The 72,089-nt window shown below is 38.3% G+C and overlaps 3 protein-coding genes, 1 non-coding gene and 1 pseudogene across 4 annotated transcripts; 3 read left to right on the top strand and 2 right to left on the bottom strand.

Moving 5' to 3' along the window:
* Positions 1–8,639: 8,639 nt before the first annotated feature.
* Positions 8,640–8,739, top strand: LOC113292174 (annotated as a pseudogene).
* Positions 8,740–24,919: 16,180 nt separating this feature from the next.
* Positions 24,920–27,559, bottom strand: LOC113290589. The gene is made up of 5 exons (XM_026540179.1): positions 27,523–27,559; positions 26,969–27,292; positions 25,709–26,639; positions 25,265–25,464; positions 24,920–25,125 (listed from the first exon to the last, which is right to left on the bottom strand). The coding sequence occupies exons 1-5, from the start codon at positions 27,557–27,559 to the stop codon at positions 24,920–24,922; spliced, it is 1,698 nt and encodes a 565-aa protein (XP_026395964.1).
* Positions 27,560–39,127: 11,568 nt separating this feature from the next.
* On the bottom strand, positions 39,128–39,218 carry TRNAM-CAU. The gene is given in 2 exon segments: positions 39,128–39,163; positions 39,181–39,218. It is a non-coding gene; the product is annotated as a tRNA-Met (tRNA).
* A 1,498-nt stretch (positions 39,219–40,716) lies between these two features.
* LOC113290588 (uncharacterized acetyltransferase At3g50280-like) lies at positions 40,717–45,749 on the top strand. Its single transcript, XM_026540177.1, has 2 exons — positions 40,717–41,335; positions 45,733–45,749. The coding sequence occupies exons 1-2, from the start codon at positions 40,717–40,719 to the stop codon at positions 45,747–45,749; spliced, it is 636 nt and encodes a 211-aa protein (XP_026395962.1).
* A 15,775-nt stretch (positions 45,750–61,524) lies between these two features.
* On the top strand, positions 61,525–63,628 carry LOC113287116 (uncharacterized acetyltransferase At3g50280-like). Its single transcript, XM_026535793.1, has one exon. The coding sequence runs from the start codon at positions 62,164–62,166 to the stop codon at positions 63,598–63,600; it is 1,437 nt and encodes a 478-aa protein (XP_026391578.1). The 5' UTR covers positions 61,525–62,163; the 3' UTR covers positions 63,601–63,628.
* The last annotated feature ends 8,461 nt before the right edge of the window (positions 63,629–72,089 follow it).

The following is a 72,089-nucleotide window of genomic DNA, read 5'->3' as shown; positions in this document are numbered from 1 at the left end:
TACACTGCCACATAGGCAGTTTTCCTGAAGTTTCTTGTACCGACTTATTTATGGCCGAGTACTATAAAAGGGCATAGTTGGTCCCCTTTGTAAGATGTACAGAAACAAGGAGGAGCAGTAAAACTCTTCTTTCTCCCGTTTAACAGTATATCGCTTGTCCATTTAATTAATTTTTATACACACAGTGGAGTTAGTGTTGTAAACATTTTGCACAGTATCACGAGCTTGGTGATCAGGGAGGTATATGTTCAGATTATTAGTGGGAAAAAAAATGGTTTAGTCCAAAAACTGTTTAAATAAAATATTTTAGTCCAGATCTAGTTGACTAGGTACAGATTAATCCAAAAATTGTATAAAGACGTTGTTATCCTTCGCACGTTTTTAATAAAGCACACGTGCAGCAAATGAATACAGTTTTGTAACTGACAATTAAACGTGGTTGTGACACGTAGCTTGAAAAAAGAAACTGAATTAAAACTGCGGCGTAACGGACAAAGCATTAAATCCCTAATTTTACTTTTGCAGACTAAAACAGAACAAAAAAATCAGAAAAGCTTCAGAAGAAATTTTGCAGACAAACCCTAGATTTCTTCAAATTATTGAAAAGCTTTAGTCAAAACCCTAAAATCTTACTAATCAAAAACCTAAATTAGATGAGTGAAGTAACAGTAATATCATGAAAGGTAAAAAGTTAGTTTCAAAGAAAAACGTAACACCAACAGTAGAAGATTCAACATCAACTGAAGAAGATAATCCATCAGTTGCTGAAGAAGAAATTCAAAAATCAACATCACCAACGACGAGATCAAAGTCAGCAACCAAAGATTCAACATCAATTTCATCCCCAACTCCATCAGTTGCAACAGAAGAAATTCGAAAATCAAGAGCACCAAGAACGAGATCGAAGAGATCATTAGAAGATTCAACATCAATTTCAGTAACAGAAACTTCAAAAACATCACCAGCTAAGAAGAAATCAAAGACTTCAAAGCAATCAAATCCATCAAAGCCTTCAAAATCTGTTAAAAAGGGTAACAATTCAAGTCCAGTTATGTCTGTTTTTTAGCAATTCTTTGTGGGATTTCTTGTATATGTGTACAGATTTGTACACCACCGTGCTGTTGCAGTGATGCGTGTCATGTTATGTCTGTTTTTTAGCAATTTTTTATGGGAATTCTTGTATATGTGTACATATCTGTACACTGATGTGTTTTCAAAGTTGTTGTAGTGATAAGATTCGTTCAAGACTTGTGAAAGCAGATTTTAGACTTAATTTTTAAATAAAAAATATAGGAAACTTAAGTAAAAGTGATATGAAAAATATGGAGAAGACTGGGGCTATGGATTCAACTAATTACCAATATCAAAGTGATTTATATTTTCTAATTATAATTATACAAATCCTTCATTCAAGTTGATTCTTAATATTGCAAAAGTTGATTTTTTAGAAATAACAATTGTAAATCGAAAGTATGGGACATCAAAACCCTAGGCTAGCATGCTCCATCAATTGAAATAACAATTGTTTAAAAAAAACCATTTTATCTATTTATTTATCAAGGCAAATAATAATATAATAATTGAATAAATTAAATAAAATAGAGATTACCACATTTCATTGGCGAAATAGCTTCCTCCGTCGCCCCAGAGGATGGGTTTAGCTCATCATTGTATAAACTTTCTCAAAATATTGATTCATGCTCAAGATTTGTTTACAAAGATGAAATGGAGAGAAAATAATGAAAATCGGGTTTTTGCAACGTTTATAATTGTTGCAAAACACTGTTACAAAGAATGATAAAAAAGAACTGTTGTTGTTGTATCTCTGCGACCCTTGTGTGGCTGTCGTTGTCACTGTTGATAAACGACTGCCTATGGTGGTCTTTTGTTCTTTGTATTCTTGGTGCAGCAGCAGAAACAAAGTTCTGAAAACTCTTGATTCACGCCTCCTGAGATTTCCTCTCGACCCCAAACTTTCTGTCCTCGTTCTATGTGATCCTAGGAACCTATTTATACATCATTGCGACATTTAATCTCCCAAAATCTCTTTATTTAATCCCATTATTTATTTTATTCTCGAAAATATATTGTTTCCAAAAATAGTTTTCCTACGCGTCTGCAGTTGTATTTCTTTCCTTCTATACCTTCTTCACGCTCCAGAATATCGATCAACTCTTCCAAGCACGTGCAGTACACGTTTAAATTCCTAACAACTCGTTCAACATCATATTTTTCCTCCAACTCCCTGTTTGGTTTAAACCAAGTTATCCAGCCAAATTTGATCGAAACAAACACCCATACTATCTCTGTTAGGACATATCACAACTACCCATGAAGTTTCAGCGATTGAATCACACAAAAACTCCTCCAAACATTCGATCGAAATTCTGCTAGTGAAGTGAATATTTTTCCCGCCATTTTTATTTTTGAAATGTTGAAGATGAAGTGCCCCTATCCTTTTCTGGGGTGCGAATAGAAGATGGGTGCTGAGGACAAATTTGGGTGTTGAGGATGAATTTGGGCTACACATAACCTTGGGTATCCCTTAGCCAAATCTGGGGTCCGTATAGCAAATGTCCTCCAGGGGTCCAAATAGCACTTTTTGAGCAACTTTTTCCACACAAGTGTATTTCACCAAAAACACCTACACAAACATAAAAACACCATAATAAGTACAAAATCAAGCACTAGCAATAAAGACACTGAGGAAAATTCAGACACAAAAATGTTTCTATCAAATCCCCCAAAACTTATTATTTGCTAGTCCTCGAGAAAATCTAATATAAAATGACTACACTTAGCACGTGCAGCAAGCCTTTAAACCGCTAGGTGGCCCTAGCGGAGGAGTGTTGTCTCCGGAGGGTTTACCAGAGGTGTACCCACAAAACCTTTACTCCAGACCCTAGCTATCTATGCAGAACCTTGGAAGGCACTAAAGAATCTCCTTGGTTGGCATACTCTCATTGACTACAGGAGGAAGTACCCTGATGCGAAATTCCAATTGTTGCACACGAGTTTGCACTCAGCATACTAAAATTCATATATAAGTGACAGGGCTCTACTCAGATAGTTTTTGTACATCATAACTGGAGTCAACCAATCACAAGGAAAGATTAAGAAGATGGATAAAGAGATGGTTAAAAGTGAACGGTGTTTCCCATATCTGTATGAAGGCCTCTGCCAAGGTGAACCTATCCTAATGGACTGAGATACCGGTCTGACTAATATCAACACAACTGGCATATACAAGGGGACCAGTGGTCGATAAACCTAACTCTAGGTCAACACAACTGGCATATACAAGGGCACCAGTGGTCGACTTTATTGAATTTATTCCGGTTGGTCTAATGGTCTGGTCTTTTTTTTTTTTATCTCAATCACTCTATTCCACCCTATCAAAGGTAACAACTTGAATCGTGTGCCCCACCAAATCACTTTAAGAAAAATAAAAACAGAAGGATTAGGATTCAACGAGATATAGCGAAACTACCATGTTTTTTTTTAATTCTAACACCTGAGCTCTGTGCTTTTATGAATAGACTCTTTAGATGTTTCCATCTAATCAGATTGGTTCCTCAACTCCTACAACCAAGATGTTCCCATCCACTTAGATTGGTTAGTGCCAACCTTAATAAGCATAAATTTCCAGGCTCTGGAGTTTATTTATTGCAACTAAAAGCTAACAAAAAGTTTCTTCCCCACCCCCAAACTTAAATCTAACATTGTCCTCAATGTTTCTAATGAAAGAGCAATACCAAACAGTAAAGTAACATGAGGAATTAGTAAATAGAGTACCTGGGTGAAGAGAGAAATCAAAAACTAATATATAACATACAATCGCCTCGATGGTCAATCAAGAGTAAACAGGGTCCTCCAGAGGGACCTCCTTAATATCACCTGTAGGAAAGGGATCTAAAAAGGATTTCAATCTCTGACCGTTAACCTTCTAAGAACTACTATCATCCGGTGTCTCGATCTTAACAGCTCCATGAGGAAAGACAGTGTGAACAATAAAAGGACCCGTCAACCGAGAACGTAACTTCCCAGAGAAAATATGCAAGCGGGTATCATACAGAAGAACTTTTTGACCTGGAGAAAATGACTTTCTTAAGATATTTCTATGATGCACAAGTTTCATTTGGTTCTTATACTCCTTATCACTATCGTATGCATCTTTACGAATCTCTTACAACTCATTGAGCTGGAGTTTCCTATGGGCTCCTTCCTTGTCAAGTGAAAAATTTAGCTGCTTAACAGCCTAATAAGCTTTATATTCTAAATCAACAGGTAAGTGACATGCCTTGCCATAAACAAGCCGATAAGGCGTCATTCCAATAGGGGTCTGAAACGCAGTACGGTAAGCCCATAAGGCATCAGTAAGCCTAGACGACCAGTCTTTCCGATTAGGATTAACTGTTTTCTCTAATATACGTTTTATCTCCCTATTGGAAACTTCTACCTGACCACTAGTTTGTGGATGATACGGGGTAGCTATCTTATGTGTAATACCATATTTCTTCATCAAAAGCCTAAAAGGTCCATTACAAAAGTGCGACCCTCCATCACTAATTATAGCTCGCGGTGTACCAAAACGTGTAAGTATATTATCTTTCAAGAACTCAATCACAACCCTATGGTCATTGGTTTTACACGCAGCCGCCTCAATCTACTTAGAGACATAGTCTACAACGACAAGGATGTATAAGTTACCAAAAGAATTAGGAAACATACCCATAAATTCAATATCCCACACGTCAAAGACCTCCACAACTAAAATAGGGTTCAAGGGAATCATGTTCCTACGGGAAATGGTTCCTAATTTCTGGCAACGTTCACAAGTCACACAGTAATTGTGGGAGTCTTTAAACAACGAAGGCCAATAGAATCCACACTGTAATATCTTAGCAGCAGTTTTCTTAGCACTAAAGTGACCCCTACAAGCATGATCATGACAAAAGGAAATAATATAGGACTGGTCACTCTCAGGTATACATCTCCTAATAATCTGGTCTGGACAATACTTAAACAAATAAGGATCATCCCAAAAGAAGTGCTTAACCTCAGCTAAAAACCTAGAACGATCTTGTTTACCCCAATGTTGGGGCATTCGACCAGTAACAAGATAATTCACTATATTCGCATACCAAGGTAATTAGGTAACAAAGAACAATTGTTCATCAGGAAAGTTATCCCTTATAGGAAAGGGAATCATAAGGGGAACTAACAACTAGCCTAGACAAGTGGTCTGCTACAACATTTTCGGCACCCTTTTTGTCTCTAATGTCTGGAGGAAACTCTTGCAACAAAAGGATCCACCTAATCAATCTAGGTTTTGTATCCTTCTTAGACAAAAGATATTTCAAAGCAGCATGATCAGTATATATGATGATCTTAGAACCTAAGAGATAGGGTCTAAATTTGTCTAAGGCAAACACAATGGCTAACAGTTCCTTCTCGGTAGTGGTATAGTTCAACTGGGAATCATTCAGAGTTTTGCTAGCAAAGTAAATCACATGAAGTAATTTGTTTTCTCGCTGACCTAGCACAACACCAATAGCATAATCTGAAGCATCACACATGATCTCAAAGGGTAGGTTCCAGTTGGGTGCCTGGACTATGGGGGCGGTAGTGAGTAATGACTTAAGCTTATCAAAAGCCTCTAAACAAGTATCATCAAAGACAAACTTAACATCTTTTGCAATCAAATTGCAAAGAGGTCTAGACATCAAGCTAAAATCCTTAATGAGACGACGATAAAAACCAACATGCTCTAAGAATGACCTAATATCTCTTACGGTTTTTGGGACCTGTAAAGTCTTAATAAGGTCATACCTCTATACCCTTAGAAGATACGATATGCCCTAAAAGAATTCCTGAACAACCATGAAGTGACATTTCTCCCAATTAAGCACTAAATTTTTTTCCTTACACCTAGTCAACACTAGTGACAAATGATGCAAGCACTCATCGAAAGACGAACCAAACACTGAAAAATCATCCATAAAGACCTCTAAGAACCGTTCTACCATGTCAGAAAATATGCTCATCATGCAATGCTGAAAAGTCGCAGGGGCGTTACAAAGCCCGAAAGGCATGCGTCTATACGCAAAGGTACCAAAGGGACAGGTAAAAGTGGTTTTCTCCTGGTCTTCTGGGGAAATAAAGATCTGATTATATACAGAGTAGCCATCTAAAAAGAAGTAGTGACTATGTCCAGCTAATCTCTCTAGCATCTGGTCGATGAAGGGATGTGGAAAGTGGTCTTTCCTAGTGACCTTGTTCAATTTCCTATAGTCAATACAAACACGCCAACCCGTGGTCACTCGGGTCGGGATTAACTCATTGTTATCATTCTGGACTACAGTAATACCGGATTTCTTGGGTACAACCTGAACGGGGCTGACCCACTTACTGTCTGAAATGGGGTAGATAATGCCTGCATCTAACAACTTAAGGACCTCATTTAGAACTACCTCTTTCATATTAGGGTTTAGTCGACGTTGCATATCCCTAGAAGGTTTGGTATCACTCTCTAAATAGATCTGATGCATACAAACAGTGGGACTTATACCCTTAATGTCAGCTATGGTCCACCCTAAAGCTTCCTTGTTGTTTTGAAGGACGATTACTAGCCTACTTTCCTGGTCATTATCCAAGACGGAAGAAATAATCATAGGTAAAGTTTCAGACGGGCCTAAAAACCTATATTTCAGGGAATCTGGCAATGGTTTTAGGTCCAACTTAGGAGGCTCTTCTAATGAAGGAACTAGGGTAGACTTAGAAACTGGTAGTGGTTCGACTTTAGGTTTCCATCCATTACTAGTATCTAACAAAGGGGTTGAATCTAACAAAGCATTCACCTCATTAATCACATTATCATCATCAAAATCAATCCCAAAGTGAGCTAGGCATTTCTCTAATGGATCTTCTAACAAAGTGTTTGGTAATGACTCCTCGACTAATGTTCCTATCATGTTCACCTCTTCTATGTTCGAGTCATCTAGTTCAGAGGGTAGCTTACTAATATTAAAAATGTTCAGCTCAATAGTCATATTACCAAAAGACAATTTCATAATACCATTTCGACAGTTAATGATCGCATTGGATGTAGCTAAAAACGGGCGACCTAAAATTACCGGTATCTGGTTCTCTGGGTCAGGGACAGGTTGGGTATCTAGGATAACAAAATCCACTGGATAAATAAACTTGTCAACCTCTATGAGAACATCCTCGATCACACCACGAGGAATTTTAACGGACCTATCAGCTAACTGAAGTGTCATCTGGGTAGGTTTCATCTCACCAAGTCCTAGCTTAAGGTACACATGATATGGTAGTAAGTTCACACTAGCTCCTAAGTCAAGCAACGCTTTCTCAACACGGTATTTACCTATTGTGCAAGAAATGGTAGGGGACCCTGGGTCTTTATACTTAGGAGTAGTGGTATTCTGAATAATAGAACTCACCTGACTAGCTAGAAAGGCTTTCTTCTGGACATTAAGCTTTCGCTTTCGCGTACACATATCCTTGAGAAACTTGGCATAAGAGGGAATCTGCTTAATTGCATCTAGTAGTGGAAGGTTGATAGTTACCTGCTTAAAAACCTCCAATATATCATTAAAATTGGACTCCCTCTTAGTTGGAACTAGCAGCTGTGGGAATGGGGCTCTAGGGACAAAGCGGGCTCAATATGACCCTCATTGGTCTCTTTAGAGACTCTATGAGTCTCCTCAGTTTCTGGTTTAGGAGGGTGAACTACATCATGTTCACTATCAGGCATGGAAACCTTGTTGTCTATCACTCTACCACTCCTAAGGGTTTTAATAGCATTCACATGATCAGATGGTCTTTCACCTATTTCATTAATTCCTCTAGAGTTGGGTTGAGTCTGACTAGGAAACTTACCTGTTTCTCTTAAAGACTCATTTATCCGACTAACCTGGGTTCTCAACTCGGAAATAGCCTGAGAGTTAGCCTGACCTATTCTCTTATTTTCTTCTAAACCTTGAGCAGCAGATTGTTGAAACTGCACAGTGCTACGAGTTAACAAAGCAAGAGACTCTTCTAAACTCATAATCTTCTTATCCGAAGGGTTCTGAAACTGTGCCGGAGTTGAAGGATTCTTAGTATAGCCAAAACCTGGGGGAACCTGAGCGTTACTAGACTGACCTTGATTCTGGCCCTTGGACCAAGAAAGGTTTGGATGGTTTCTCTAGCCAGGGTTATAGGTTTCTGAATATGGGTCAAACTTCTGTCAGTTATCAAACCTAGTGTTGTTATAAAGAGCATTGGCTTGCTCTTCAACAGCATGGCCTTCCCAAAAAGGCTCATTTCTTCCACTACTACTACTAGAATGACCTAATTCTAAGGCTTCTAACCTTTTGGCTATAGCTGCTATTTTGGCATCTGACTCATAAGATCCTTCTACCCTATTAACATTTCCTCTACTTAGAAGAATTGTTTTATGGGGTTCCCTACTATTTTCCCATTGTTTGGTCTTATCGGCAATTTCATTCAAAAATGTCATCGCTTCATCAACAGTTTTATTCTCAAACCCACATGTGCATAAGGACTCAACCATGGTTGTTGTTGCGTAATCTAAACCATCGTAGAGGATCTGAACTAACCTAACCTTCTCCAAACCATGATGAGGACATTGAGTTATCAAGTCATTGAACCTTTCTAAGTACCTATATAAAGATTCTCCCTCTTGTTGGGAAAAAGTACATATTTGTGTCCTAATAGACGATGTTTTATGCCTTGGGAAAAACTTATGTATAAAGGCAGAAGTAAGTTGGTCATAGGTTTCAATTGGCTCAGAGTCCAAACTATACAGCCAAGATTTGGCTTTATCTTTTAAGGAAAATGGGAATAACCTAAGTTTCAACGCATCATCACTTAGGTTTTTAATTTTCAGAGTACTACAAACTTCCTCAAATTCCCTAACATGAAAATAGGGGTTCTCATTCTCCTTCCCTAAAAAAATTGGGAGCATCTGTAAAGTCCCAGGTTTCAGTTCATAATTTGCCTCGGTTTCAGCTAACTTGATATAAGATGGACGAGAGGTCCTAGTTGGGTTTAGCAAAGCTTTCAAAGTTTCCATTTTTGGCACTACCAAAGGACTAGGTGTACTAGGGGTACTTTCCTCACGAAGAGACAGATTCTCAAAACTGAAGTTTCCAAAAACGGGGCTCTCAAAAGAAGAGTCTTCGTGCTCCCCGCCTTCACAAGAAGAACTACTAGGTTTGTCACTAATCAAATGACCTAGAGTGTTTCTTTTCCAAGCCCGTTTAAAAACTTCGGGCATACACTAGAAAAACAAAATTAAAAAGAAAAGTCCTAAAAAGGAAGGGATATTCTATGCAAACACAAACAAGGCTGACTCCACCACAGCAAACCTACTGATTTCTAGCAAACAAAAAGCATGATGGCTCCACTTAGATTGTTTCTAGACCAGATTTTAATCCTTCGAACGGGAATTCGTTACAATTTAAGCAAACCCCTATGGAATCAATCCGAGTTAAAGTAAGTTGAATAGAGGCGAGGGAATCTCGGTGGAGCTTTGATACCCAAGGCCTCACTGGTATTACAAGCCGGCGCAGTCACACATTTAACTTACAGAAACCGTCAAGAACTTCGAAGTATGCTTAAAAGAGTAACCAATATTTTTCGAATGACTTTCCTGTTAAGCTCGTTACCCTATTGGTCTCGTTCTAGTCAAAATTTTAGGCTTAGGTTCGCGTTTGGTGTCGTTTTCCTAAGGCGGGAAAGAAGAGAACGGTGATGAAATCCGAACCCTTATCTTGTATGGCCAGTCCTTGTCCTTTACTAGGAAATTAAAGCAGCCATTTTCAAGTCCTCAACATATATGCATACGAAGAAAGAGAGTAACTCGCTGACAGGGGATTCGCGAGTGTTTCGACAAACTTACCTCCCGTACCATACGGGGGATGAACCTTTGTAGTCGACTCGGGACACGACTTCAATGTCATGTACGAATCCGAGGGGCCGAGGTGATATCGTAATCACCGTCCTTCTCTGCAAACAGTTTATATTTAAACTACCCTTCCGTAGGGTTTAAAAAATAATGTCCCAAAATTTAAAGTCCAAAGTCCAAAAATATAAAGTGCAAAAGAAAAAGAAAGTCTAAAAAAATAAAAATAAAAATGTCTCTCTTTTTTTTTTCCCAAAAAAAATCTTCTTCTTTCGCTCCTTCCGCTTTGCCTTTCACTCGAAGTCTTTAAGTATTCACCAAAAGCTTTGGCAAAAAAAATTTCGCTCCAAATTCCGAATTCTGTAAGAAAAAGACAAAGACTCAAAAACGTAAAGAAGAACACATAAAATAAAAACCTTAAAAAAAATCTAAAAACTCTAGCCTAAAGACAAGTCCCCGGCAGCGGCGCCAAAAATTGATGTGTTTTCAAAGTCGTTGTAGTGATAAGATTCGTTCAAAACTTGTGAAAGCAGATTTTAGACTTAATTTTTAAATACCAAATATAGGAAACTTAAGTAAAAGTGATATGAAAAATATAGAGAAGACTGGGGCTATGGATTCCATTAATTACCAATATCAAAGTGATTTATATCTTCTAATTATAATTATGCAAATCCTTCATTCAAGTTGATTCTTAATATTGCAAAAGTTGATCTTTTAGAAATAACAATTATAAATCGAAAGTATGGGACATCAAAACCCTATGCTAGCATGCTCCATCAATTGAAATAACAATTGTTTAACAAAAACCATTTTATCTATTTATTTATCAAGGCAAATAATCATATAATAATTGAATAAATTAAATAAAATATATATTACCACATTTCGTTGGCGAAATAACTTCCTCCGTCGCCCCAGAAGATGGGTTTAGATCATCATTGTATAAACTTGCTCAAAATATTGATTCATGCTCAAGATTTATTACAAAGATGAAATGGAGAGAAAATAATGAAAATTGGGTGCTTGCAACGTTTATAATTGTTGCAAAACACTGTTACAAAGAACGATAAAAAAGAACTGTTGTTGTTGTATCTCTGCGACCCTCGTGTGGTTGTCGTTGTCACTGTTGATAAACGACTGCCTCTGGTGGTCTTTTGTTCTTCATGTTCTTGGTGCAGCAGCAGATACAGAGTTCTGAAAACTCTTGATTCACGCCTCCTGAGCTCTCCTCTCAACCCCAAACCCTCTGTCCTCGTTCTATGTGATCCTAGGAACCTATTTATACATCATTACGACATTGAATCTCCCAAAATCTTTTTATTTAATCCCATTATTTCTTTATTCTCGAAAATATATTGTTTCCAAAAATCGTTTTCCTATGCGTCTGCAGATGTATTTATTTCCTTCTATACCTTCTTCACGCTCCAGAATATCGATCAACTCTTCCAAGCACGTGCAGTACACGTTTAAATTCCTCACAACTCGTGCAAGCTCATGTTTTTCCTCCAAATCCCTGTTTGGATTAAACCAAGTTATCCAGCCAAATTTGAACGAAACAAACACCCATACTAGCTCTGTTAGGACATATCACAACTACCCATGAAGTTTCAGCGATTGAATCACACAAAAACTCCTCCAAACATTCGATCGAAATTCTGCCAGTGAAGTGAATATTTTTCCCGCCATTTTTATTTTTGAAATGTTGAAGATGAAGTGCCCCTATCCTTTTCTGGGGTGCGAATAGAAGATGGGTGCTGAGGACAAATTTGGGTGCTGAGGATGAATTTGGGCTACGCATAACCTTGGGTGTCCCTTAGCCAAATCTGGGGTCCGTATAGCAAATGTCCTCCAGGGGTCCAAATAGCACTTTTTGAGCAACTTTTTCCACACAAGTGTATTTCTCCAAAAACACCTACACAAACATAAAAACACCATAATAAGTACAAAATCAAGCACTAGCAATAAAGATACTGAGGACAATTCAGACACAAAAATGTGTCTATCATACACCACCACGCTGTTGCAGTCATTCAAGTCCAGTTATGTCTGTTTTTGAACAATTTTTGTGGGAATTGTTGTTGGTGTGTACAGATTTGTACACCCAGATGTTGTTGAAATCATTCAAGTCTTTTGTTTAGCAATTTTTTATAGATTTGTTGTTGGTGTATACAGATTTGTACACCCATATGCTGTTGCAGGCTTTGATGTCCAGTTATGTCTATTTTTTAGCAATTTTTTGTTGGAATTCTTGTATATGTGTACAGATCTGTACACCACCATGTTGTTCCAGTCATTAATTCAAGTCCATTTCTCTCTGTTTTTGTACAATTTTTTACAGATTTCTTGTTCATGTGTATATACTACTACACTCACATGTTATTGTACTGATTGGTGTCATGTTCTGTATGTTGTTGTACTGATTGTTGTGTTTCTAAACTGTTTTTCATCACTTGTGGTACCAGTGTTCATATAAGTACACCAGCATGCCAGTTGATCTTCATATTGCCTGATTGTTATGTGTTTAGAAACTGTTTTTGTTACATTTTTGTAAGAGTGTAAAGACTTTTACCCCTGTATAGTTCATAATTCATTAGTTCTCTGTCAAATAGTTGTACCCATATTTGTGTATACGTTGTTGTACACCTATGTGATTGTTTTATAGTTATGAGTATAATGTATGTATTTTTATTCTTGGTTCATTTTCGTAGATACAAGCAACCTTATGGATCAGGTTTCAGTGCAATCAGTGAATTTGTGAATAAAAACTTAAAGGAAGATGAAAAAAAAGAGAGAAGAAAAAGTATGGTTCACCGATTATCAATTAGAGAAGCAAAAGGAAGGACCATTCTTGCCTGTTGTAGATATCTTTGTCCACAAAAGAATAAAAAAGAAAGATTCAAGTAAAAAGAGAGACGGTAGAAAGAGAGATGATATATGGAATAAGAACGCAGACTCAATCATGACAATTGTGAGACAGTACTGCCATGAACTTTGTGAGGGTGGGGGAAATTATTTCATGTTTGATACTCTCAATAATAAAAAGCAGGACCTGAGGATTTTTTTTCTAATTTATGGGATTAAGATAGTGGCAGTGGAAATTGAAAAAGGAGAAGATGTAAAAACTGCAACTGAAAGAAAATACGGTTCGCTGATAAAAAGATTGAAACTGAAGAAACCAAATGATCTGGGGAATTAAGACGTGGAGGATGAAATCGTACGTATCATGAGCTAAAATCAAAGTCGAAAATTTGAGATTGAAAGAAATGTTGAAGACTTAGTGGTGTTGTTTACTATGTACTTGTGTGTCATGGTCGTTTTTTACCCAGGAAAACGGAAGTATGATTAGCAAGAACCAGTATGCTCACTATTTTGAATCGTTGGATAGGATGAAGAAAACTTGCTGGCCAGTTCATATACATGAGTATCTCGTGGAGTGCATTAAGAAACACAAAAAATCACCACTTAAAGTTAATGGTTATGTGATTTATATGTTGGTGAGTTTACTTGTGCACACAGTTGTACACCTAATTTATCGATTCAGCTTTTTAAATAATTATGTTCATTGTGTTTGTTACTTTCTTTTACATTTCAAACTATTCACCTATTTATTGTTAATGCAGCATTGGTTTGCTGAACACAACACAGCCATAGAGCCGATCAATGAGGAAGGTGTGCCAAGGCTTCTCAGGTGGATCATTAGCGACGTCAATAATACAATCGTGAAAGAACTGAATGACGTCATGAAAAAGGTATCTAAAAAAACTTTCTTACGATAGTATGTGTACATTGACATACACCTGTAATAAGGTGTACAGGATTGTATATTTTATTTTAAGAGATTTGTCTTGTGTACAACAATGTAAACTTTTAAAACATGTGTAAAAAAATGTACATATGTTGATACTTTAGTATGTTTTCAGAAGCAACCAGGATGGGTAAAGACTTACAGTGCTGGAGAGCGATCGTTTTTGAATGATTACATGAGGCTGAAATAAGAAAATAGCATCGATGCAGTGAAGGAAAAGCTGCGCATATCAGAAATGAAAAGAGAGGAGTTGGAAGAAGAGATTACTTAAGTTCAGGATAGTGATAGACACATTTTTGTGTCTAATTTGTCCTTAATGTCCGTATTATTAGTACTTGTTTTTGTCCTTATTATGGTGTTTTGTGTGTTTTTAGGTATTTTTTGGAAATAAACAATTTTGGAAAAATCAGCTCGAAAAGTTGCCCGGGGCAACCTTGAAGGACAATTGTTATTCGGACTCTCACTATTGGTTAAGGGGCACCTAAGTTGGACACCTGCTATTCGCACCCCAGTTCAGGATAGGGGGACACCCTTCCTTCTTCTCAAATTCAAATAAACTTTTTGGCGGGAAAATATTTTTACTCTCTGGAAGATTTTCAATCAACAAAATGAAGGTGTTATAGGGAGATTAAATCGCTGAAAATTTGTGATATTGTTCCTGGGACATTTAGAAATCTATTGCAAGTGTTGTGGTCGATTAAATTTGGCTAGAATTGGCTAGGGAAGCCACGAACTGGAAACAGGGGAGAACGTGCAGAGAAGAATTATTCACGGGATTTCTTATGTTTGCGTATGGCTGAGATGATCTGGGAGAGTTATAACTATTGTTTGATGCGTATAAAGTCTAAAAAAGGGAAGAATCAGAGCTGGAAATGCGTGGAGAAAGAAAATATCTCAAAATATTCTCTCTTCACTGCCCGAGTAAAGAAGAATTATTTGGAGTTATTGTGAGGGATTTCAGCGTGCATGTGAGTATATAAAGGCTCCTTGGGTCGACTACCATGGGTGTCGAGAGTTGGGAGGAGAAGAGAGGAAGCTGCAGAGGAAGAATCACGAATTCTCTCTGCTGCTGCTGCTGTTCGTGATGAAGATGAAGAACATGAAGAACGGACCAGCAGAAGCAGTCGTTTATAAACAGTTAAACGACTCGCGTACGTGGGTCGTAGGTGAGGGTCTTAGAGATACAGCAACATTAGCACTTCTTCTGTGTCGTTCATTTTGGACGCTTTCTGTGGGTCGCACATCCACAGTTTTATTATTTCATCTCCATTTTCATCCTTGTAAAAACCCTTTGAGCAATAAATAAATACTTTGAGCGTGTTTTTATCATGATGAGCTAAACCCAACACTGGGACGACGGAGGAGGTCGAGTTTCATCCATGTGGTAATTTCATTAATTCTTTTATTTATTTTTTGCACTAATTTTAATTGAATTAAGATTTTAAATTAATTACTTGTGATTTCATTTGATGGAGTATGCTTAGTCCTAGGGATTTTTGATATGCCATGCTTAAGAAATACAAGTAATATTTTATAAAATCTATCTTGGCAATAAACTAGAGTTAATATTTGTTTTGTTTTGAACTATAATCGCCTAGAATTAAATTCTGAACCACTTGAAAATGAAAAATGGCCGAGTCCTTAGTCCCAGTAACTCTCTACCAATTTGTCAATATATTTGTATATATATTTATTTTCTAAAAAAATTATCCTTCACAAGTCCGAGAGTTTGAACCTCATTACTACAACCACGAAAAAATCTTTAATCATTTTGGCGCCGACGACGCGGATTTGTGCTTAGGTAGAATTTTTAGGTTTTTATTACTTTTTATTATTTTATTTGTTCATTTTTACGTTTCTTTTTTTGTCTTTGATTTACAGGTTCGAAGTGGAATACTAAGGACTTGGGAACAAAAATCTTAAAGCTAAAAGCTAAAGGAGAAGAAAAAAAAAAGACATAATTTTTTTTTTAGGATTTTATTTTTATTTTATTTTTTTTGTATATAGCTTTTATTTATTTATTTTTAGAATTTATAAATAGGCTTTATTTTTCATAATTTTTGTATTTTTTTTGGACTTTTTTTTTGGACTTTATTCTGGACAATTGGACTTTATTCTTTTTTTAACCCTACGAAAGGGTATTATTAAATTTATATAAACTGTGTGCAGGGAAGGACGAAGATTACTATATCGTCTCGGCCCATCGGGTTCGTACATGACATAGGAGTCGTGGCCCGAGTCGAATTCAACGGTTCATCCCCCGTCTGGTACGGGAGGTAAGTCCATCGAAACACTCGCGAATCTCCTGTAAGCGAGTTACTGTATTCCTTAAGGTGATTCATTGATTGAGGACGAATTTGGACTGTTTTTAAATTCCTAGTAAAGGGCAAGGCCTGGCCAATACAAGATAAGGGTTCGGATTTCATCACCGCTCCCTTCTTGCCCGCCTTAGGAAAACGAAACCTAACGCGAACCCAAGCTTAAAATTTGGAATAGAACGAGACCGATAGGGTAACGAGCTTAATAGGAAACTCGTTCGAAAAATATTGGTTGCTCTTTAAGCACACTCCAAAGTTCATGATGGTTTCTGTGAGTTGAATGTGTGACTGCGCCGCCTTGTGATAGCGGTGAGGCCTTGGGTATCAAAGCTCCACTGAGCTTCCCTCGCCTCAGTTCAACTTACTTTGACTCGGATTGATTCCAAAGGGGTTTGCTCAAATTGCAACGAATTCCCTTTCGAAAGATAGAAGCTGGTCTAGAAACAATCTAAGTGGAGTCATCATGCTTTTTGTTTGCTAGAAATCTTTAGGTTTGTTTTGGTGGAGTCGAGTCGGCCTTGTTTGTGGTTGTGTAGAATTCCCTTGCAATTAAGAATGTCAAACTGGTATGATAGAAGCCAATACAATGAGTATCGACCTGAATTTGAATATGGACATCATCCTTTTTATGACCATGTTGGAAATAGTGGTTGGGAACGCCATCCTTTGGAAGGATATGGGTCATACCCTGGTGAGCTCAATTACTATCCACACATGCATCAGTCTTACGAGCAAGAAGATTATAGTACTAGTTCTTCGTCTCTAGAGGATACAATCAAACTATTGAAAACTAGTCCCTATTATGATCCTTCTGAATCTGTTCTTCCTCTAGAAGAGTCTCTCAAACAATTAACTGAGAATACAAATAGGTTTGTGTTAGAAATGAATAAACAAAATGCACCCATGAGTGAACCTTCTATACACGATACCATAAGGAATTCATGTGAGTCGGCCCAAAATCTTTTGTTAGAGACCCAGAATAGAACTTCTCTAAAAGATCTAAATTTCCAAAATAGTGTTTCCAATTTTACCCTTGATGTAAATAGTGAATATTTGCCTAATTTAGAGGACGAGGTTAGAATAAAAGACACTACTTATTTATATAAGGTTCAATCATCTTCGTACTATGATGATGAGGATAGCAGTAATGAAGAATCTGAAATATGTAGGCATAGTGATCAGGAGTCTAGTAATCCAATTGAGCTGTATAGTGATTATATTATTTCTAGTTCAAATCCAAATAATTTTTATGATTATTCACCTATTCAAAAGGACGAGGATTTGATTAGGAATACCACCGTTTTAGACGATGTAGATTTTCCTTTTGATTACGAAGACGATAGTGGTTTAGAGGAACGGGTTCATTTCGAAAATACTGTTTTAGAGTCTAACGACTTAGAAACAATAGTCTTGGAAGAAGAAGATAGACCCGTAGAGATGAGTAAAGATGCACTACCTGATAATAACTTAGAAGAATCTCTTGAATATTTTAAGGACTCTGAAGATACGGAAATTCAAGAAATAATTAGAGGTCTATCTAGAGACACTGAAAACTCTAAGTTTGGGGGTGATTATCACTTCCCTAGTGCCTTACCTTTAACTCTCAGAAAGTCCCTACACTTAGGACTTGATATCTGTGCCTCGACCATTTTACAAGATTACCTTCATACTCGTTTTCCGGAGCCTAATGATGTCCATGAAGGAGTTCAGTCGTTAGAAACCCATCCTCTGGTTGATGTGGTTTGCCGAGGCTATGATCCCCAGATTGACTTTGTTTTCCCACCAAATAGTTTTCTTCCATATGTGGGAACGTTTATATTCCAAATGTGTCGAATATTAAGTTGTGAGACTAGACCTAAATGCCTTAGGAAATTAGAATCGACACATTTGCTTAAGAATGACCACTACTCTCACTGTGGTCAATTATGTAAGTCAAACCTGATTGACTTAGAGGATCCTCAGTTATTTAGGTTATTATTATTTTGTGATTCTAAGTTCTTATTTGAGTTTTTCCAGACTCTAGGACCTAATAATTTGGATCCAACCTATGAGGAAATGCATCCGAGGAAAATATTTTATTTAGACCCTTTCATAGAACCTGAACCTGAACCACAATTAGATATAAATATCTTAATCAGGAAACTAGATAAGGGCATGCTATCCTTGTTCACTTTCTTGGGTTATTGTAGTTTCCTTTGGTCAGCTCTATTTCGTTTTGAAGACCCACAGTTATTTCGACTGTTACTTTATGGTTCGAGTTGACTAATCCTTTCCTAAGTCTGGCTAAAGACTTCTTGGGAGGTAACCCAATCTCATGCAACATGGTAATATCTTTCCTTAACTCTTTTTCTTCAAGTGGTAACAGTTTCTCATTGTTCATGCTTTTAATTTTATCTTTAGAACATCGAGGACAGTGTTAGATTTAAGTTTGGGGGTGGGGAAGAACTTTTTAGTTGCACTTTTGAAACTTCTAGCGTCACATAGTACCCGGTTAGCTAAGTTTACATACTGTTTCTCACCGAAAAGATAGAAATTGGAATGCTAGAGATAACAACCTATTGAGACATTAGAGAAAAAGACTTTGAGATCCTTGAAATTCAGGAGAGAACTTGTTCCTTTTAGAGGGAACCGTGATGGACCTAACCATCCATGATGGAAAGGCAAGTAGGTCAGAAGGAAATGCCAGAAAGACAGAGCAACCTCACAATGTAGTCTTAGTTACTGGATTACGACTCTCTCTCAGTAGAAACTTATCATCATCAACAAGCGGAGTGACATCAAAATTTATGAAAAAGTTGAAGACGTTTAAGGTTTAGAAGCAACAACAGAAAAGAATAATTCAAAAATCAAAGTTGAAGACTTAGTTACAAGAAGTTACAAGAGCAAATGATATAAGTTGTTGAAGTTCATGATATCAAGACATCACAAGTTGTGAAGATCCAAGTTCTAAAGTCCTTCTCTCATGGCCATGTAAATTTTTGTCTTGTAAAAAAAAAAAAAAAAAAAAAAAAAAAAAAACATCATTACGTTCTTTTTGTTCAATAAGGCCATATGGAAGATGAAATTTATAAGTCAAGCAAGAAATCGAAGAGAAGAGTTAATTTTCAAGGTTCTATGAGGTTCGAGAGTTTATCATCAACAGTTGAAGACCGAAGAAGACGTTATTTCTAGTGAGCACTGTGAGAGAGTCGAAGAAAGATCCATTTTGGTTGCTTTGTTAGTCTGCTTTCAATCTGGCACAAGATCTTTCTAGCACTGGTTTAACTCATCACACGTAATTAGTCCAGCTATGTAGCAGATGTCCCTCTCATCTTTATCTCTCTCCTAATCTTATCCAGCTATAAAGCAGCGGACGCATCTTACAATGTTTATCTAGCTGTGTAGCGGATATCTCTTTATCTAGCAGTCGTGCGGATGTGTCTCCCCTTTTCTTCAGTCAGCTTTAGAGCTGACACCAATTATTTCTCTGGCATTCTAGTTACTTGGAGATAGGTTGAGAATATGTATGTCCTCATAGCTCTTTGTATACTTGTGACCAATTAGAAGTCATGGTTTTTGTGGGTACACCTCTATTAAACCCACCCGAGATTAACTCGGTTTTATTTTTTAGTTTTGCTCGAGGACTAGCAAATAATAAGTTTGGGGGTATTTGATAGACACATTTTTGTGTCTAATTTGTCCTCAATGTCCGTATTATTAGTACTTGTTTTTGTCCTTATTATGGTGTTTTGTGTGTTTTTAGGTATTTTTTGGAAATAAACAATTTTGGAAAAATCAGCTCGAAAAGTTGCCCGGGGCAACCTTGAAGGACAATTGTTATTCGGACTCTCACTATTAGTTAAGGGGCACCTCAGTTGGACACCTGCTATTCGCACCCCAGTTCAGGATAGGGGGACACCCTTCCTTCTTCTCAAATTCAAATAAACTTTTTGGCGGGAAATATTTTTACTTTCTGGAAGATTTTCAATCAACAAAATGAAGGTGTTATAGGGAGATTAAATCGCTGAAAATTTGTGGTATTGTTCCTGGGACATTTAGAAATCTATTGCGAGTGTTGTGGTCGATTAAATTTGGCTAGAATTGGCTAGGGAAGCCACGAACTGGAAACAGAGGAGAACGTGCAGAGAAGAATTATTCACGGGATTTCTTGTGTTTGCGTATGGCTGAGATGATCTGGGAGAGTTATAACTATTGTTTAATGTGTATAAAGTCTAAAAAAGGGAAGAATCAGAGCTGGAAATGCGTGGAGAAAGAAAATATCTCAAAATATTCTCTCTTCACTGCCCGAGTAAAGAAGAATTATTTGGAGTTATTGTGAGGGATTTCAGCGTGCATGTGAGTATATAAAGGCTCCTTGGGTCGACTACCAGGGGTGTCGAGAGTTGGGAGGAGAAGAGAGGAAGCTGCAGAGGAAGAATCACGAATTCTCTCTGCTGCTGCTGCTGTTCGTGATGAAGATGAAGAACATGAAGAACGGACCAGCAGAAGCAGTCGTTTATAAACAGTTAAACGACTCGCGTACGTGGGTCGTAGGTGAGGGTCTTAGAGATACAGCAACATTAGCACTTCTTCTGTGTCGTTCATTTTGGACGCTTTCTGTGGGTCGCACATCCACTGTTTTATTATTTCATCTCCATTTTCATCCTTGTAAAAACCCTTTGAGCAATAATTAATTTGAGAGTGTTTTTATCATGATGAGCTAAACCCAACACTGGGACGACGGAGGAGGTCGAGTTTCATCCATGTGGTAATTTCATTAATTCTTTTATTTACTTTTTGCACTAATTTTAATTGAATTAAGATTTTAAATTAATTACTTGTGATTTCATTTGATGGAGTATGCTTAGTCCTAGGGATTTTTGATATGCCATGCTTAAGAAATACAAGTAATATTTTATAAAATCTATCTTGGCAATAAACTAGAGTTAATATTTGTTTTGTTTTGAACTATAATCGCCTAGAATTAAATTCTGAACCACTTGAAAATGAAAAATGGCCGAGTCCTTAGTCCCAGTAACTCTCCACCAATTTGTCAATATATTTGTATATATATTTATTTTCTACAAAAATTATCCTTCACAAGTCCGAGAGCTTGAACCTCATTACTACAACCCACGAAAAATCTTTAATCAGATAGGCAAGTAAAACTTCTTAGTTTCATTGAAGAGAAAAGCCTTAAAGTTAATGAAGTTGGTCTAATGAACTTGAATGAAAGATAACTGAATGATTTTCGTAATTTCACTTTGGAGGAAATATTTAAATTTGCAAAGGAAATACGACTTGAAACTGAGGAGGATGACAAGGTTGAGGAGGAGGATATTGAGGATAAGGAAGAAGATGAGGAGGATGACAAGGGTATGGAGGAGTACAAGGAAGAGGAGGAGGAGAAGGAGGAGCATAAGGAAGATGGTGATGAAAGTGCCAAGGAGGATAAAGGTGATGACGAGCAGGGTGTCAAAGGTGGTGATATGCATGGTGATGACAATGACAAGGAGGGTAGCAAAGGTGGTGATGACGAGCATGGAACTGAATCTGTAAACAATGAAATTCCGTCTGAAACTCCTGAAAACAGAAGGTATAACATTACCTTTTTTTTTAAATGTGCAAGTCATTTCTTTTTATTTATTTATTTTTCATGTGAGTACATAGTCGTACACCAGTTTGCGAAAACTTTTCTCAAAACTTGAATCTTTTTAGCACTCCTTCACCAAAAACCAATGAGGATGGCAAGGATGAAACAAGCCTAGGAGTAGAATCTGAAACTGCTAACAAGACGAGGTACATGTGTATTTATTTTCATCTCGCATGTCTTATCATTTTCTATATATGTGTACCAATATGTACACCTTAGTGATTTCTCATTTCCTAAGAAACTTGCACTTTTTTCGGCACTCCTCTGTCAAAGGCAGCTGAAATCCCTGAAGATCAAGAAAACCATATGAACCTTCATGATCAGGTTGTGATGGATACCGCTCAAACTGATGAAATTGACAAAGTAGCTGGGTGTGAAGAAGCTAACAAGCCAAGGTATGAAGAAAATGATCTCAACTTGTATTTGTTTTCCTTTTCAGTATGTGTGTACAAGGATTTACACCTTATGATTTCTTTTGTATTTGTGTAGACACCTGTACAGTGGTGTAAAACTATGTTGTATACTATTGAAATTTCTTATGAAAATTGCATTTTTTAGTACTTCTATGCCAAAGACAAATACAATCCCTCTCGATCAAAAAGACCAAGTGAACCTTGATGACCAGAATATAATGGATGCCACTCGAACAGGTGAAATTGATGAAGATACTATAGTTGTAGCTGAAGCCATATGTCAGTTGGATCCTAAGGAAGTCCTATTACTCACACAGGGAGAAGAGCCATAGATAGAGCCTTTCACATTAATTGATGACCTTCTAGATAATTTGTCTGAAACTGTGTTCGTGAAGCTTGAAAAGGGTTGTTACAAAATGGCAGCACCTCAAGTGAAGGAAAAGATGGCAACCACTATCCATGATTTTCCAAGCTTTCAATTATTTAGCCAAGAAGAGTCTTCAAAAAAATCATTATCCAATGAATATGTACGAGAAAGGATTGTTGCTGAAGCAATGCAGTTCATCCAACAAAATCCTGGTGAAATTTTTAGCAGTCAAGAGGTTGAAGAACAGAAGACACCGGTGAGGACAAGAGCAGTGAAGATGAAGGAAACAGATATGTTGAGGACACAAGCGGCTGGCAAGTTGTCCAAGACACCACAAAAGAGAAATGCAAAAAGAAAGCTTGATCCTGATTTCACCGCCGAGGTTAAGGGTAAAACCAAACGAGTTATGGTAAAAGCATATCAAAAAGTGAAGGGGATCAAAGTGATACAAGAACCAAGATATCATGCGCCACGAAAGAGAAATCAAGAGGAATATCAACCTCCAAATCCATTTCCATATGTTCGTTAATCAGAACTATACCAAGCCATGAAACCAGGAGATGATAAAAGAAGGATATTATGTTCACAACTTTGTACACCATGTTAACATTTTCTTTATGATTCCGCAACTTTATAGCTTGGGAACTAACAAGACTGGAAGATGCAACAGTCAAGGAAGATGTTTTGATTACGGGACGAGTACTCAAATACCTGGACCAAGAGGTACTGCAGTTCTACATCCATCGACGTAGAAGAGCACTTCTGAGAGATAGCATTCGTAATCCAGCTGACAAAACGTACCTGAGATGTGAAATTATGAGTATTACTGCATGTGTAAGTTTGTCAAAATAATTTGTCATATATATATATATATAGTTACTTTAATATTGTGTACATAGTTGTACACCTAATTGACATGGCGTGTTCTATGTGTTTTTAGATTTATTTAGCTGTGTACATAGATGTACACCAATATGCATATATGATTGACACGTGGTCTGTAAGTGTTGATTGTTAGATTTATTTAGTTATGTACATAGATGTACACCAATATGCATCTATGATTGACACATGTTCTGTTAATTGTTTATCGTTAGATTTATTTAGGTGTGTACATAGATGTACACCTACATCATACATGGATATACGGTCTGTTTTCAGTCCTACAATGTTTGATAGTTTTCTGTAGTAGTGTGCATGCTTGTTAGTTGTCTGATTAAGGTGAACCTAATTCATTTTGTTTTCCAACGTAATTGCAGTACTATGTCAAGTATAATATCTCCGACGAGGTGCAAAATATTGTGGTTGAATTCATACTGGACATGCCTGAGAATCTGGAAGTTCTTGTAATCCCTATCAATCACTTTATAGATAAAAATAGGTTGGGATGGCACTGGTCGCTTTTGAATTTTGATTTCGAAGCTCAGGAATGGAAATGGTATAACTTGTTGCACTCTGAAAAAGTTGAGGACTATAAAGAAGATGCAAAGCGACTAGCAGATCTGGTGAAAGTGGAACTCAACAAGAAGAGAGCATTGAAGGGTGACCCACCTAGAGAAGTGAAATAATTAAACATCATGCCATGCCCTTCACAAGGAATCAACCCAGACTTCCTAATATACACTTGTTACTTTATGAAACGAAGTATGAAGATATCTAAAAGGATGGAAAGAGATCAGCAGAGGACCGAAGACATTTGTCAGCAAATGAGATTAAAATTGGTGGCCAAGATGCTGAAAAATGTTGGATGTTTTGAAAAGGTGTGGGATATAGCCAAGGACGAGGATCATAAGGAGTTGCGCAAGACTATAGGAAATCAACCGCTGAAGAGGAAGAAGAGTTTCTAATATTCATACAAGATCACTTTCTGAATTTCTTCTTAACATTTTTAATCTTCAGACTACATTTTAAATTTCTGTTTTCAAATTTCTGTTTTTAACCTTGAATTAATCTTTTTACTGGTTTTAATATTGATGTTTTTAAAATAGACTTGTGTCAGTACTAAGGTGTGTATTACAGGTTAGAAATATTAAGGTGTACATGATTGTGCACATTTTCTGACAGAGTAGAAAATCTGATAGGAAATGGTACAGGAAGGTGTACATAATGGTACACATGTACTAACATAAACATAGAATAGAAAAATTAATAACCTAGTATCAATCATTGAACAGCAAAAATAAAAACTAATTACTGGCATTAGAACTGAAAAGATAGAATATTACTAAACAAAATAAACTAGTAGCATCCATTGTACAGCAAGGTGTACATAATGGTACACATGTAAAAAGACAGGTAAGAAAAGTGAAGTGCACAGGAAGGTGTACATAATAGTACACAGATCCTGACACAAATTATCCATGAATATAAAAATAAAAAGACATTACCAAAAATAAAGACCAAAAAACATAGAATCTTTCGAACAAATCAAACGTAGTAAAAAATCATCAAGGCATGGGGAAGGTAGCTCTGTTGTGGTGATCAAGAGTGAAGCACTTTTTGCACATCATAGGCCTCTTTTGCTTCTCCCAAGCCTTCTTGAAACACTGTTCTCTTTGTCTACCAGGTGGAGGCACAAGAATAGGAACAATAATCCTATCACTAGGATCATAAGACTGCGGCTTGTCATAATTGGGGATTGGAAAGATGATCACTAGGATCATAGGTCATGTTGTACCATTCAGTGGTGAAGTATGGATCAACAAATGAATATATGTCCTTCCTCGTAGATTGAATGGAAACACAAGCATGTGCACAGGGAAAACCATTTACTCGCCACCTTTGACACGTACGATTTCTCTCCAACAGATCTACAGAATGAGTGCGGGGAGACCTGACTTCATACAATCTTTCCATAGACTCAACAACAGTCCAAGTACGACCAATTTTGATGTTCTCGTTTAGTATATCCTCGTATACGGGAATGAGCCTAGTGTTAAAATTTTCTTGACCTTCTACCCTTCTCTTAGAATTCATCTGCATAACCTTCAAACTAAGATAATAAAAACACAAAACATAAAATCAAAACATGATATAGAAGAAATACAGATAAAACATGTGTACAACAACGTACACATTAAGGAAATCCATGTGTACAAGTATGTACACATGTACAACAATGTAAACACATTTGCAGAATCACAGATATAACATGTGTACAAGTATGTACACATCAAGAAAATCCATGTGTACGACCGTAAAAAATAAATGAATGAAACACTAAACATAAAACTCACCGTATCGCAACAAGAAGAGCAAAAGAAGACAACTTTTTTAACTCAAGAATCCAGTTATTGAATGACTCGGAAAGAGTTGAAGAGTGCGCAGCATATCTGCATACAGGGAAAAATGAATTTTCCCATTTCTCCTTTGGAATGGCCTTGAGATAATTAGCAACATGTCCACAACCAATAGCATGCATGCCACGCAAAGCTTCTTCAAAGTTCGTTGATGTGTAAGAGTAAGCCGCTTTGTAAAACAAATCAATAACGGCATTATAATTCGCATCACCTTTTCCAACAGGGAGATTGCACTTGATATGGTAAAAGCAATAGCTGTGATATGAACCAGGAAATACTCTTGGAATGCCCTGCAAAAGTCCTTCGTGACGATCACTAAGGAAAACAATCGGACGACCATCGACCACTTGTTTAAGATTATCCAGAAACAAAAACCAATTTTCTTTGTTTTCATATAAAACAATAGCAAAGGCATACGGGTAAAAACCATCATTTCCATTGATACATGTTGCAACCATCAAAGTACTCCTGAATCTACCAGTGAGGAAAGTAGCGTCCAAGTAAATCATGGGCCTGAGATACCTATAGATATGCTTGCAAGAACCGAAACAAACGAAAATCCGCTGAAATCTTCCAGTTTCTTGATCAACTTCAAGTTTCACAAAGCTATCAGGATTAGTTTTCTCAATGGCTTTCACATACCAATTTAAATCGTTATACGACTTCTTGTCGTCACCATACTGATCTTCAAATACATCTTCTTTCCCTCTATGGGCATGGCGATACTTAATATTGGACCCATAAGTCTTCTTAAAGAGTGACATGATTTGTTTGAGTTTTAAAGTGGGATCACCCTGTATATTGTCAGCAATCAAATGCTTAAGTAATTTGGTTGTCACAGCAGGACTCTTCAACCTCAAACCAAAACCTGAGCTACAAAAAAAATAAATCTGGAATAAGTAATGTGCACCATATTGTACACCTAATAAATTTCAAAAACAACAACACACATGCAAAAACAAAGCGCAGACTAAGCAAGAATATGAAATTTACACCACAATGTGCTACCTAAAAAGCTTACAACAAGTAATGTGCACCACAATGTACACCTAAAACAAGTCTACATATTAAAACCTAAAAAACAATAACATGGATCAAAAAAAAAAGTGAACACCACTAACCTGTGAATAACGTTAGAATCTTTCAGCACAAACCGAGAAATGTCATCATTCACAGGCCCAAAGTGAATCCTCCAACCGCAACCATCATTTTCGCACTTCGCAGTAAAACGAGTCTTGTCGTTTTTAAGAATAACAATCTTGTAACCAGTACACATCTTGTACTGATCAACAGCAATCCTTACATCTTTAACACCACCCATAAATTCTCTACCAATATTGTCAAAAATATAATGCCATTCATCGATAATGAGAGGCTTGGCCTTGTCCGCATCATGATCGACCACCCTTACAAGCTTAGGACTTTCACTTATACAAGAGTTTGAAGTACTAGCACCAGAACTAGTGCTACAACCAGAATTAGAACGAGACAAAGACCTTGAACTAGTGCTACAACCATATGCTTCGGAATCACATCAACACTCAAATAGAAATCTTCATTGTTCATATGAATAACAAGAGCAATTAAACCTTGAAGTTGTATATCACCTTGTATAAAAACTACTTAATTAGTATCCATATAGAAAAAACGAATACTCCAAGGAGACAAAGACCTCCACTTCTTACAGGAAAAATGCTTCAATTCATCAATGGTGATCAAAGTATTAACACGAAAAGCAGCAGAATGCTCACCATGATTCAAAACAGCATGAACAAACTTCTCAGACATATTTGATACACCTACATATAACAAAAGATATAATAACAGTTTCATATTCGCATAACCTAAAACTTGAAGAGTGTACAGTAAAGTACACATTTAATCGAAGCCAAAAATCAAATAACAGTAAACCTAAAATCAAAACTACTACATCGATTAATCGAAGATATAAGCTTCAGAATCTTACTAGAACACATGATTGAATAAACCAAAATCATATGATCTAATATCAGTTCAATTTCATATTATGCATCATAACACCAAAACCAAAAAACAGTAATCAAAATCATTTTTTGAAAATCAAAAGCTAAAATATAACAAAAATCAAATCAACAACATACGAACAATAAGATGTAACAGATTGAATTCATATCATCAACTGATAAAATCAAAAAAACTAAATATCAGAAAAGAGATTCAACGATTAAGCAAAAACAGAACTAACCTGAAACTGAATTTCGTTAAATATCAGAAACGATGAAATCCAACCTAACCTCTATGAATCTGTCTGAAACTGTTAAATCGCTGAAACTAAAGTTGAATTCTGGATCGATCTATCTCTGAAATCTGTCGTGAATTCAAATCTGAGATCAAAAATAATCCCGTAACTACACTTCACCAGTAAACTGAAGTTGAATCGCCTCCAAATTTCTCTCTGAAACTGTTAAATCGCCTCATCAATACTTCTCTCACCGGCTCCCTGTCTTGATTTCATGTTTGAGATCTGAAATTTTCGATTTCAAATCCTGATTATATATATGGAATCGGTTCAAGGGTAGTTACGGGATATTGGCAGTACAAAAAATCGGGATCGTGAACCACTTTTTGGATTAACTCGTCCATATTTGGACTAAACTGTTGGAGGCGGGGCTTTTTTGGACTAGAGAGTACTAGGCCTGAGATGAGTGGATAAAGCGTCCCAAGCCCAGTAACTTTGGGACTAAATGTCAATTTCTACATTATTAGTCCCACATTTTATGAGCATCCAAGATCATGCGATTTATAATCCTATGGGCGACTCCACTCATTGCCAATTGGTTTTGAGTTGGATCCCCGCATACTTTAACAAAAACCATCGATTACAAAACGTTATCAACACGAATTAATCTGTGGAAATCGATGTGGGAGGCGAACAATACGAAAAAAGATATTTCTCTTCAATCATAGCATGCTTTATTTAACTATTGTTGAGTAGTTTTATGCATATTTTTTTTGAAATGTCTAAGTTTGTTTATTTGGATTAGGCTTTGTTAAAGAGAAAGTTGGACATCTTACAGTGTCTTGTATGTGTGATTTTGAGCACAGGTAATTAAACGGTATATTAAGAGGTATCCAAAACAGGTACGTGTCAAAAACGACTCGTATTTGTGACGACATCCGATTTCCGAATTTAGCCAAATATTTGAGTTTTTTGGCGTTTTGATATTTTCCGCTTTAGCCAACCGACGGAAGGTTTTTCCGCGTCCTTTTGGATAACTTAGAGAAAAAATTACCATTGTTGGTACACCAATGATTATTCAGACCCATATTTTCTAAAATATGTTTTATTTTTTAATTTATTTTATCTAAGAAGACGAGATAGAGAGAGGAGATTTCCCTCAAAATCAAACACCGATGTATTGCAGAGCCGATTGATTTCGCCTTCGATTTTTCTTTTTGAGTTTAAGTTACATTTCAATTTAATTTTACGCTTTTTAGGGTTTCGATCTGTGGTTTGAGCAGAGACACCAACAGAGATAAAGAGAGGTTGAGTTTTGATGGAGACTTGAGAGACCGAACATAAATTTAATCTCAAACTAAAATGGAATTTTCATTACTTCCTCTCGAGACCAGACGTCTCCAACAAAAACAGGTCATGAAAGGTTCATCTATGACATTGATTGGTAGTACTAGAGAAGAATCAATTAGAAGCAGCGAAGCTAGGTTCTAAAACCGATGCAAATGTGAGCTAGATCAGTGCTTGTTCCCTTGGAGTTCTCATTTGATTCAAGCATGAGTAAATGGAATTTCTCCATTATGAAATAGATACATCAGTACGTCGATGAAATTGGAGGAGAAATCAAGAAACTGGTGGTGTTGAATTTGGGTATTATATATAACATCAATCGAATATGGTTTTGACATGGATTTTGTTATCTCAAGTTGGTAGTGGTCGTTCTAAGTCTCTACACCGGCAACAACAACAATGGATTCAAGCAACACTAAAAATGTGTATATTTCTAAACATGAACCCCAATTGGGTTTGAATGGGGTTGTTTTTCAACTGAATTGATTCATATTGGTTGTTGAATGGTGGTGATATAGTGGATGGATATAAGGAAAGGAATTATAAGAAATTAAAAGTGAGTTTGGATTAATGAAGCATGTGTTCATATGTTGGGTGAGGCTGCAAAGCATCAACATGATGTTGCTAATCCAGTGAGAAATGCAAAAGATTTTTGTGAAATATGTATAAGAGTAAATTAAACAATTATCTAGTTAACACAAAATGGACTGACTAAGTGGAAAATAAGATAATTTAGAATATAGTTAAGCATGAGAATATCAAAGTTGGTAACTATAATCTAGAGATTTCTATGGAGCTCTCAGTATAATAACATATCAGTTAATATTTTGTAGGGAAGGATGTATATATGGGTGATGGCGTGATGTGGAAGTTGAGAAGTACAAGAGAGCCTACAATATTTTTATATCTCTGCGTCTTATACCGTAGTACATTTTCTATTCGATAGCAAGTCTTGTTTAGTTGTCTATAATACATGAGTGCTCATAGAGCTAGCTGGTCCATTTCTGTCATCGACTTACCAGAAGAAAGTAAGTTAAAAGTCCTTTATTAGTTATGATTGAAGTTGGGAAGCTACGGATGTATTTATGTTAGTGTTGGCCATAATGATTGAATAATATGTTATGCAGCTACGAAAATGGTTTCATAACTTTTTATGCGTCTATAGAAGTTGTTGCATAAGTTTTTATGCAATCCATAAAATGGTTGCATAACACGTTATGCGGCAACGATTTTGTTAGTATTGAAACCAACAAAAAAAAGTTTGTATAAATTGTCATGCACCTATAATGACATCTACATAACATGTTATGCAGTCGTGAAAAATGGATGCATAAAGAATTATGCAACAACTTTTTTGTAAACACTGAAATAAGAAAAAATGATACATAATCTTTTATGCATCCAAGGAAATGAATGCATAACTTGATATGCATCCGAAAATATGGTTGCATAACGCATTATGCATCAACTTTTTTTGTTGTAAGCAATAAAATTAACCAAAACAATGGATGCATAACTTGTTGTGTAGTCGAGAAAATGATTGCATAATTTGTTATGCGTCTTTGTTTTTGTGATGTTTTTTCTTTTAGGAATATATATATATCGTTTTAGTGGTTGAATAACTAAATTAGTAGATGCATGAACCAAAATATGGTTGCACAGCGTTTTATGTATCTTTTGTTGTGTCTGCATAATGTGTTATGCATACTTTTTGGTGCCTGCATAATGGTTATGTATCAAGCTTTCGAAATTTTTGCCTAAAACATCAATCACTTCTGACTTTCTGGTAAAAAAAATATTAAATTAAGTATTGTGGTTTGTACTCGCTGTGTAGATCTCTTTAAAAGCTTTCCAACCAGATAAAATTTGTTAAATTCTAAGGCACGGTTTTTTAGATGTGTTATATTCAAGTTTATTTTACAATTATATTCCTGAAAAATTAGGATACATAATGAGTTGTACAGACATTTTTCATAATTACAAATATTATGGGTGTCACTGTAACCAAAACTTTCAAATATTATGGGTGTCATTGTAACCCAAAAATGTTTCGGGCCTGACAATAAATATTTTTTTTCAGGGGGTATTAACCTAATTTACCCTTTGGTATACCAAGGCGTGCTTCCTAGCCGCCCAGAATTAAGATGTTTCACTAATGTATTTGTAGACACGTGGCATTAAGTAATATTATTCACTTGCATGATAAGGTTGTTTGGTTGAATTACTAGACTGTGGGCCGAAAAAGTCTGAAGTTATGTTGTAAAAAGACGAGCGTGCAAAAATTTGACCAATCATTTTTATTTTAATTTTTTTTTGAGCGCCTTAAGTGCGCCAAGCTCCTGACACAACATAGGTCTGAATCATACTACACAACCAACAAGATGTTTAACGCAACAAGTTCAAAACAGAATTAGGGTGCTTTGTATATCATCGTTGTCCCTAACTCATGGCTTATAGTCTCCCTAACTCATGGATACCTATTTATTATCAGTAAGAATTTAAAATCAGATGCTTCTGTTAGTCTTTGTAACATAAACAAGTTCAATGTAAAATGCTTAAACGTGGTTCACTACCAACTAACAGTTTCTAAGCTGCACAAGACCTTGCCAGTAACTCATGGCATGAAATTTTGGTAAACCTTACTGCTCAGTGAAGCATAGCAAAACTTTCCAACTATTAGACAAGATCCATGATCAACATTACCATGTTAACCATCCATACAGGTCAAGCAAAAATATAAATGCTGAAGTGTAACGTCGCAAGAACTAGCACAAAAAAAAGCCGAATTTGCTAGTTAAATCCGACATATATCGTCGGGAAATAATCCCAATCACGGAAGGACCTTCATAGAACACCGCTAGCATGGATTCAAAAATACAAAAGTGCGTTGAGTTAGCCAAGTTTGTGTTTAATGGTGTTGCGTGAGTGTATTTTGTGCTTGCACACCACAATAATGGCCCTAGGGCGTAATAATATACTACTTTCTTTAAATTGGTCTTCACTTTCCTTATTTGTTGATGTTTCACATTATATATAGCACGAGATACCAGTATCCAGTTATTGATGATAAAAAGATTACATAAAGTAAGAATCCCTTGTGATTCTTTACACAATAAAATTCTAACGGCTTCGTTAATCATTAATATTTTATTTTGAGTTTTCAATCATCCTATATATAAAATTGAATTTGACATGGACAATCACTTTTACGAATTAGTTTGATTTCTTTTCTTCTCTAATTCTTGTTAAAAAGAAAGGAAAAAAAAATATCAAAACATTAAACATCCAATTGGATTTTATCAACAAACTTATAAAAAAAGAAAAACTTATTGTTTAAAATTACACTTTTTACAAAAAAATTTAAAATATTCAAATATAACGTAGAATATTGCGACCAATCAAAAATGTATAATAAATCCTAATTTGGAATATTAACCGATATGCTTTTCACAAAGTCACCAATTATAGGAATTACATCAACTTGATTAGTAAGTAATAGATATAACTTGCTTAATAGACTCCTTAGTAATAAGTGATAAGCCACCCTAACCTATTATACTATTTAATCAACCCAAAAAACTAAGAGTAAGAAAAACATAATCTGACCACTATGTACATGTATATATATTTTTGGTTACACGTGTCTTTACTTTTAAATTTTTAATTTTACATGTGTTTTGATTATAAAAAAACAATTTATTTTTTTCGAAAATTGATTTTTTTTCCTATGTTTTGAGTCAAAAGTTGTGGCTTCACCATATATCTTGAATTTTAAGTTCAATTATGTCTAGAGAACAAACATAAAACCAACTGAACAATAGGTACATGCTAAAAATGCAATGGTGCAGTTCGCTGAAAATATATATAGTATCATGTGATTAAGTTAGTTATTTAGTTAGATGAAGTATAATAAGGTAGATGAGGATATATAGGTACGTTCACGAGGTTATTTCAATAGGTCTTCCCTTCGCACTACGAGCTATCTTTATCTCATTATACTTTTGCTTCCTATCAACAGCTAAAACTATATCATTATGATTTTCCAACACAATTCCACATTATGTTCCTCCCTTACATAATTTTTTAGTTTCCTATGAATCACTTCTGCCACTAGAGGTCTCCATATACCCTAATAGTTGCACAGTAAATAAACTTTTTCTAAGATTTTTCATTTCTTGAAAAGTGAGATATATATTATTTTAACTAGAAAAGCAACTAAACCCTATTCGGAAAAGAAAAAACAAGAAAAGAAATTTAATTTCTTATGTTAACAAGAAATACAACTAAACCCTATTCAAGAAAAAATGAAAAGAAAGAGTGATCAAACCTAATTACACTAAGGATAGGTTACATACATAGTGAAGAAATAATGGGGAAAAAGTTCTAGAGAAAGAAAGGCAAGAGAGTTGTATGCCGAAGGAAAATTAAGAAAGTTTTTTCTGGTGGGAATAAGTGAACACAAGGAATTTATAAATCCACGTAGCATGAAAAAAGGTCAGTATTTCTAGATCATTTACTCAATGCACTAGGTAATAAATCAATCGCAAAGAATGGAATTGGACTCCCTCTTTACTACTGGCTAGAGTTTTTCATTCTCTACAGTGTACCTACCAAAGGTAATGAATGGTCTTTGAGAAGTTAATACTTTAAACTTTCCATAAAACTTAAACTAGATCAGATATAATGAGATATCAAACAAAGAGAAAATAAACATAATTTTTTATATAAATTGAATGGATATCTGTAATATGCAATTTTTTGAAAATAATTTAGATCGGTTGGATATGAAGTAAATAATGATTGAACAACAACTCGTGGCAGACATATTTAGTTTAACCCTAGAATAAAAAAAATACGTAACAAAATCAGCGCATTTTTTTGGTAATATTTTGATCAGAAATAAACAAAAAATTTGTCAATATGCCAAAGTTTGGATACAACAGAAAATAAGAGAAGAAATCATAGGAAAACTAAAGGAAAAACATAGGAATCTAATTAGTGTTTGCCTATAATTTCGAACTAAATAATTTAGTCTAATTACAGTTTATTTTGGAGCTTTATTTATATTAATGATACTTCCTTTGTTTCATAAAAAATGACATGAGAGCATCACGTTTGACGAAACAACATTAATACTTCCTGATATTATGGTTAATGTCAGATAATTCTCGTTTTAAATTTTTTAGTATTAACGATGTTGGAAAGTATACATCTTAAATCTTATTTTATTCTGATATGACGTGTTTTAAACTGTGATCACCAATATCATTATTTAGTGGTTTACTTGTTTAAGTAATTATTATGGTTTTACTGGTACCTCTTACCTACAAATAATTAAGATTTATTTTCGTAGAATTTTTTTTTAAGAAGTAGTATATATTTAGTAATATTAATTTCATAATAACATTAATTTGATTTAGAACACGATATGCCTAGCTTCCACAAACTAAACGTCCTTTCGTGCAACATGAGATATTTCAGCTGCATTCATTTTGCTTCTCTAACTTCCCAAGCTAGCTTTTAATTAATCTTTTTTTGTAGTGGTATAAAATATGGGAGAAATTTTAGAAATACTCTATGAGATAGAAATACTAAGTATTTCCATAGCATAGTTAAGCAAAGATTCAGAAGAAACTGGATATAAAGATTAAGGAAGGGAATACGAGGTGTCGTTAGACAACAGACTTGAAATTGCAAGTTGTATTATTAATCACTTCCATAATATTGCTATGACAGTCGACCTTAGTATCAATACAGATATGATATATTTAATCACTAATTGCATTACTGCAAGTGGTAATGAAATGTTAGAAGAAATCCCTACGATAGTTGAGATCAGGAGAACTCTCTTCAGCATGGGCCCTAATAAAAGTCTAGGACTATATGGGTTCCAACCATATTCTTCTAACAGAACCGGGATATCATAGGACAACATCTTACTCAAATGATCCAAACCTTCTTTAATTACTACTGATCACATGCTAAGCTAAAAGAAATCAATGCAACATTTATTTATCTTATCCCGAAACAATTAATCTTGTAACCCAGGTGATTTTAGACCAGTACCACTAGGAAATATCATATACAAAATAATATCTAAACTTATGGCTAATAGAATCAAAGGAATGTTAAATAAGATAATTTCTTTGTTTCATTTGCCTTCATTCTTAGAAGGAAGATATCAAATAATATCACTATAGCACACGAGATAATATATACTATGAGAAGAAAATATGATGAAAATAAGTTCATGGGGTTAAAAGTTGATATGTCCAAGGCATTCGATAAGGTAGAACGAGGTTTTCTTATAGCAATAATGGAAAAAAATGGTTTCTCGGATTTTTGGTGCAATCTTGGGTTTCAATGCATTTCAACTACTTCTCTATATGTCTTGTTAAATGGTTCCCCAACTGAATTTTTAAGCCTACGAGAGGCTTAAGGCTGGGAGATCCATTCTTCCCTTACCTTTTTTTCTTTTGTATCGAAGCTTTATCTAGAACAATTATAAAAGTAGAAACTATGGGATGGATAAAAGGAATAAAAATCTGTAAAATGCTCCATTTATGAGCCATCTTTTTTTTGCCGACGATTGATAAGCACGAAAGTGCGACGCATTTTAACCCATAAATACATTAGAGAGGACTCATTATTTCTCTAATAAATTTGTTTTAGTTGTTTTTGGAAGAATAAGCTCTAGTGGAGAGTTGGCTCGAAAAAATGTTATTTGCACCCAAAGGACACGTGTTATTCGGACTCTCACTATTGGTTAAGGGGCACTCAATTACTAAGGGGCACTCAAATTACTATCGGCGCCCCTGCAGCAGGATAAGGGGCATCCTTCATCTTCTCCATTTCAAATATGGTTTTTGGCGGGAAAATGGTTGCAGAATTAGGGTTCCGGTTTTGGAGGTGTTTGGGTGAGACTAAATGGCTGAAATCAAATGGTTTTGTTCCTACCGACTAAGCAAAGATGGTAATACGCTCCGATTCAGTTATATTTGGCTGGGATATCACCGATTGATGAAAACAGAAAGAACAAATTTTGGCGGGAAAGTGCAGGTTTGAACTGCGAGATTTGTTGTTATGGATTTGAAGGACTTCCAGCGATAATCAGTCGGTCTAATGGATTATATTGGGCCTATTACTCTTAAACAGGTCTGGTATGTCCATCATACTAAACTATTAGGGAAATCAGAGAGTTGCGTGTTTTTCTTATGAAAACCCGATATTGTTGTTCTGGGTTTGAACGATTTCTAAGGAGATTAAAACACTAAAATCAGTTGGATAAATCCTGTTACACTCGAAAAGGATAGGTAAGTCCATCAGAACCGGTAAATTTGGGCTTTATCGTTGGATTGAAGCAAACAGAGGACACGAGTTTTTCACGGGTTCTATTTGAGTTACAGCGAGTTTGATACGTGCACTGAACGTGTTTGGAGAAGTTTAGCTGTAATTTGGAGCATCTCTGAGATAAATAAGGAAGGTTGGACAGTTGCAGATGCGTGGATGAAGAGGAAAATATCTGGAGAATATTTTTGTTTACTGCCGAGTAATAGAAGATTTCTGGGAGTGATTGAGCGAGATTTCTTGGTGATGTTGGCTATATAAAGGGTTTACGGAACTCACACAAGGATCGTCGAGAGTTTGGGGGAGAAGAATAGAGAGTTGCAGAGAAGAAGAAGACGAAGAGTAACAGACTACACTTCTGGTCTGTCGTTTATGAATGTCGCATGTTCACAGCTTAGCGACATTTTTTCTACGACAGTTTCCATTTATAGTTTTCTGTAATAGCAGCGCCAGCAACAGCATTTGAATTTCATTGTAACGGTGGACTCTGTAACACCCAACAAGCGTTGCAAACTCGTTGTAAGATTAGTTTTCTGTAATAAAAACACCATTTGAGCTATGAATTATATTTTTGAGTGTGTTTTTATCATGAGAAGCTAGACCCCTACACTGGGTCGACGGAGGAAGCCAAATATCATAAATGGGTGAATTTATTTTATTTTTTATTTGACTTTTGCACTAATTAAAATTAGAATTATGATTTTGATTAATTAGTTATCATTTTATTTGATAGGTCATGCTTTCTTACATGTTTGATGTCCCATGCTTACGATTTATAACTAATATTTTGAGAATCTACCTTGGCAAAATCAGAGTTTATGTTGTTTTATTTGTTGAATGATAATTGTTGAGAATAAATAATTGAGCTTTATGATATGAATTCGGTGGGATCCTAGACCCAGCAACTCTCCCTTTATTATTAAATCTTTAAATTTAATCTTCACAAGTCTTAGTGTTCGAATCTTATTTACTACAACGACAATCAAAAAACCTTATCAACGATTGTTTAATATTTTGTGATGCTAATATATCCATTTTTAATAACCTTGTTAATTTATTTTTTGATTTTGGTGATGCCCCTGGCCAATTAATTAATATGAATAATGAATAAATCAGGGGTCTTCTTTAGTCCCAAAACCAGTCCTAGTATCAAAAACACCGTGAAACAAACTTTAGGAGTTAAAAAAAATTCCTCCAGATGATAGATATTTAGTGTCTCCTCTCTTCACCAATGGGACCAAGATAAAATCTTTTGAACCGCTTGTGGAAAAAATGATCAGTAGACTTATAGGTTGGGATAGAATAAACCTTATTATAGCTGGGAAATCAGTAATGATTAAAAATGTTACTTCTTCTCTTTGTGTTTATCAAATGAATTGTTTTAAAATACCGAAAAAAATATGTAATTATCTAACTAAACTTTCGGAGAAACTATTGGTGAGAAAAAAATGAAAATGAAAAAAAAGGATTTTACCTTAAAGTTTGGAAACCAATTTGTAAACCGTTATCTAAAGGTGGGCATAAAAAAGTTTAATATTGTAATGTTGGCAACAATAGGGTGGATATTAAAACAAACTCCACTTTGTTCATCCATTTCAAAAGCAAAATACTATCCAAAAATTGATATCTTACACGTAGAATATGAGATGGTACTAACATAAACATATGGAATGATTACTGGATACCAAAAATTGAACCACTAATTATTAAACTTGCTACTGTAGATAAAGGTCTGACAAAGGTGAGTCAGTTCATTATTGTAGATAACACTTGGGACATGAACAAATTGCAACATTTCTTTTAGCAATCTACAATAGATTACATTCTTAATATTAACATTCCTATTCAAAGAGAGAGTGATACGGACCCAAAGTAACGATTTCTGTCAAGGAACCTTTAAATAGTTAATCTATCATAAATGTGTCTGAACTTTTTTCTATTTTTTTCGAGGTTTTTTCTGTATGAATATGTTCCTGAACCTTGTAAAGGTGTTAGTATATAATATACATATCTTTTAATTCGCATATATAGTCCCAAGTTTGTGTGAATGTTGATTACTTAACGGTTTTGAATGGAATTTTGGACGATTGGAGCATATCTCCAAAAACTGGGACCCTGCACAGTCGATTTTTGGGTATAATCCCAATTTTCTCTTTCTTTAAATATGCACACCGACGAGAATAGGAAGTTTTATTTTTGATCAATGAAGTAGGGATATTTCGACAATTAAAGACCGCCAACTTTTGCGAAAGTCACAAAATCCTATTGAATCATCATAGACATCTTCATCATCAGAATGACAATTATGTACAAAATCCTCGAGATCCACGCTAAGGGAGGGAGGGAGATTCAAAACGTTAAAGCGAATGTAAAGATAGAAAAGAGGCAGCAGCAGTCACACATTTGATTAAGATAAAATTATTATCCGTATGGGTAAAAGTTTATGGGGCGAGAGAGGCTCGAACTCTCGACCTCAGGATCACTCAATATATATAGCTATGAGACCTACGCGCTAGCCAACTGCGCCACCGCCCCTTGTTTTTGTCAAGGGAGCTTTAATCAGTTCGGGCAAGGTTGGCATATGAGTTCGGTGGTGGCAATTAACGAAGTTTACTTTTGAATCGTTTACGAGAGCACGTAGACTTGTTATTCTTACAATTTTGTACGCCGGATGTAATAACCTTGGCTTCTTATAGGGTCTACCATGATGGCATTGGCAGCAGCAGCTGGGGAGGAAGTACAATTTAGCATGCTCTTGCTTAAGCCATGCCCCCAAAGTTCTGCACTTCCTTTTAATTCTAACTGGGAAAGATGTTATAGACTTACGCTCGGCGTAAGAAAAACTAGTTTTCTAGTACCGCCAATGCTGCTGCGGGAACTTCCCTTCGTTGTATAAATACTAGGTTTCTTATAAAATCAATCTTACCGACTAATTGCCTTGTCAAGCAATTTCATGCCCATGAATACCATGATATGTCATATGTGCATAATATTGCCATATTTTGTCGGGGTGCCTTATGTTGAACAGCTGGTAACGTGTATATATGGCAAATATTTCCTTTTAGAAGAAGAGAAAATAATAAAGAAAGTTTCGATCATCAATCACGTGTATATAAACTAGAGAGAATCCGCGAAACAAGGATCGGTTATCCATCACCAAGTTCCAAAACAATTCTCTGCCTCAACTATTGGTATGAATATTCACTTTTATTCAACTCGAACTTCTTTGTACCACAATCTTAAATTTTGATTCATGCATGTTCCATAACTAGGGTTTGCGTTTTTTTTCTTTTGCAGAGTGGAGCAACGTCAGTAATGTCAACTTCTGGAGTTTCATTACGACAAGACGCAGAACAGCTAATTTACGAACTAAAACAACGATGCAGGACATAAAGAACCAAATACAAATTTGCAACCAAAAAGATGGTCCACAAATTTCCGAAAACGAACGTATGAACATCTTGCTTAGCAAGCAACGGATGATGCATGAACGTGTGAAGAAATTCTGCTACGAACAACTACAGCTACTAGTGCAACTCATACAAGAAGAACAACAAGTACAGCTTCCACAAGAAGTCGCACAACGGATGATTCATGAAGGTGCAGAGAAACTCTACAACAAACTCTTACAAGAAGAACAACAAGTAGACCTGTCACATGAACTCGCAATATTGAGGATCAGCCAATAGCTGGATCAACCCATGTCCCATAGCTGGATGACATATCTCTTCATTTTTTTATCTTCAAGACTTCAGTTACTATGTTTCTAGCTAGCTTTGTGATTAATACAATCTCTTTCTTTGCCGAGCAAAAAAAATTGTTTTCTAGTGCATGTGCATGTATGTGTGGTTTAATTTCGTAACATTTCACAAGATTTATTTGTTTCTCTATATAAATGAAATTCACGGTTTTTCATTTAAAGGTGTAGTAATTCCCATTTATACTTTTCAGTTAAAGCAATTAATTTCATTTCATTTTTGGTGTATAAAAAGCATGTCTTACTAGACCAACATAAACACAAAGAAATAAACAAATGAACCCACAAACTAATGAAAAAGCTGTTCGACAAATCTCACAATGCACCATCAAACAGCACCAAGTCTTAGAAGAATCAAAACAACCACACTATTTGACTCCATCGGATCTACCTCTTTTGAATTTACATTACATTCAAATCGGTCTTCTTTATCGGAAACCCGCATCTTCAATAGAAGATCCGAACCCAACCATCACCTTCATCGATCAGCATAAGCATTCGTTGTCTATGATCTTAACTCATTTCTACCCTCTATCAGATCGTATGGTGACAAAACAGCAAGACAATCCACCGTTTTATGGGATTTACGTAGACTGCAATAATGACTCTGAAGGAGCTGAGTTCATTCATGCTGCTGCAGACATAAGTATGATGGATATTCTTAACCCAGTTGACGTACCGCAAATCGTCCAATCATTTTTCGCTCTAGAGGGAGCCAATTGCCATGATGGACACACCAAGCCTTTTTTAGGGGTACAGGTGACAGAGTTATTGGATGGCATTTTTGTGGGCTGCAGTTTTAACCATGTTATAGGTGACGGGACTTCTTTCTGGAAATTCTTCAATGCGTTCGCAGAAATCACTAGGAAAGTAGGAAAAGCTAGCAAAGAAGCAGGTGACCAACAAATTGAGTGCAATATTTCTATCCTCCATGCCGCTGGCCGCCAAACGAAGGGTTGCAACAATTAACGGCCCCCCTTCCTTCTGAGATGCAAATCTCAGCCGTCCAAGTTCACCACCAAACGCGTGGTAACTTTTGGCCCAATGCCAAGCCCTAATTTTGGCCGCGCCTAAACTATGCCAAAACCCTAATTTTGGCCGCGCCTAAATCTATGCCAAAACCCTAACTTGGCCATGCCTAAACCATGCCAAATCCATGCCGGCTATGCCTCCATGCCGCTGGCTTCCAAACGAAGGGTTGCAACAATCAACGGCCACCCTTCCTTCTGAGATGCAAATCTCAGCCGTCCAAGTTTGCCACCAAACGCGTGGTAACTTTTGGCCCAATGCCAAGCTCTAATTTTGGCCGCGCCTAAAACTATGTCAAAATCCTAGCTTGGCCGCGCCTAAACCATGCCAAAGTCATGCCGGTCATGCCTCCATGACGTTGGCTGTCAAACGGAGGGTTGCAACAATCAACGGCTATCCCTTCTTCTGAGACGCAAATCTCAGCCGTACAAGCTTGCTACCAAACCAAACGATTTGTGGCAACCTCTTGGCGGCGATGCCAAAGTTCCAAGGTTTGTGTCAAACCTTAATTTGGGACGTGCCAAGAGCATGCACGAGCCGTGCTGGCCATGCCTCCATGTCGCTGGCCGCCATACGGAGGGTTGCAACAATCAACAACTACCCCTCCTTCTGAGACGCAAATTTCAGCCGTACAAGTTTGCCACCAAACCAAACGATTTGTGGCAACCTCTTGGCTGCGATGCCAAAGTTCCATGGTTTGTGCCAAACCCTAATTTGAGTCGAACCAAGAGCATCCACGAGCCGTGCTGGCCATGCCTCCATGCCGCTAGCCGCCAAACGTAGGGTTGCAACAATCAACGGCCACCCCTCCTTCTGAGATGCAAATCTCAGCCATACAAGCTTGCCACCAAACGACTTGTGGCAATCTCTTGGCTATGCTGACAACTCTTTGGCCACGACACACACTTAGCTATGCCAATTCTTTGGTCATGGCACCAAACCCTAATCAGTCACGCCAAGAGCATGCGCAAGCCATGACAACACCGTGGCCACGCCACTGGCTACCAAACGGAAGGTAACCACAATCAACTGCTAACATTCCTCTCAAGATGCAAAATATCGGTCGTCTAAGGTCACCACCGAACCGACAATCCTCTCAATCTTAACTTGCCAAACAATAGCAACATGCTACACGTTTTCCACGAAAACACTCGAGACATCAAAAACATGTCACAAAACTGGGGGATGCTCATCAGGGTATTGGTCTGGAGGTTTACAGCGTGCGGCGTACACTACGCCCATTACAAGAAAGTGTCACAAGAGTGAGGCGGTTAGTAAATACAGGAAGTAATGGTGAAACGTTTCCTTCATTATGGAAACATCAATTCCAGGCTTTACCCGTTACCGCTTTCTTCCACTTACTCAACTGTTTCCACTTCTTACGAGACCAGGGTACATTTTGTTGCGACTTGTATAAATATGTCTCACCTATTTCCACCAAAAGGAGGTTTTGGGGTCAGGAGAATACAACAATCAGAAATCACTTGTTAGCTTCCCAATCTGCTAGCGTTTCACTTTCTGATACAAGTCATCAAACAACTACTGTTCCAGAATCCACTATTCTGGTCTCAGCACTCTCTTCGCTTCACTCCCTAAGACCAACCCTTCTCCTTCACTTTATGACTGAAGCAAGTCTGGAACGGCCATTTCTTGGTTTAGGTCGGATTTGTACAGATTGATCTCTCGAATCAAAGTACTCCCTTTCAGTACATTGTTTAGGGTTTAGACTCGTTTCTCACCCATACACTCGAAATTACCGAAATCAGCAGAAACTGTTTTCACCCTCAAACAATTGGCGACCACAGTGGGAGATTAATCTATCGGTCACAATATCAAGTCCCGATTTTTTATTCAGTGGGCAACAAAAAGAATACATACCCGAACGTTGGAAGAACTGAAAGTCACAAGGGCCGTTGAATCTGATCAAAGACCACTCGCACGATCTTTCGACCTTCGCTCCTTCTTTTGGGGACTGTCCGTGTCCGTGTTAGGAGATTTCCGTTTGGGCGAGGAAGGATCCCTTAACAATGGATGTCTTGCTAAAGTTGTATCAGAAAGGATCCCTTAACAAGTATTCTTAACAATGGATCCCTTAACAATGGATCCCTTAACAAGTATTCTTCATTATGTCATTCACGAATTCATGAATGGCAAAGAACTCATCCTGCCAGAATATGTTATACTTAGAAGTTGTTTTCGGATTTCGTTCCGAGAGAAAGAAGGGAATACTTATACCCGACGCAAGAGCACTAGCATCAAGAGCAGCTGGCAACAAGTTTTCTGGAACTAACGACTGACGAGAGAGCAGGACCCCTTGGTCAAATCCCATATGTCGAGCCACCCTTTCAATGTTGTAAGAGACTGCCTGACAAGATCCTCGAAAGAAAGACGGTACATAACCATGCGTGCAACTTCGCATGAACACAACCTCCCCAATGCTCGTATTCTTTTCAGAAAGAAAACATGTATTCGGAACAGAGGCAAAAGTGTTTATTTGAACTATGGAGCCATGTATCGGATCCCATGGAAGAAAGTTGATTGTGTACAAGTTGTCAAGGAAGTCAACCAGGTTCGAGCCAGATCTTGGGAGCCTGTTCACCCAGCGAAGTATCCTAGAACCACCCAAGACTCGGGAAGTAAAGCCAGCGGTTTGGGAGCGCACTTCTCGAAATTCTCCCACAACCACGCTTGAAGAAAAGCAACATGGACGTACGAGTCCACTTTCATGTAGCCGTTTGAAGCACGCATGTCCGCAACCAGATGATCCAAATGTGTGTACAGAGAACCGAGAAACAAGCTGCTAATGGGGAGAACAACACCTTTCGCTAATCTGATGGAAAACATAATGATACCCTGTCTTATTTCCTTCTTACCAGAGCCGTCGTCAAAAATTTCCCTGGATAACCAAAGAACCAAGAATTCCGCGACATGAAGCATACTATTCTTTTGATCTGGCTCCGACTCATCTGGGAACTATTGAGACACCCATCAGATATAAAAACACCTCGTCTCGTTTTCCTTCCGGACAAAGCTTTTTGACTTCGCAACGAGAGCAGCGTGCATTTGTTCTTCATCTTCAGATAAGTTGATATCAAGATTCCCTTTTATGGGAAGGTTTAGCAAGACAGCCACACTTTCCAAAGAGACAGTCATTTCACACCACCTGCATATGGCCGTGTGAGTGTCTATACACCATCGAGAGATGAAAGAAACTAAGCTCGGGATATCTTTCCTAATTTGAAGCGCCGCAGAAGTTGTGACAGCGCCAATGATTTGTGCTTTGATCAAATTTTCTTTTACGCAATCCTGACTTATCATGAATTGCATCCACTTGTCGAAAGAACGCAACGGACTCTAACAGATTCTGAAGTCAATTAAAGAAGCAAAATACTATTGCCTCTGAAGGAAAAATCGTATTACACAACCTAGTCGAACCGACTGGGTGTCTCCTTCACCCTCTAAAACGGTCAGAAGGACGGGCACAAACTTAGGATGATTTCTCCTAGTTGTGGAGGACGTTGTGAAAAATTCATCATCCATGTTTGGCTTAGAGCTGCCAATATTTTTCAAAGCCACAGCAGGTATTTTCTCAGGTGACATCCTAACGAAACCTTCTTAAGCTGCTTACGCTTTCAACTACAACAAAGAAAGGGGTACGAAGAGAAGTTACTACAAAGTGCATGAAAACTATTTTATCAACAACGGAGAATCCATTTGGACGCGGACCAATTTGTTTTAAGTTGCGAGCCATAACCCTCATAACCGAAGAAATGGGGACTGGCAAACCCTACTTTTCCGCGGAAAGCACGCCCCTTGCCAAAGTCGTACCTTGCAGCGGAAAGTACGCACCCAACCAAGAAAGCGCGCCCCACCGCGGAAACTATGCACACAGTCACCCCAAGGAAAAGGAGGAAACCCTAAAAACTAGGTTTTCATGGGAAAGGAATTGGTGGCAGTCGCCTATCCGTGCATGCCTATTTTTCATAATAATTGAGGTGGCTAACATTACTGTGGTGTTCACGCTGAAATATTTCTACAAGTTCATGGAAGATACACCTATGGCTAGGGTTTGCACCAATACAAAAAAAAAAAAAAAAAAAAGAGAGATTGAAAGAGAAACGCTGGAATACATACCTGGAATATGCTTGCCCGCTTTATTGCTACCACTCTATGATAGACGCATTTACGTGTCTAATATAGCTCATTTGTATATATTGTTAGTACTCGATATTGTACTTATTTGGTTATTTTATGTATTTGTAGGTGTTTTTGGAAAATAATCTCTCGCGGCGAATTTTGCTAAAAATATGGCATTTGGACCTCCGTTGATAACGTACCGGAAGAGCCTCATAAGTGTACCGGAAGTATCCTAGAAATACCCCGGAGGAACCCCGAAAAAAGTGCGGAAAATGCCCCAGAGGACACTTGTTATACGGACCCTTGATTTTGGATAAGGGGTAACCTAATTACTAAGGGGTGACCCATTTCCAGGCATCTGCTAAAGGGAGACCGGAACTGGATAGGGGGAGGTCATCTTCAAAGTTTCAAAACTGGATTTTGGCGGGAAAAGAACTCTGCAGAAGAACAGTTTTAGGGGTTCGAATTTGAGCGAGTTTTAAGGAGATTCAACATCGAATTTTCACTGGGCTGGACTTCCTAGACTATAAAAAGATCAGTATAAGCAATTTAACCCAACCAATTGGGCTGGATAAGCCGGAAGAAGAGATCAAAGCTCAAACAGGTCACGTACGCTGCTGTTCAAGTTTCAAAGATTTGTGAGAGATATTTGGGAGAGTTTGACGCTGGAAATTAATGTATTTAGTCTTGTTCACGTCTTAAGAAGAGTTTGGTACCTATTTAATAGCTAACAGAGCGTGAAAAAGCAAAAGAGAACGGATTATCGTTCCAACTGGCAGATAATAGAAATCAGATATTTGATCGAATTTAAGGGACTCTGTTGAGATATAAATAGGTGGTTTTCGAGTCTTAGAGGGGTTAGAAAAGTTTAGAGAGAAATAGGAGAGAGTTCAGAGCCGAAACGAGGAAGATACCATTGATTGTTGCTGCTGCTTCTGCGGTTCAAGGAGGAAGAAAAAGAGGAAGAACAGACCTGCTAAGGCAGTCGTTCTTCATCAGTCTTAAAACCAGAACACGCTGTGTCGCTGTTTACAGCATACGACTTGTATCGTTCTTTCCAGCAGCTTACACCCTGTGTGGCTATTTACAGCACTTTAGTTCTATCGTTTCTTCTCAGCACTTACACCATTTGTAACAGTGACGCTGTAACACTTCTACAGCGTTGCTAATTCCTATTTCATCATATAATCATCAATAAAAACACCTATTTTAGCCATGAATTTATCTTGTGAGTGTGTTTTTGGGATGAGGAGCTAAACCCATTAGCCGAGACGACGGAGGAAGCCATTGGCACAAAATTTATTGGTACAATTCTAATTTTTACATTTATTTGCAATATTATTATTTGATTATTTGCACGAATTAAAATTGAATTAATAGTTTTTATTGAGTAATTGTGAATTGACTTGATGAAGCATACTGGGTTTTAGTAACTTTTGATGTTTTATACTTTTTAATTACAATTATTACTTCAAAAACTTATTTGAGGCAAATATTAGAATTGATTTTAAGGATAAAATTGCATAAGAACTATTTAGAGTTTACTATTAAAATGGTCATTGGTGGAATCCTAGTCTTGGTGTTTTTCTCTATAACTTTGAACAACTCTTTTTATTTGCATGTTTAAATTTAAATCTAAAAACTGTTTTCTTCACAAGTCTGATACGAATCCGTTTTACCACTTCAACTACAATCACTTTTGATAAACCAACAAATTTTTGGCGCCGCCGACGCGGACCTGTGTTTAGTTAGCATTTTTTTTAGATTTTTATTTTTATTATTTTTGTTCTTCTTTACGTTTTTGGGTTTTTTTTGTTTCCTTGCAGATTTTTGAAGATTGGAGCGAAAGACAATTTTTCCAAAGCTTGTGGTGATTTACTTAAAGTTTGGGAGCAAAAAGCAAAGCTAAAGGAGCGAAAGAAGAAGATTTTCTTTATTTTGTAAAAGAGAAAAAAAAAAAAAGAGACATTTTTATTTTTGTATTTTTTTTTATTAGACTTTCTTTTCTTTTGTATTTTTTTTTATGGACTTTGGACATTAATTTTGGGACATTTTTATTTTTATTTTTAAACCCTATGGAAGGGTACCCTTAAATATAAACTGTTTGCAGGGAAGGACGACGATTACGATATCGTCTCGGCCCCTCGGGTTCGCACACGACATAGGAGTCGTGGCCCGAGTCGACGAAAACGGTTCTTCGCCCGTCTGGTACGGGAGGTAAAATTCTAAACACCCGCGAATCTCCTGCAAGCGGGTTACTGGACTCCTTAAGGCGAATATATGCTGAGGACTTGAATATGGACTGTTTTTAAATTCCTAGTAAAGGGCAAGGACTGGACCATATAAGATAAGGGTTCGGATTTCATCACTTCTCCCTTCTTGCCCGCCTTAGGAAAACGAAACCTAAAGCGAACCTAAGCCTAAAATTTGGACTAGAAAGAGACCTATAGGGTATCGAGCTTAGTAGGACAATCATTCGAAAAATATTGATTACTCTTTTAAGCACACCTCGAAGTTCTTGACGGTTTCTGCGGCTTGAATGCGTGACTGCGCCGCATTGGATCGGTGAGGTTTTGGGTATCAAAGCTCCACTGAGCTTCCCTCGCCTCGATTCAACTTGTTTTAACTCGGATTGATTCCAGAGGGGTTTGCTTAAATTGTAACGAATTCCCTTTCGAAGGATTAGAAGCTGGTCTAGAAACAATCTAAGTGGAGCCATCATGCTTGTTGTTTGCTAGAAATCTTTAGGTTTGCTGTGGTAAAGTCGAGTCAGCTTGTTGTGTGATTGCTAGAACCTTCCTGTTAGGATTTTTTTTATTTCTTTTTGAATTCTTTTTAGTGTATGCCCGATTTTGTTAGGGCTTGGAAAAGAGATACTCTAGGTCGATTGATTAGCGAAAAACCTAGTAGTTCTTCTGATTTAAGCAGGGAGCTCGAAGACTCTTCTTTTGAGAGCTCTGTTTTTGGAAACTTCTGTTTTGAGAATTTATCTCTGAGTGATAAAAGTACCCCTAGTACTTATGTTGTGCCAGCGATGGCAACTTTGAAAGATTACATGTTCACAACTAGGACCAATCGAGCTTCATGCATTAAATTGCCAGCCACTACGGCTAATTTTGAGATAAAACCTAGTATTCTTCAGATGATCCCTATATTCTTAGTAAAAGATGATGAGAACCCTTATTTTCATATTAGGGACTTTGAGGAAATTTGTGGGACAATTAGAATAAAAGACCTTACTGATGAAGTCTTGAAACTTAAAATGTTTCCCTTTTCCTTGAGAGATAAAGCCAAGACCTGGCTTAACAACCTACCGTCTGAATCCATAGAAACATGGAAGGAACTTATCGTTGCCTTCTATATGAAATTCTACCCTAAGCATAAAACTGCAGCTGTTAGGCAGAAAATTAGTGCTAGTGTGCAACAAGAGGGAGAGTCTCTTTATAGGTTTTTAGAGCGATTCAATGATCTCCTATCTCAGTGTCCTCACCATGGATTTGATAATATGAAACTTGTACAGATTATTTATGATGGTTTAGACTATTCGACCAAAGCCATGGTTGAGTCTATGTGCGCTGGTGAGTTCACTAGTAAAAATGTTGATGATGCTTTTACCTTCTTAGGAGCTATCGCTGAAAAATCCCAACAGTGGGAATCTTGTGTTGAACCCCCTAAAATACTCTTGGTCAATAGAAGTAGCACCAATATGGTACATACGAGTTTTTCGTCAGATGCTAAGTTTGCTGTTTTGTCCAGAAGGTTAGAAGCTTTAGAAATGGGTCAGTCTAAAAATAGGTCCCTTGTTGAACCTAATAGAGCCTCTCAAGTCTCTAGTTGTGGAATAGAGCCCGATAATTCATTTTGGGAAGGTCAAGTTAGTGAAGAACAAGCCCATGCTGTCTATAACAACTCTAGGTTTGAGAACCGTCAGAAGTTTGACCCATACTCAGAAACCTACAACCCTGGTTGGAGAAACCATCCTAATTTCTCTTGGTCTAAGGGCCAGAATCAAGGCCAGTCTAGTAATTCTCAGCCTCCCCCAGGTTTTGGTTATACTAAGAACTCTTCAGGTCATACCCAGAACCCATCTGAGAATAGAATAGCTAGCTTAGAGGAAACCCTTAGTATATTAAGGAAGAGCCAGGAGATGCTATCACAAAGCCAGGAAATGTTAGTAAAAAGCCAGGGTAATTTTCAAGAGGAAACCAAACAGAATTTTAAGAATAGTGCCCAGTCTTTTGCTAAATTAGAGCTTCAAGTCGGCCAAATAGCTAAGTTTATCAATGAGAGAGAAGAAGGAAGGTTCCCTAGTCATACTGATCCTAACCATAGAGGAGAGAAATCGTACAATCATGTGAATGCTGTCACGACCCTTAGGAGTGGAAAGAAAGTTGATAATAAGGTCGCCATGCCTGATAATGAACATGTTGTAGTTCACCCTGCTGAGCCAGAAAATGAGGAGACTAATAGAGTCTCCAAAGAGACCAACGAGGGTCCTGTTAAGCATGGATTTGTTCCCAGAGCCCCGTTTCCCCAGCTGCTAGTTCCGAATAAGAGGGAGTCCAACTTTAATGATATATTGGAGGTTTTTAAGCAGGTTAATATCAACCTTCCATTATTATATGCAATTAGACAGATTCCCTCTTATGCCAAGTTCCTTAAGGACTTGTGTACGCGAAAGCGTAAGCTCAGTGTCCAGAAGAAAGCCTTCATAGCTAGTCATGTGAGTTCTATTATTCAGAATACCACTACTCCTAAGTATAAATACCCAGGGTCCCCTACCATTGCTTGTACAATAGGTAAGTACCGTGTTGAGAAAGCTTTGCTTGACTTAGGAGCCAGTGTGAATTTACTTCCATATCATGTGTACCTTAAGCTAGGACTTGGTGAGATGAAACCTACCCAGATGACACTTCAGTTAGCTGATAGGTCCGTTAAAATTCCTCGTGGTGTGATCGAGGATGTTCTCATAGAGGTTGACAAGTTTATTTATCCAGTGGATTTTGTTATCCTAGATACCCAACCTGTCCCTGACCCAGAGAACCAAATACCAGTGATTTTAGGTCGCCCGTTTTTAGCTACATCCAATGCGATCATTAACTGTCGAAATGGTATTATGAATTTGTCTTTTGGTAATATGACTATTGAGCTGAACATTTTTAATATTAGTAAGCTACCCTCTGAACTAGATGACTCGAATATAGAAGAGGTGAACATGATAGAAACATTAGTCGAGGAGTCATTACCAAACACTTTGTTAGAAGATCCATTAGAAAAATGCCTAGCTCACTTTGGGATTGATTTTGATGATGATAATGTAATTAATGAGGTGAATGCTTTGTTAGATTCAACCCCTTTGTTAGATACTAGTAATGGATGGAAACCTAAGTTCGAACCACTACCAGTTTCTAAGTCTACCCTAGTTCCTTCTTTAGAAGAGCCTCCTAAGTTGGACCTAAAAAAATTGCCAGATACCCTGAAGTATATGTTTTTAGGCCCGTCTGAGACTTTACCTGTGATTGTTTCTTCCGACTTGGATATAGATCAGGAAAGTAGGCTAGTAACCGTCCTTCAAAACAACAAGGAAGCTTTAGGGTGGACCATAGCAGACATTAAGGGTATAAGTCCTACTGTTTGTATGCATCAGATCTATTTAGAGGAAGACACCAAACCTTCTAGGGAGATGCAACGTCGACTAAACCCTAATATGAAAGAAGTAGTTCGAACTGAGGTTCTTAAGCTACTAGATGCAGGCATCATCTACCCTATTTCAGACAATAAGTGGGTCAGCCCCGTTCAGGTTGTTCCCAAGAAATCTGGTATTACTGTAGTCCAGAATAATAACAATGAGTTAATCCCGACCCGAATGACCACGGGTTGGCGTGTTTGTATTGACTATAGGAAATTGAACAAGGTCACTAGGAAGGACCACTTTCCCCTTCCCTTCATCGACCAGATGCTAGAGAGATTAGCTGGACATAGTCACTACTGATTTTTAGATGGATACTCTGGATATAATCAGATCGTTATTGCCCCAGAAGACCAGGAGAAAACCACTTTTACATGTCCCTTTGGTACCTTTGCGTATAGACGCATGCCTTTCGGGCTATGTAATGCCCCTGCGACTTTTCAGCGTTGTATGATGAGCATATTTTCTGACATGGTAGAACGGTTCTTAGAGGTCTTTATGGATGATTTTTCAGTGTTTGGTTCGTCTTTCGATGAGTGCTTGCATCATTTGTCATTAGTTTTGACTAGGTGTAAGGAAAAGAATTTAGTGCTTAATTGGGAGAAATGTCACTTTATGGTTCGTTCAGGATTGTTCTAGGGCATATTGTATCTTCAAAGGGTATAGAGGTGGATAGAGCAAAAGTTGACCTTATTAAAACTTTACCGGTCCCAAAAACCGTAAGAGATATTAGGTCATTCTTAGGACATGATGGTTTTTATCGTCGTTTCATTAAGGATTTTAGCTTGATGTCTAGACCTCTTTGCAATTTGCTTGCAAAAGATGTTAAGTTTGTTTTTAATGATGCTTGTTTAGAGGCTTTTGAGAAGCTTAAGTCATTACTCACTACCGCCCCCATAGTCCAGGCACCCAACTGGAACCTACCCTTTGAGATCATGTGTGATGCTTCAGATTATGCTATTGGTGTTGTGCTAGGTCAGCGAGAAAATAAGTTACTTCATGTGATTTACTTTGCTAGCAAAACTCTGAATGATGCCCAGTTGAACTATACCATTACCGAGAAGGAACTATTAGCCATTGTGTTTGCCTTAGACAAGTTTATATCCTATCTCTTAGGTTCTAAGATCATCATATATACTGATCATGCTGCTTTAAAATATCTTTTGTCTAAGAAGGATACTAAACCTAGATTGATTAGGTGGATTCTGTTGTTGCAAGAGTTTTCTCCAGACATTAGAGACAAAAAGGGTGCCGAAAATGTTGTAGCAGATCACTTGTATAGGCTAGTTGTTAGTTCCCCAGATGATTCCCTTCCTATAAGGGATAGCTTTCCTGATGAACAATTGTTCTTTGTTACCCAATTACCTTGGTATGCGAATATAGTGAACTATCTTGTTACTGGTCGAATGCCCCAACATTGGGGTAAACAAGATCGTTCTAGATTTTTAGCTGAGGTTAAGCACTTATTTTGGGATGATCCTTATTTGTTTAAGTATTGCCCAGACCAGATTATTAGGAGATGTATACCTGAGAGTGACCAGTCCAGTATTATTTCCTTTTGTCATGATCATGCTTGTGGGGGTCACTTTAGTGCTAAGAAAACTGCTGCTAAGATATTGCAGTGTGGATTCTATTGGACTTCGTTGTTTAAAGACTCCCACAGTTACTGCGTTACTTGTGAACGATGCCAGAAATTAGGAACCATTTCCCGTAGGAACATGATGCCCTTGAACCCTATTTTAATTGTTGAGGTCTTTGATGTGTGGGGTATTGACTTTATGGGTCCGTTTCCTAATTCTTTTGGTAACCTATACATCCTTGTCGCCGTAGACTATGTCTCTAAGTGGATTGAGGCGGTTGCGTGTAAAACCAATGACCATAGGGTTGTGATTGAGTTCTTGAAAAATAATATACTTACACGTTTTGGTACACCGCGAGCTATAATTAGTGATGGAGGGTTGCACTTTTGTAATGGGACTTTTAGACTTCTGATGAAGAAATATGGTATTACACATAAGGTAGCTACCCCGTATCATCCACAGACTAGTGGTCAGGTAGAGGTTTCCAATAGGGAGATAAAACGTATATTAGAGAAAACAGTTAATCCTAATCGGAAAGACTGGTCATCTAGGCTTACTGATGCCTTATGGGCTTACCGTACTGCGTTTAAGACACCCATTGGAATGTCGCCTTATCGGCTTTTTTATGGCAAGGCATGTCACTTACCTGTTGAGTTAGAACACAGAGCTTATTGGGCTGTTAAGCAGCTAAATTTTTCACTTGACAAGGAAGGAGCCCATAGGAAACTCCATCTCAATGAGTTGGACGAGATTCGTATAGATGCTTACGATAGTGCGAAGGAGTATAAGAACAAAATGAAACTTGTGCATGATAGAAACATATTACGGAAGTCATTTTCTCCAGGTCAAAAAGTTCTTCTGTATGACACTCGTTTGCATCTATTCCCCGGGAAACTGCGCTCTAGGTGGACCGGTCCTTTTGTGGTCCGTACTGTTTTTCCTCATGGAGCTGTTGAGATCGAGACACTGGATGGTAGTAGTTCTTCAAAGGTTAACGGTCAGCGATTGAAGCCCTTTTTAGAGCCTTTTCCTACAGGTGATGTTGAGGAGGTCCCTCTGGAGGACCCTGTTTACCCTTGATTGACCATCGAGGCGATTTGTATGTTGTATAATTTTTGTATTCAGTTTTTGGTTTCACTTCACTCAGGCACTATCTTTCCGAACTCTCTCTTTACTATTTCCTCATGTTACTTATATTCTTGGTACTGTTCTTTCATGAGAAACATTGAGGACAATGTTAGATTTAAGTTTGGGGGTGGGGAAGAAAATTTTTGTTAGCTTTTAGTTTCAATAAATAAACTCCAGAGCCTAGAAATTTATGCCTATTGAGGATTGCACTAACTAATCTAAGTGGATGGAAGCATTTTGATTGTAGGAGTTTGAGGAACCAATCTGATTAGATGGAAATATCTAAAGAGTCTATTCATAAAAGCACAGAGCTCAGGTGTTAGAAATAACATGATAGTTTCACCATATCTCGTTGAGTCCTTTTCACTTCTATTTTTATTTTATTTTGTTTTTAAACTATGTTTCTCTAAGTGATAGGTGGGGCCCACGATTCAAATTGTTACCAATGCTAGAGTGAATTAGAGTGATTGAGATACCATGAAAAAAAAAAGTTGAAAAAGAAAAAGAGATGAAAAAAAAAATGGTAGTTACCAAAAAAAAAAAAAAATTGAGACCAGACAATTTGACCAAAAGGAATAAATTCAATAAAGTCGACCACTGGTACCCTTGTATATGCCAGTTGTGTTGACCTAGAGTTAGGTTATAGACCACTGGTACCCTTGTATATGCCAGTGTGTTGATATTAGTCAGACTAGTATCTTAATCCATTAGGATAGGTTCATTTTGGCGGAGGCCTTCAGACAGATATGGGAAACGCCGTTCACTTAGTAAACATCAAAACCATACATGTTTTTCTATATCCATCTTATTGATCTATCCATGTGATTAGTTTTGACTCCGAATATGATGTCCATAGTGCAACTATCTGAGTAGAGCTCTGTCACTTTATATGAATTTTAGTATGCTTGAGTGCAAACTCGTGTACAGCAATTGGAATTTCGTATCAGGTTACTTCCTCCTATAGTCAATGATTGTATGCCAACCAAGGAGATTCTTTAGTACCTTCCAAGGTTCTGCGTAGATAGCTAAGGTCCGGAGTACAGGTTTTGTGGGTATATCTCTGGTAAGCCCTCCCGACACTATAACTCGGCCACTAGGTCCACCTAGGGGTTTAAAGGCTTATTGCATACGCTAAATGCAATCGACGATGCCTGCGACAGTGAGTTAGGATTTTATTTTGTAGTTTTGATTTGCTCGGGACTAGCAAATAATAAGTTTGGGGGTATTTGATAGACGCATTTATGTGTCTAATATAGCTCATTTGTATATATTGTTAGTACTCGATATTGTACTTATTTGGTTATTTTATGTATTTGTAGGTGTTTTTGGAAAAGAATCTCTTGCGGCGAATTTGGCTAATAATGTGGCATTTGGACCTCCGTTGATAACGTACCGGAAGAGCCTCAGAAGTGTATCGGAAGTATCCCAGAAATACCCCGGAGGAACCCCGAAAAAAGTGCGGAAATGCCCCAGAGGACACTTGCTATACGGACCCTTGATTTTGGATAAGGGTTAACCTAATTACTAAGGGGTGACCCATTTCCAGGCATCTGCTAAAGGGAGACCGGAACTGGATAGGGGGAGGTCATCTTCAAAGTTTCAAAACTGGATTTTGGCGGGAAAAGAACTCTGCAGAAGAACAGTTTTAGGGGTTCGAATTTGAGCGAGTTTTAAGGAGATTCAACATCGGATTTTCACTGGGCTGGACTTCCTAGACTATAAAAAGATCAGTATAAGCAATTTAACCCAACCAATTGGGCTGGATAAGCCGGAAGAAGAGATCAAAGCTCAAACAGGTCACGTATGCTGTTGTTCAAGTTTCAAAGATTTGTGAGAGATATTTAGGAGAGTTTGACGCTGGAAATTAATGTATTTAGTCTTGTTCACGTCTTAAGAAGAGTTTGGTACCTATTTAATAGCTAACAGAGCGTGAAAAAGCAAAAGAGAACGGATTATCGTTCCAACTGGCAGATAATAGAAATCAGATATTTGATCGAATTTAAGGGACTCTGTTGAGATATAAATAGGTGGTTTTCGAGTCTTAGAGGGGTTAGAAAAGTTTAGAGAGAAATAGGAGAGAGTTCAGAGCCGAAACGAGGAAGATACCATTGATTGTTGCTGCTGCTGCTGCGGTTCAAGGAGGAAGAAGAAGAGGAAGAACAGACCTGCTAAGGCAGTCGTTCTTCATCAGTCTTAAAACCAGAACACTCTGTGTCGCTGTTTACAGCACACGACTTGTATCGTTCTTTCCAGCAGCTTACACCCTGTGTCGCTATTTACAGCACTTTAGTTCTATCGTTTCTTCTCAGCACTTACACCATTTGTAACAGTGACGCTGTAACACTTCTACAGCGTTGCTAATTCCTATTTCATCATATAATCATCAATAAAAACACCTATTTTAGCCATGAATTTATCTTGTGAGTGTGTTTTTGGGATGAGGAGCTAAACCCATTAGCCGAGACGACGGAGGAAGCCATTGGCACAAAATTTATTGGTATAATTCTAATTTTTACATTTATTTGCAATATTATTATTTGATTATTTGCACGAATTAAAATTGAATTAATAGTTTTTATTGAGTAATTGTGAATTGACTTGATGAAGCATGCTGGGTTTTAGTAACTTTTGATGTTTTATACTTTTTAATTACAATTATTACTTCAAAAACTTATTTGAGGCAAATATTAGAATTGATTTTAAGGATAAAATTGCATAAGAATTATTTAGAGTTTACTATTAAAATGGTAATTGGTGGAATCCTAGTCTTGGTGTTTTTCTCTATAACTTTGAACAACTCTTTTTATTTGCCTGTTTAAATTTAAATCTAAAAACTGTTTTCTTCACAAGTCTGATACGAATCCGTTTTACCACTTCAACTACAATCACTTTTGATAAACCAACACTCTACCGCTAGCGCAAGGACGTGAGAACAAAGATACGAGATAAAAAGGAGAGCAAACCCTTTTATAGGCGTGACACTTTTGGAATTTGAATAAGGAAAAGATTTCCTATTTGGGCTATGTATGGAAAAAGGCAATTGGGCCCACAAGAACAAGCTTCACGGTGCCAACAATCCGCGCCACGCCAAGCCAGCGCCGTGCCAAGCCAACGCCGCACAATGCCAGCCCCCACACCGCGCCATGCCAGCGCCCACACAATGTCGTGCCAGCACCCATGCCACACCAAGCCAGCGCCCAATCCCATTCCAACGCTCACGCCATGCCAAGCCCAAGCCAGCGCCCACGACAAGTTTATGCTAACAGCCCCGTTCCAAGCCAATACTACGCTAGCGGCTCCATTCCGAGCCAATACAATGCTTGTGGCTCCATTCCAAGTCGCACAATACCTGCGTCTCCAATTCCAAGCCGACCAACGCCAGCGGCTCCGTTTTAAGCCGCACCATGCCAACGGCTTTCCAAGCCAAGTCAACAACGCCAACCAATCCACGGCCTAGCTAGCAGCACCACGAGCTAAATCTACGCAAAGCCACCAACACAGGAATCACGAATTCTCCTTACCTCTCGAAAAGGTTAGACGGATCTTCCTGACCATATTTTCATGACTTTCCATTTCGTTTTGTCCTTGTATGTCACCATCTTATACTTAGCTCGCAACAATGCCCCTGTTCCGAGCTAAGCAGGGGACTTAATGTTGATGGTGGATTTTAGTTTAGGGTTAAAATCGTAAAAACCTTAGTCAAACAGTGACGTCACACTTGAGTAATAATTATGCCACTAGCACATTTATTAAACCATTCAACATGTCTGCGTAAAATTACCGGGGTACCTTTTTTATGTAAATGGCACGCTCCACGGCAGAGCCCCCGGTACTGACTAGCATCATCTCTACACATGCCAGCCGCGCATGCTAGCCAACCGTTCCAATGGAATGCCATGTCGGCCACAACTTCGCGCCAAAGGCATGCCAACCATGCCAGCCGCACCACCGTGCCAATGGCATGCCACGCCAGACACATCTCCGCGCCAAAGGCATTCCAACCATTCCATCCGCACCACCGTGCCAATGGCATGCCATGCAGCCACATCTCCGCGCCAAAGGCATGCCAACCAGGTCATTCGCACCATCGTGTCAATGGCATGCCATGACAGCCAAATTTCCGCGCCAAAGGCATGCCAGCCGCACCACCGTGCCAATGGCATGCGATGCCATCCACATCTCCGCATCAAAGGCATGCCAACCATGCCAGCCGGACCACTGTTCCAATGGCATCCCATGCCAGCCACATCTCCGCGCCAAAGGCATACCAACCATGCCAGTCGCACCATAGTGCCAATGGCATGCCATGCCATCCACACCTCCGCACCAAAGCCATGCCGGCCATGCCTTCATGCCGCTGGCTACCAAACGAAGGGTTGCAACAATCAACGGCCACCCTTCCTCTGGATCCAAATCTCAGCCGTCCAAGTTCGCCACCAAACGCGTGGAAACTTTTGTCCCAATGCCAAGCCCTAATTTTGGCCGCGCCTAAACTATGCCAAAACCCTAATTTTGGCCGCGTCTAAAACTATGCCAAAATCCAAGCTTGGTCATGCCAAAACCATGCCAAAGCCATGCCGGCTATGCCTTCATGCCGTTGGCTTCCAAACGAAGGGTTGCAACAATCAACGGCAACTTCTGAAATGAAAATCTCAGCTGTCCAAGTTAGCCACCAAATGCGTGGCAACTTTTGGCCCAATACCAAGCCCTAATTTTGGCCGCGCCTAAACTATGCCAAAACCCTAATTTTGTCCACGCCTAAAACTATGCCAAAATCCTGGCTTGGCCGCGCCTATACCATGCCAAAGCCATGCCGGCTATGCCTCCAAGTCGCTGGCTGCCAAACGAAGGGTTGCAACAATCAACGGCCACCCTTCCTTCTGAGATGCAAATCTCAGCCGTCAAAGTTTTCCAACAAATGCGTGGCAACTTTTGGCCCAATGCCAAACCCTAATTTTGGTCGCTCCTAAAACTATGCAAAAATCCTAGCTTGGCCGCGCCTAAACCATACCAAAGCCATGTCGTCCATGCCTCCATGCCGCTGGCTGCCAAACGGAGGGTTGCAACAATCAACGGCTACCCCTCCTTCTAAGACGCAAATCTCAGCCGTACAAGCTTGCCACCAAACCAAATGATTTGTGGCAACCTCTTGGCTGCGATGGAAAAGTTCCACGGTTTGTGCCAAACCCTAATTTTAGTCGTGCCAAGAGCATGCACGAGCCGTGCTGGCCATGTCTCCATGCCGCTAGCCTCCAAACGGAGGGTTGCAACAATCAACGTCTACCCCTCCTTCTGAGACACAAATCTCAGCGCACAATCTTGCCATCAAACCAAACGATTTGTGGCAACCTCTTGGCTGCGATGCCAAAGTTCCACGATTTGTGCCAAACCCTAATTTGGGTCGCGCCAAGAGCATGCACGAGCCGTGCTGGCCATGCCTCCATGCCGTTGGCCGCCAAACGGAGGGTTGCAACAATCAACGGCTACCCCTCCTTCTGAGACGCAAATCTCAGTCGTACAATCTTTCCACCAAACCAAACGATTTGTGGCAACCTCTTGTCTGCGATGCCAAAGTTCCACGGTTTGTGCCAAACCCTAATTTGGGTCGCGCCAAGAGCATGCACGAGCCGTGCTTGCCATGCCTCCATGTCGCTGGCCGCCAAACGTAGGGTTGCAACAATCAACGGCCACCCCTCCTTCTGAGATGCAAATCTCAGCCGTACAAGCTTGTCACCAAACGACTTGTGGCAATCTCTTGGCTACGCTGCCAACTCTTTGTCCACGGCAAACACTTAGTTATGCCAATTCTTTGGTCACGGCACCAAATCCTATTCAGCCACACCAAGAGCATGCGCAAGCCATGACAACACCATGGCCACGCCACTGGCTACCAAACGGAAGGTAACCACAATCAACGGCTAACCTTCCTCTCAAGATGCAAAATCTCGACCGTCGAAGGTCACCACCGAACCGGAAATCCTCTCAATCTTAACTTGCCAAATAATAGCAACATGCTACACGTTTTCCACGAAAACACTCGAGACATCAAAAACATGTCACAAAACTGGGGGATGCTCATCAGGATATTGGTCTGGAGGTTTACAGCGTGCGGCGTACACTACGCCCATTACAAGAAAGTGTCATAAGAGTGAGGCGGTTAGTAAATACAGGAAGTAATTGTGAAACGTTTCCTTCATTATGGAAACATCAATTCCAGGCGTTACCCGTTACCGCTTTCTTCTATTTACTTAACCTTTCCACTTCTTACAAGACCAGGGTACGTTTTGTTGCGACTTGTATAAATAGGTCTCACCTATTTCCACCAAAAGGAGGTTTTGGGGTCAGGAGAATACAACACTCAGAAATCACTTGTTAGCTTCCCAATCTGCTAGCGTTTCACTTTCTGATACAAGTCATCAAACAACTACTCTTCCAGAATCAACTATTCTGGTCTCAACACTCTCTTCGCTTCCCTCCCTAAGACCAACTCTTCTCCTTCACTTTGTGACCGAAGCAAGTCTGGAACGGCCATTTCTTGGTTTAGGCCGGATTTGTACAGATTGATCTCTCGAATCAAAATACTCCCTTGCAGTATATTGTTTAGGGTTTAGACTCGTTTCTCACCCACACACTCGAAATTACCGAAATCAGCATAAATTGTTTTCACCCTCAGACAACATGAATAAATCAAAAAAAGGTGGTGGTCGTAGTTGGTTCGCATAGCTTTTTAAATGATAAATACTAGTTTAACTATCCTATAGTTACTTTCCTTGTATCATTTAAAAAAATTAATTCGAAGTTTTCAGCTTTCAATCCAGAAAAAAAAAACTCAAAGAAAATGGTAAGAAAGTTATTTACACGGTTATAACGTGCGTAATAACGGAAAAACAGTTCTAAAAAACGCACGTTAAAATGTTATTTAGAAGAAAAAAACATTCAAACTAATTTTAGAAAAACGGTTATAACGTGTATGAAAACTGGAAAACGGTACTAAAAAACTGTCGTATTTCCTATTTATCGGCATTATAAAGGCACGAGGTTCGGGAACCCTCACGGCCACGGTATATGTGTGTGACCGTTTTAACAGTCGTTTTTCTGTAAAAATGGGTGTTTTTCAAACCTTGGCTGGCCCGAAAGGGCGTGGGTTCAAATCCCACTGGCAACAGTTTATTTTTATCAAAACTTTCAGTTCGTGGTTCGTTCAAAATGAGAACCAAAACATGGCAGTTGAGCGTATTTCACAGTGTAAGAAGGAAACTGACTCACAGCAAAAGACTCCTCCAAGTCATCTAAAAAAACTTTTTTGCTTATGCGCTAATGGACCTAATTTGGTATTTGTGTGGTGAATATTGTCCACCGATGTTTTTTACCAAACCAAGGAGAAAGAAAATAGAAAATTCGTGTCATGTCGGACTTTATTTTTCAATTGAATGAATACCACAAAAGTTGTCCAATTTTTTTTTGGTTTAATTCTTCAGTTATCATCGCCTTCCAAAATGAACTTGCATCTCCGGTAATTTCTTCCAGCTCTAAACTGAAACACAACGTAGTATACGTACGTCCCTTTGGCTCAAGCGAGGAAATTGGTTTCAAGTTTCAACACTGGAAGTGTGCTGCTTTCAGCTTTGAGTATCTCCCCTTCAGTGTACCAGATGCTCTTGGTCTAAATCTTTACCAAACTTTCTCATCCAGATGTGCACCCATGTCATCCTTCATTGCTAGCTAGCTAGTCAGCAAGTGTCACACTACTTCGACCAATCTATATGCTCGACCAAATTCCACTAGCTACCACCCGAGACACGATATGGGCTGCTCGAATATCCCCATTTTGTCATGTACAGAATTTCCTGTGAATCCAAATGCCATAGAAAACAAAAACAGAGATTCTGCCAGCCAGCTTAAACACACAGAATAAAAAAAATTGTCTCTTTATTATCGATTCGAAACAAAATCCTTGTTTCTTAATAGCAAAATAACAGCGTGCCAAGGAAAGTAATGGACTATGTCTATCACATTAGTTAGGAATGTACTGGCCTATGTCTATTACATTAGTCATAACGACATTCGGCATATAAAAGAGAAGATCAGTTTGACAGTTAGGAAGACAACTTTGATCCCACTCCACCTTTTCTGATTCTGCCAGTTTCTGTTAGTTACCAAATGAATCCACAAACTACTAAAAATGCCGTTCGACAAATCTCAAAATGCACCATCAGACCACACCAAGTCTTAGAAGAATCAAAGCAACCACACTATTTGACTCCATGGGATCTACCCCTTTTCAATTTACATTACATTCAAGACGGTCTTCTCTTTCGGAAACCCGCAACTTCAATAGAAGATCCAAACCCAACCGTAACCTTCATCGATCAACTTAAACACTCCATGTCTATCACATTAACACATTTCTACCCACTATCAGGTCGTATGGTGACTAAACAGCAAGACAATCCACCATTTTATGGGATTTACGTAGACTGCAGCGATGACTCTGTAGGAGCGGAGTTCATTCATGCTGCTGCAGACATAATTAGTATGACGGATATTTTCACCCCAACCGACGTACCCAGAATTGTTCAATCATTCTTCGCTCTTGAGGGAGCCAATTGCCATGATGGACATACCGAGCCTTTGTTAGTGGTACAGGTGACAGAGCTACTGGACGGCATTTTTGTAGGCTGCAGCTTTAACCATGTTATAGGTGACGGGACTTCTTTCTGGAAATTCTTCAATGCGTTCTCAGAAATTACCAGGAAAGTAAGAAAAGCTAGCAAAGAAGCAGGTGATCAACAAATTGAGTGCAATATTTCTCGTCTGCCAATAACCAAGCGCTGGTTTATGGAAGATCCAACCCTCATCAACCTTCCATTCTCTCATCATAAAGAATTCATCGAACGATATGAACGACCACTTCTCAGAGAAAGAATGTTTCATTTCACTGAAGAATCATTGGCGAAACTCAAAGCTAAAGCCAATGAAGAATGCAACACAAAACATGCTCAAATCTCTTCTTTTCAAGCCTTAAGTGCTCTTGTATGGAGGTCAATAACAAGAGCACGCCATTTTACTTCGGACAGAAAAACAGACTGCAGGTTGGCAATTGACAATAGATTGAGATTGAACCCACCTCTTTCTGAGAACTACTTTGGTAATTGCGTTCAATCAGTTTGTGGGACTACAACTGCTGGGGAGCTATTAGAACATGGTATTGGATGGGCGGCCTTGCTTTTGCACGAGGCTGTAAAGGAACACACCAATGAGAAAATCAGGGGATCGAGAGATGAATGGATGAGGAAACCATATATACTTAAGATGGGGCCTTTGCTAGATGATGCTAGTGTACTGATGGGAAATTCACCTAGATTTGACATTTATGGTTGTGATTTTGGGCTGGGAGTGGCAGTGGCTGCACGTTGTGGATTCGCTAATAAATTCGATGGGAAGGTGACATCATACCGTGGTCTAACAGGGATAGGGAGTGTGATGCTTGAGGTTTGCCTTCCACCTGAATCAATGAGTGCACTTGAATCTGATGCAGAGTTTATGGATGCTGTATCTCGTCACGAAATTCATTCTGTGCATCTTGCATGTGTTTAATTAGCCTTGCTAGTTTTGCCACTGGGTTCTGTCCAAGTCAAGATGAATAAAAAAAAAAAAAAAAAATTACTAAAATTCCCAGTAAGCATTATTCAGCTGAATAACAACATTTATGTCATAAAATAGTTTGGTCTTCATGCAGAATGTTCAAAGAAGTGATCAACATAACCCTAGTTGTAGACATTATATACGGTCATTTCACAATGTAGAGTTACAGAACAAAAATAAATAAATAAATGTCCCGCAGTGAACAGTGCTGCTAAGAGTCGAACCATTATGCAAAATTTGCCATTTTATTCTGGCGATAGTCAAATTCAGCCAGCGTAGTTGTTTGAAACCACGCTTAGTACTAGGCTCACTATTAAATAGGACCAGGGTTATATGGCGTGTTAAAAAGAGAGTGGTAAAACAGTTTACACCTGGGGTGTTAAAAAGTGAACCTAAATTTAGCTTCTTTGTATTTTAGCATTTTTAGTTTTTTTGCATTTCGTGCTATGGATACTCTCAAGCATCTAAAGATTAGAAAGCATTTCATCTTGCTAGGAAATATTAGTACATTACTATTACAAAATTCAGGGGCAAACCTGTCCAGTAGCTTTTATTGGATTGAACACTTTCCCAGTACTTGTCACTTCTCTAGTCAAATCCCCAAACTCATCATAGTCCATCCATGTTTTCCAGGTGACAATCCACTGAAGTTTGCTTCGACTCTTGCTAATTCCATGCTCACTTGGGCCACGAGTACCACACCAAAAATATCTCGACCTTTAAACTCGGCAATAGTAGCTGAAACTAAGAAGTCTGCAGGCAGGGCAAAAACAGAAAAATGTGAGCATTTTTTAAACATTTTAGAACTAGTAGTATATTCAGGTGTTACTAGTACCATGCACTACTACCAATAGTAAAAAAGCAAATGGAAAGTGATATCCTGAACTCCTGTCTCCTGCTTTCCATTCTCCGGGAAGATCCCACATGCATTTGCAACATATCCTGCCAGAAAAATGTTGCGCGTTTTTCTCATGTTTCCGGGTACAAATGTTTTTCTTCCACTAATACTATAGAACCAGCTATCCCCATACTATCGCCCTCCATCAACTCTCATAAGATAAACCTTCAGGATGGAGACAGATGGTGAAAACCAGTGCTAAATGCAGTTGATATGAGCCTATAAATTAAGACAGCACACAGTCAAATGCAATGGTGCAATTTGTGCGTGTCTTTAACCTGTTTAATCATCATCACTAAATTGAGCGAGATGACTATCCTCGCTGTAAATTCAAATGTTAGATATAAAGAGGTTTCTTTGCTTTACCAAATTCCTTAGTGGCAACATCTATCCATTTCATATATAAATCCGAATCTAAACTTTCAATGCTTCTGATGGAACTCATCCAATTAAGCTTTTGAAAATGCTGCCAAGCAAAGCTCTTCAAAATAGAAATAAATTCTGGATACTCAAAAAAAATTATCATAAACTTAAACAAATTGAAATGACGCCATAACTTAAATAAATTCTGGATGCACTGGACATAAAGATCACTGTTTCAATTATGTTTCATGACCGAAATGATGCCATAACTAAGCACTTCAAACAAATTGAACATACATTTTTTTTCGCGATTGCAACAGAGAAAATACAAAAAAAATAAAATAATAAACTTACTTAATCATCACTTTTGCTTATGGAATCCTTTTTCTTCTTCACTGCAATGGCAATTTCAATACCGTCCTTCTGCTCTGATTCAACCCCATCCTCCTGTAACTTGCGCTTCTCCTTTTTCTTTCCCTCAGTTGCCTTATTATCCTCTGAAGCTCCACCTTCGATATCCATATTAACTTTTTCTTCATCTGCAAAATCATTACAAATAAGTGAGGGACAAACCAGACTATTTAACAAAGGACATCGACCAACCAGTATTATTTCATAATGTTAAACAGGAATACTAAGTAAATAGCAAATAAAGGAATTAACAGACTCTAACAACTCTCTAACTAGACTTGTGACTGCATCATTGTTCTTCCTCAGCCATCTAAGATGGTAATATTAGATAGATCCGCTAATAACAAAATCTTCTCAACTACTTTACATACGCAAATTGATGAAAGTGAACAATATTTGTTTTCAATTAATGAAGTAGGGATCTTGTTCAATCAAGGATGGCAAACTTTTGAATAGGCACATAAACCTCACTGGCGACTTCATTAAGAGTTTGTTGAGTATCTCCAGTGGCGGAACCAGGTTTTCAAAACGAGGGGGGCTAAAAAAACAATTTTGCCACACCCATATAAATGCGGGAGAACACGTACCACTTCACCTTCAAAGTACTAATGAAATAAGACTATTACTCGAGCGAAACAGCAATGTACAAAATGTGCTATATGTTGATGAGAAAAACTTCCAAAGTTGTTATACATGATTAGTGCCTTGCAATAGATTTCCACTTCACAAAAGCTTGATTAACTGGAACTGGATCAAATGCATGTTTCCAAAGTATGTATAGGACTAAAGCAGAAGAGTAGCTTTTGACTTACTGTAATTGCAGGGACTTAGATACATACGATACTGCGATGTGGAGACTGAAAATACCAATCAACACACGGAAGATTGCGATGAAGCTTATATTGGACCCTTGCCCAACAGAGTGACTATAGTTTGAAGCAGTGCAGTTAAGTTTTCAGTAGTGCAATTACTTCTTCGTATCCTCTTTGCCTGTATGGATACTTGGGATTTTACCATGTTCATTTTTGATAATCCATACATGGTGTTAATTACTACAAGATGTGTACAATCTTTTATCATATGGTCCTTAAAAGTATATGATTCAGGATCCATTGAATTTCTGGGTACTCATAGATCAGTTTACTGCATAACAACGAAAATGTCAGCAATCAAAATTAAGAAAACCGTATGAAGGCACCTTCGCATATCTATAATGCATTTTCACCTTAGCATTTGCATTACTTCCTTTGAAGTAATATACGCAGGTAGGATAAAAAAAAGAACACCAATAAATTTTAACCAACAGTGTGCATTCCATATTCACCATTAGGCGTTTAATGGCACAAGTGATCATGAGTAAGAGAAGCTTTGGATACAATTCAGGTGACGTACCCAATTGAATTCAAGCATGCAAATATTGACTCTTCATTGACAATCTCTTTGGAACTGTCTTCTACAGTGTACGTTGATGAGTTTCTTAGTGTTCTCTCAACATTCTTTGTCCAATGATGTAGTGCCAAGCTTAGGTCTGGGAGGTTGAATTTTTATCTTGGAGTATGAAAATAATAGGCCATACACACCAAGAAGAAGATGAATACTACTGTAAAACTTCAGCTTTATATCATGCACCAAAAATTAGAGAACAAGTAGTGTTCCATTGTTTCACAAAAACAAAATTAAAGCATGGCTAATGTTCTGTAATGAAACAAACACTTAGTAAGAAACTACTTTGAACCAATTAAACAAACATTTAGTAAGCAATTCTAAGACTGCACAATATGGACTAAATCTTCCTTTTGGTTCTCTATTCGTCTTCTTCTTCTTACTCTGCTAATAAGAAACACAAATATGAATATGGTGGACTAAACAGGTGTGATTGGTGGACTAAACTGATGAGTATGGTGGGCTAAACTGTTAAAAAAAAAATTGCAAAGGGTGAATTACTACCTTGGTGACGTTTTGTAAGAAAAAGGGGGGGCTACAGCCAGGTTAAGTCAACCTGTGCTTCCGCCCCTGAGTATCTCACAAACAATTAAATCATATGAACATGAGAAAAGTTCAAATTGCTACCACCACTGTGATGATGTAAAATCACTTGTGAATTCATGCTTGTTCCTGAGTCCTGACACAAAGAAATGGACTCTTACGACTCACTAACTAGAATTATAACTGCATTTGTTCCTCCTCAACCTTCTACATATGGGAGTACTTGATCTGCTAATAATAAATCTTCACAGAGTCTTTATACATGCAAACTGCTGAGAATGGATTAGTTTTTGATCAGTGATGTAAGGATGTTTTTCATTTACACATGGCCAACTTCTGCTTAGGCACCTAAACCTCATGACCAACTTCAATCAGAGTGTGCTGAGTATCTCACAAACTAAAAAATCATAAGAATAAGAGAAAGTTCAAACTGTTACCACCAGTGTTCTGACAGATATTCGATTGTGTATCCTGACATGTCTAAATTTTTCTTCTCATCAGCTAAGATTTTGGCATCTTTCATAACACTCGCCACGGACACCACACCGTAGACATCTCGTCCTCGTCATCACTATAAAAATTTTCACCCTCGTAATCATCATAACCATCACAATAACCTGCATTCATGAGCAATATTAATTGATAAATTTGTGTTTGATTATAATCAAAATTAGCAGCAGCAAGTTTATGATTAGGTTAAAATTTAAGAAAACCCTAACTTCATAAATAAGTATAAAGATATAGGGTTAATCCAGAGTCAGGTAATGGACAAGAACAAACAGAGAATTAAGAATTTATCATTCTTACTTTGCATAATTGCGTCTAGATCGATACCACGAGAATCTTCCTTCCATTGCCTTACATAATCATCCGCATCGAGAACCATTATTTTGATGAGAAACAGAAAACTGGAAAATGAATTATAAGAGAAAGAAAGAGAGAAAGGAATCAGAGAATGATGAACTATGGTTCAGATTTAGTAAGTTGGAATCAGGCGGATGTTAAAGGAACTCCGGTCGCCCTCTGGCTCTAACGCTGCTACTAGCATTCACTCGGAGCCAAAGGTTGGTGCCCTAAGTTTAAACTCCCTTCCCGAAAGTGTGTTTCCTGGATAAAGCCCTTGGGTTAGCCTCGACTTCGTTTCTGAAAGGTATAAATTATAGTGTTGCCTTCTAGGCTTCTCTGGCTTTATCAGAGCAAGAGCACTATCATGGCGAAAAGTCGTGGTGGACCATTTTTGGTGGACCAATGGTGGACTATTAAGATCACCGTTAATTACTGGGGAGATAAAAATCAATAGCCATAGCCATGTTGTTCCCATATTTCATTTCATACTTTTTACTGTCGCACAACATTTACAATTCCATGACTTTTCTGGGATATTCATGCTACTTATAGTCATAATAAAAAAACATCATTATTCTAAAACAGTTTATTCCAAATAATAATCCAAAACCCTCATAGATAACAGTTATCTATTAATTCAAATCAAACCATAAACCAGACGCTTTGTTTGACTAAAAAAAAAAAAAGGAAAACCCTAACGCCTGGTTCTTCATGGAATCAGTCACCTACCCGTACGTACCTACTTTGCATAATAATGATTACCCGTCACTATTCATGAGGTAGCCGACGTTACTACGGTGATATTCGAAGAGGGATTGTTTATGATGAATTATTTCTACAAGTTTATGAAAGGCATACCTGCTGCTAGGGTTTACACCAGTTCAGAAGAACAATATTTCTACAGATTTATGGAAGGCATACATATGGCTAGGGTTTGCACCAACACAAGAAAAACAAGAAAACAAATTGAAAGAGAAACGATGGAGTGCATACCTGGAATATGCTTGCCCACTTTATTGCTACCGCGCCACGCCAAGCCGAAGTGTCGTGCCAAGACAACAGTCCGCGCCATGCCAAGCCAGCGCCCATTCCAAGCCGATCCAGCGCTAACAACTTGCATCCCTTCCAACTGACAGCTTGCATCTTCCCAGTGCCAGCAGCTTGCATCCTTCAAGCGTTGCTCTTGAACGCTCAGTAGAAGGAAATCAGCAACCCCCCTGAGTCCACAAAGACTCTCTTCCTGTCAGGAGATGCATGATTTATGGGGACTTCGCCCACAAAATCGTGCAGTCTATGATGAAACATTTATAAGAGATTCTATATTTTCCCAAGGAGCAACGTCAAGACAAATTTGCATCCCTCAACCGCGATGCGTTAGGAAAGCAGCTATTTCCATCCAGGAAGTCGTTCCCAAACCCCTATCTCTCTTGGAAAGCACGATATATGGAACTGGGGACTCCTAACCACTGTTTTCTTGAAGGGTGTCCACTTTGACAGCACACTGATTGACGCAGCCTCTCCGCTTCAATGTCCTCCAACAGCGACTCCACTTCAACATTCGCTTCAGCAGCCGCTCCGCTTTAATGTTCGCTCCAGCAGCCGCTCCGCTTCAGCATTCTCTCCATAAGCTTCTCCAGGATCCAAAGCCGAAGCTTCAGCGTTTGGCTTCTTAAGTTTCAACATCCTCTCCAAGAGTCGAAGCCGCTTAAACGCCGCTTTCTCCTGCCAAGGATCGTACTGTGGCCGCACTCCTTCCTGATCGCAGCCAGCCAATCTTTGTAATCATGACCGCCTGATCCATCCCGCCAAAACTCATGATCGTGGACAGTTTTCTCGCTTACACATCCAGCAAATCCTTTTACTTCCATGGATGCCCATACAATTCCAGCCAACCTACTTTGTTACCACGACAATGTAGTCTCTTCTGATTACATCTGCTACCAAGAACTGTTGCCACTCATTTGTTGATACCAGCCAGAGCTTCACCACAGAAGCAATCGGTACAAACATGAAAACATGTAAACCATACTTGGGGACTGAGGATATACACGGAATTCTTTCACTTTCAAAGCTCAGAAGACACAGTCAACCAAAAGGCCATAGCCACAACAAGGTCATCTACTCTTCGAGGGTGCAGCGCAAGAATATCATCACCTCTCTGTCTAAAAGACGCCTTCAACACTTTACGAGACCGCGGAGGATCCCAAGCCTGCTTAGAGGAAAACAACTTCAGAAACTAAAGAAAAATGCTACTGGGACTGCTCATCGCAGTCCATTCCGACGACCATCAAAGACTCATGAGATAACTCCAGAGACGCGGCTGAAACATTTTCTTGAAGAAATAGAGGGAGCCATGATAAAAAACATAACTCTCTCATTCCTACCTCTTCGCTATCCAGAATATTTCGTACATGTGATATCCTTAGCATCCCAGCGTCACATCCAGAAGAGTACAATAAGCTTGTATCAAATCCCGTGGGCATGGATTCAAGGCGATGCAATGAAAGTAGGCTACACATGTGGATTACCAGCATGGGACGCTTTCACTCCCCTCACCCTGATTATTTATGATTTCAACATCATCACTGCCAAAGTTTTACGAGTCGCAGGAATTTTTCAACATAAAGCCGTACATATGCATCGAATACTCCAAAAGCACGCCAGGAAGATGCATTCACATGTTCGTCCATGCCATCGGATCTAACAGAAATATAACTGGGGACTGCTCACCGCATCCCATTCCATACAGTATCCCAAGATTCAGAAGCTGGTTCGAAGGATGTCTCTTGGAACAAAGTCCTTGAAGACTCGATAGCAGCACATCGGCAACAGAATGTCTCCCAACTCATCTATTTCATCCTGTAGCTTCGGAATATTTCTACCATACAATCATCCACAGCATATCATCATCGGCGATCAGAAGGTCCAGACACTGAACGACCTAAAATCAAGGATGGACCGACAACGCAACCACAATCTCCAAGATTAGCCCTGACATGATCGTTGTCGAGCATATATTTCATCTATCCATCCCAAGAATGCAATGGAGTTTGGTAAATTTTGGAATCCACTGGAGAGACACTGCAGACGAAAGCACGGACCCATACGAGTCGCAGAAAACGGAAGAGGGTCGATACCTCTTTTCATGCAGACGGAGTTTTTAGAGTTTGAACAGAATAAAGATTCCTTCTTCCTGAATTTTACTGTCGGGATGTTTTCACCTACCTAACGAGCTTAAAACCTAAATATTCCCGCGTAAATATATAGGAAATTCTTTTCCGGTCAGATGGAGGGGAGGACCGTTAAAATCCGAGTTCTTACGAGAATTCTACAACGATTTTAGTAAGGAGCGCTAATTACGGTTTCGGCATCCCAAATCCTGATTTCGACGAAGTTTCCAGGCGTCTTCACCACCGTTTGGTTGCCGAAGATCTAGCGCCACCACCACCATTTGATAGCCGAAGTTCCAGCGTCATCACCATTTCCTCCATTCCAAGCCGACCAATGCTAACGGCTTCATTCCACGCCGACCAATGCTGACGGCTCCATTCCGAGCCGACCAATGCTGACGGCTCCATTCCAAGCCGACCAACGCCAACGCTCCATTTCACGCCAAGTCGATGCTAGCGGCTCCCTTCCAAGCTGATGCCAACAGTGTGCATCTCAACCAGCAACCGCCTCTACCATTTCACGGTCTATCCAGCAACACCACGAGTAGAATTTACACAAGGCCGCCAACACAAGAATCACGAATTATCCTTACCTCTCGAAAAAGGTTAGCCGGGTCTTCCTGGCCATCTTTTCATGACTTGCCATTTCAATTTTTTCCTTGCCTGTCACCATCTTATACTTACCTCGCAACAATGCTCCTGTTCTGAGTTAAGCAGGGGACTTAATGTTGATGGTGGTTTTTAGCTTAGGGTTAAAATCGTAAAAC

Source organism: Papaver somniferum, chromosome 6 (genome assembly GCF_003573695.1).
Source record: "Papaver somniferum cultivar HN1 chromosome 6, ASM357369v1, whole genome shotgun sequence".
Taxonomy (NCBI): Eukaryota; Viridiplantae; Streptophyta; class Magnoliopsida; order Ranunculales; family Papaveraceae; genus Papaver; species Papaver somniferum.
The sequence above is the reverse complement of the archived record's forward strand: the minus strand, read 5'-3'. Positions and strand labels throughout refer to the sequence as shown.

Excerpts from the sequence above, each read along its gene's own strand:
- LOC113290589 (XM_026540179.1), bottom strand. The coding sequence starts at position 27,559 with ATGTCTGAGAAGTTTGTTCATGCTGTTTTGAATCATG. Across the intron at positions 27,293-27,522 it reads TCATGCTGTTTTGAATCATG|CATATGGTTGTAGCACTAGT; the intron begins GTGAGCATTCTG and ends GTGATTCCGAAG. Across the intron at positions 25,465-25,708 it reads GCTCTTCTTGTTGCGATACG|TTTGAAGGTTATGCAGATGA; the intron begins GTGAGTTTTATG and ends TTATTATCTTAG.
- LOC113290588 (XM_026540177.1), top strand. The coding sequence starts at position 40,717 with ATGAACCCACAAACTAATGAAAAAGCTGTTCGACAAATCTCACAATGC.
- LOC113287116 (XM_026535793.1), top strand. The coding sequence starts at position 62,164 with ATGAATCCACAAACTACTAAAAATGCCGTTCGACAAATCTCAAAATGC.